The following is a 72,089-nucleotide window of genomic DNA, read 5'->3' on the forward strand; positions in this document are numbered from 1 at the left end:
GATTTGTGCCCTGCAGGTTCTGCAGACAGCATTATATTCTTCTTTAGATATGCCTCCCTCTTTCCATTTTATAAACATTTTTTTCTTCCTTTTTAGCATGTGCTTAAGTTCTGTGTTCATCCATCCTGGTTTCCTTAAATGCTTCCTATTCTTCCCTCTTTTCGGAATTGTTAACAACTGTGCTTTGAGAATTTCATTTTTCAAGATTTCCCATCCCTCCTGGACATTTTTGTCTTTTAGGATATCCAGCCATTGGATCCCTCCAATTCTCTTTCTGAATCCCTTAAAATCTGCCTTTCTGAAATCTAACCTTGACGTCTGAGTCTTCACAGGTCTTCCGCCTCTAGTTATCCAAAATTCTAAAATAGCATGGTCACTACCTCCTAGGGTCCCAGCCACTTTTACCTCCTCAACCATTTCCTCCCTGTTTATAAGGATTAGATCCAAGGTAGCAGTTCCCCTTGTTTTCTCCCTTACCTTTTGGAAGATAAAGTTGTCAGCAAGAGAGGATAAGAATTTCCTTGACCTGTTAGTTTTGCCTGAGAGAGATTCCCAACAAATGTCTGGATAGTTGAAATCTCCCATGACAACTATGTCATATTTTTTGGAGAACTTGGCCATTTGATGCATAAAGAGTTCACCCATATCTTCAGCTTGCACAGGCGGCCTGTAGTAAATGCCTACAATGGTGTCCTTTCCATTGTTCTGTCCTTGTATTCTTACCCAAACAGTTTCCACAGAACTCCCAGTCTCTGAAGCTTCAATCTCTGTGCAGATATACGTGTTTCTAACATACAATGCGACACCCCCTCCTCGTTTATCATGTCTGTTTCTTGCAAATAAGTTGTATCCTTCTAGTCTTGTATTCCAATCATGTGTATTGTCCCACCAAGTTTCAGTGATTCCAATGACATCATATTTCTTTTCCTGTGTTAGTAGTTCCAATTCTCCTTGTTTGTTGCCCATGCTTTGTGCATTAGTATAGAAACATTTTAGTTTGTGATTGGTTTCTCTTTCTCCAATATTTTTATTAATTAGATTCTTTCGTCTTTGTTCTTCCTTTCCACTTCTAATAGCAGAGTTCTCAATAGCATTTGTCAGGTGTATGGCTTTTTCTGGTCTTTTGCTTCCCTTCCCATGTTGTTCTAGTTTAAAGCTCTCCTTACAAGTGTAGCAAGGCGACTTCCAAATACATGTTTTCCAGTCTTCGTAAGGTGCACCCCATCTCTAGCAAGTAGTCTATCGTAAAGGTAACTCACTCCGTGATCCATAAATCCAAATCGTTGCTGACGGCACCATCGACGTAGCCAGTTGTTCACCTGCAGAATCTTATTCCACCTCCTTGTTCCATGGCCATCCACTGGGAGGATGGAAGAGAAGACCACCTGCGCTCCCAGTTCTTTCACTTTCTTGCCTAAGTCTTCAAAGTCTCTGCAGATGGTTTCCAGGTCGTTTCTTGCGGTGTCATTTGTCCCCACATGTAGTAGCAGGAATGGGTAGTCATCTGTAGGTCTGAAGAGTCCTGATATCCTGTCAGACACATCTTTAATTTTTGCACCTGGAAGACAGCACATTTCTCTTGAAGTTATATCCGGTCTGCAGATAGCGGCCTCTGTTCCTCTCAACAGGGAATACCCCATGACCACCACTCTCCGTTTCTTCTTCACAACATTTTTCTTTCTCCATCCAGGAGGACTCTGAAGGCGTACAAGGTTGCTGTTTGTGGGCAAAGTCTTATCCTGATGTATTTCTTCATCGTTTTCCTGCGTGAGAGCCTGGTACTGGTTCCTGAGAAGTATGGGTGCTGACTGCGTCCTGATCCTCCTGCTTCTCTGGGTCACATGTCTCCATTCCTCTGTTTCTTCAGGTGCACTTCGGATTTCTTCTCTTTCTGTAACATGAAGAGATAATTCTGCTCTGTCCAAGAACTCTTCACCTTCCTTAATGATCTTCAACGTAGCTAACCTCTCTTCGAGATTTTGCAACGTTTCCTCCAACAGGGACACAAGCTTGCATTTGTGGCATGTGAAGTTTGGCTTTTCCACTGGTAAATCTGTGAACATGTAGCAAGAAATGCAGCTCACCAAATGGCTCCTGGCCTCTTCCATCTTGAGATTTCTTAAAAATGATGAAAGATGAGCCAAAATTCGGTTTTTAGTGGCCACCACGGAGGGCCCTCCTGGGAGGGACTCAATTCTTCTGGCTACTGCGAGCAGGACATCTACTGCTATTGTCCTGTACTCAGGCCTGGTCACTATCAGTAGTTTCTTGATTGGTTCTCTTAGTCCATGCACAAAGGCCTGTGCCAACTTTTGTCCATGTATCTGATCATGAATGGTGAAGCCTAAAACTTGGAATACTTGCCTCACTCTGCCATGAAACTCGTCTACAGACTTTGTCTCGGCTTGGCTCATGTTATGCAGGCTGAGTGCTTGTCTGGCGTTGGCCCACTCTCTAAGCTGTTCAATTAGCTTTGATCCTGATTTCCAGGAATGCACATCTAATTCTGATGGAAGCTTGAAGTGTTCCTTCATGATTGGCCAGAGTGTTTCACCTGCTTTAATCTCCATTATGGACCAGATATCACTCCAGGTTGCAGCATATGTCTGCTGGCTCTACTGCATTCTTCTGTAAAATGGCATGGGGTCCATATCTGGGTCTGGCAGATTTCATAGAATACCGAACACCTGACTAGGGGTGAAGGGCACATAGTGTAAGAGCTCTGGCTCTATCTGCCCCTGCCTACTTGGTGTCTATGAGTTTCTCCTAGTACTATGCAGCATGTCTGTCCCTCCTTCATTTTCATCAGAAGAGGAACTGTGCCATTGTGTGATTGTCTTTCTGTGTGTGGGTACTTCCCCCCCTGAGACTGCAGCTCCTTGTGGCACATAGGATCTTCAGTCTCAGTGTCTGATGGCCCACACCTCCCTTAATAATAATAATACTTTATTTTTATATAGCGCTAACATATTCCACAGCGCTTTACAGTTTGCACATATTTTCATCACTGTCCCTGATGGGGCTCACAATCTAAATTCCCTATCAGTATGTTTCTTTGGAGTGTGGGAGGAAACCGGAGTGCCCGGTGGAAACCCACGCAAATACGGGGAGAACATACAAACCCCTTGCAGATGGTGTCCTTGGTGGGACTCGAACCCAGGACTCCAGCGCTGCAAGGCTGCAGCGCTAACCACTGAGCCACCGTGCTCCCTTATGCTATCTGTTGTATCGGGAGGGCACCTGTGTTGTCATGTGTGGGGAGTGATTCACCTTCTTCTCCCGGTGTCATAACTGACTCTTTAGAGAGGGTGCCCTGTGGAACTAGGGATGCCTCATTGTCTGGATCTGGCACTGGGCCAGCTGGTGATGATGAACAGAGAGGTGGGTGAGGAAAAGAAATAGCGGAAATAGTGGAGGAAAGATTTGGAATAGGAGGAGAAGTGGGAGATAGTGGTCTAGTGGTTAGGAGATAAAAGAGGAGGAGATGGTGAAGACAAGGAGGATGAGGAGGTAAGAGGAGAGGGATGAGAGGTGGGTATTGGTGATGAAGATGGAGAGGGAGGAGAGATGATAGAGAGAGAGAAGGAGGAGAGATAGGCGGAGATGAAGAAGATAGAGAGGGGAGAGAGAGAGACGAGGGAGGATGAGGTATAGGAGGAGAAATAGATGGGAGATGGGAGGTGGGAGCGAGAATAGCGGAGATAGAGGGAGGAGAGAGGTGAGAGAGATGGGAGGAGGGAAGAGTGGGGAGAGAGGAGATGGTGGGGAGAGCGGACTGCTTCCCCCCCTCTGCCGTCACAGAAGGCATTCTTAGACCTGTGGTCCTTCTCAGGCGGCACAGATTAGTATGCCGCTGAAAACACTTTTTCTACACGTAAAAAAAACAATCCTTTCCTGTTCACACATTAAGAAATGCAGACGGCAAATGAGCTCAACTAGCTACTTCCCTTTTTCCTTTCAATACATCATACCATGCTGCAGCATACGGAGCTGCCCGTAGAAAATTACATACTTAACTTTTTGAATAACACCTACTGTGTCTGTTCCAAAAACTTCAAAAAGGTGAGTGATTAAAACTTAAAAACTTGGTAACCCCTTTTTTTAACTTGCTTAAAAAGGAAGGAAAAAAAACAAAACCGAGATATTTAGTAAAAAAAACTTCAAAGGCAGAGGAAACAAACTAGACAATATGGAAAATCAAAAATTGGCAAGATAACACAGGCATTACCAAAGCAGGTAAAAATTCTCTTTATAACAAAAATAAAAGAAAAGGAAAATCTCTATGAGAAGTGAAAAAAAAAGACTCATAACAAAACGTAAAAATGGAAAAAAAAACAAAAGAAAAAGAGAAAAATGATCAGGGAGTAAAAGATTTTTAAAAGGAAAACAAATCAAAACGTTGATAAGATCAAAACGTATATAAACTTCAAATGAACCACTCAGAAAAAAAAACAAAAACCAATAATATAGAAAATAGAGGGAAAAGGGAAAGAAAAAAACACAAAAGTTGGTAAACCTTGGTAAAACGCTCCAAAAAGAAAATAAAAATCCAAAAACTAGTACAGCCTCCAACAATAAAAAGTGTTAATTCAGAATGCAGGCACCCAACTTCCTCTTTTTATGCCTGCGTCTCTGTAAAATCTGAGAACAATGGAAAACCAAAAAGCAGACTGTGACTACAGTGATATACTCAAAAAGACCCAGCTTTCCCGAAAATTCTCATACAGCAGTAACAAGAATAAAAATCTCCACCAAAAAATGCAAGATAAAACATAAAATAGGGAAAAGTAGAGTACAAAATATTACTATGAAAAATATATATCAGGGGCACACCCTACAGGCAAAAGAGGAAGTGTACAATAAAAAAAAGAAAAAACTTTTTCTGCTTCAGATCTTTGTGGAAACCTGCAATGAATTCACATATAGACATCCGGGGAGAGAGATCGAAAGCCCTTCTGTGACACGTATGTCAAGCAGCTGTTGACAACCGGTAACTGCCAATCACCCGTGGCGCTTTGGTTAGCATTGGGATGTATCACCCTCCGTCTGCTGGGAGATGGGCGCCGTGATATCCCACTAGATTTTCACCCCTCCGTGTGCACCCGGGGACCATGGTAATCTCTCCAGTGATCAGTCTGTGATATCTCTCTAGTCTGCCATCCTCCGCTTGGTGCAGGGACGTGTGACAGCCGAGGGATTCATAGGTGATACCTCCTTGAAGCTGACACCTCCATGTATGTGTGCGGGGACCGTGACAGCTTTATCAGAGGAATTCACCCGTGATATCCCGTCTAAGTCTAAACCTCCTCGTGGTGCAGGGACGTGATTTGACTTAGTCAGAGAGACTCAGTCTTGCTATCGGTGTCTCAGCAGCCACAAATCATGTCACAGTCTCCACCAACTCTCTCACCTGGATCTCAGACACACAGGACCACAGCAGACACTTAGCTTATCCCAGGGTTTGGATTATGGTGGACTTTTTTACACTCCCTGGGATACGGTGGTGACCACACTGACCGGCTAGAGTTGCTGACCCGGACTAGGCACAGGGAACATTCAGGCAAGATAACTAGATTTTCTTACCTTACTTATGGAGTTGCGCAAATCTCCGTTCCCATGAGCCAAGACCTTGGCTGGCACCTCTGTACTCTATGGTCAGCAGGATCCCTGTGCGTTTTCGTCCACAGCCGTTGGGCGCCACTTGATGTGGAAATTTAATTGATATAGATATATATCTCTGTGCGTGCTGCGGCCTGTCCTAATTAGACAGAGTCTTATTAAGCGCTCAAATGAAAAGAGGAAGCTACACTAGGTTAGCAACAACTCATTCCAGCAGAACTCTGGAAACTTTATTGAATATACTTGGTTTTATCAGCTGTACAGAAAGGAGTGTTTACTCACTAACATAAAGGCTGAACTTCTTATCTAATTGGTCAGTTTAAATACATGAACATATATGGGTGTCCGACCTGGGGTTACTTAGACACCACGTGATTTACTGTCTGGAGTCTTGCACTCGTCAGCAAGTCTCCAATATCGACTGGACCATCTGGCCTAACTTCCTCATTCCCTATGTCTGCTAGATATTTCTCAAGTCACAAGACAATTCTATCATGAGATGACTGGGTAACAGGTCAATTTCCACCAACTAGTTATAAGGTTCAAACTGTGAATATGTATCTGTGTATATGGCTATATAAGAATACACGAACACATGAGTATATGGAGTATATAGCAGTATATAGCCTATAGCAGGCAAGTGAGATCTAGATGAAATACATATACATATATATTTCCATAACAGAAGCAAGGAGGTGTCAGTAGGAGAGAAGTCGACAAAAACCTGGGGAGTGGAGCTGTGATTAAACTCGCTCCAGAGTTGAGCGCTAGGAACCGGATACCGGAGTCCGTGGTTGCGTGGGTACTGAAGTCCCAGCAGCTAAATCCGGAGGACAGGGGACTGCAGGTCTCCTGGCCTGATTTAATACCCAGCGGCACAGCAGCATACCAGAGCCTGGAGCCGACACAAAGGAACGGCACCTGTGAAAGGCTCAAGCTGCCTGCCATGCAGGCAACGGTTTGTTTTTAAAACAGAGAGACAGTTAGTAGCAGGATGGTGAGCTGTTAGGCAGCAAGGAAAAAAGTAGGACAGCGCAGGAGGAAGGCCTCCGTACCTACTTGTCCAGGTGTATCCAAAATTGCTTCCAGGCTGCCCGGCTCTCCATTACAATCTGTTACCAGTGTCTGTACTATCAACCATCAATTAAAGGAAAAGAGACCTACAGCCCTTGTGTCCTCGAGTGATCTCTTGCACCCTGAGTCCTGCACCACAAGGTACACGAAGCCTGACATAAAGAGAACCGGTAGGCCTGGGGCCCAGCTCCACCTGTGGGGAGCAGAACCATCCCAGCTGTTTCACCATCAGCCCCAGCAGTCTCCTTTAGCAGCGTTAGCCATCCATTGCCAAACACCACAGGTGGTTTCACGTTAAATCCCATATACATATTCCCCATTTTACGGCATAGCCAGGGCCACAGAGTTGGGTCACAGCCCTGTGACTTCCCCAAAGAACTGTCCGACCCAGTTCCAAGTACCTCGCGGCCCTGGTGAGTGTGTCAACTGTTTCACTTTCCGGGGAGAGTCTCAAGGGGCATAACTAAGCACACACCTGACTCTTCACTAGAGCCCCTGATGGTGGGGTTAGAGATGGCTGCAAGCCTAGTGCTACTCCAGGACGGACCCATGAAGCTGTGGTAGCTGACCCCCACAGTGGACAAGGAAACAGGACCATCTTGTAATTGATTAGTAGTTTAGAACAGCAAAAGCAGGACAGGAACATGGAATGGCCACATTAAGGAATCACAGATGCAGATTCACAGGTGCAAGTTCAAACAGAGTAGACAATCAGCACAGGAACAGGACAGATGGATCTGGATCGGGACTAGGCACAGACAGGGCGGACTTGAGTATAGAAATAGCAGGGTGAACTTTGACAAGAACGAACAGGATGAATCGGATTAGGAGCACTGGGACCTTACAATTAACTAGCAGAAAACACTAGTACTAATGAAATTGCTAGGGCACCTCCCAATAGGGAGGATGTCTGATATGCAAGACGTCTCCCTGCTATTGGCTGGGATGTCTTTAGCAGCGTGCACACTGCCCTTTTATGAGTCAGGGAGCATACACGCCCTAAGCTTACTCACATGAGGCCTGTGTGCTGCACGCAGGTCCTGGGTAGAGACAGAAGCCGAGAGAACGTGGATAGGTAAGTACACAGGCCAGCGTCTTTGCAGGAAAGAGGGGGCAGACAACTCCTAGCAGTAACCCCCTTACGCCCCCTCTTTTCCAAGCTTGCAAGACTATTCAAAGGAAGAAGTAGAGCATGAATATTCTCTTTGAACTCCCACGACCATTCTTAAGGACTAAATCCTTTCAAATCGACAAGAAAAAATGTTCTTCGAGGCAAAGATATTTTTCACTTCAAAGACACCCTCGGAGCTTATTTCAACTTGCTCAGTAACCAGCCGAATGGCTTCAGATAGACAGGAGTTTTCTGTCGACTAAAGACACCAACGAAGGATCATGGAGTGCTCGAACAGGAATTTAGCAGGGTCATCTTATTTTGTCTTATTTTGCTTCCATTATTGTATTGTTAACGTTGTTACTTATGACTTGTGTTTTGAAACTGTTAAACTGTAAAGCGCTGCGGAATATGTTGGCGCTATATAAATAAAGATTATTATTATTTTAGTAGCGATCTAAAACTACTTGCTGAATGAAGTTCCCTGCCACACCAGGATCTAGGTACACTGACTCAACAAACCGGGAACCTCTGCAAGTCACAGATAAGGTTGAAATCTATGGTGGAATGGAATTGTTCTCACCCAGGGTAGCCTCTCCTAGCAGCCCTAGGCTTGGAAGTTTTCTTTTTTTTTTTGCGACAAGCATCAATGAGATGACTGGTTTCTCCACAATAGAAGTACAAGCCCTTGGCATGATGGATCTCCTGCCGTTGCTCAACCCGACCAACATTGTCAGCTTGCATAGGTTCAAGTGATGCTGTGGACATGGCAGGCTTGGGGAGGTGCAGCCTTTGGAATAATAGAGCCAGAAGGAGCAATTTTCTCTCTCACACCATCTCTAAGTAGTGTTCCTAGAACTGAAGTTCAATTCAGATGGCTAGAGAAACTAGGTTATCCAATGTGGCAGGAATGTCTCTGCCTACTATTTCATCCTTAATTCATCCTTTATTCTTCCAGAAGGCAACTACCAGTGCATCATTGTTACAGCCAAGTTCAGAAGCGAGGATGAGAAATTTGAGTGCATACTGGCCTACAGACAGATTGGCCTGATGTAATCTGAGGAGGGGAGGGATGAGGTGGCAGAAGTAACTGGTTCATCAAATACTTTGCAGAACACCTCCAGGGAGGTTTGCAGATGCGAGATTATCACAACTACTCTCTGCCACAAGGGGTGGAGCCATTCCATGGCCTCTCCTCCATGATAAAACATTAGAAAGGCTACCTTTGCTCCATCGTGGGAAACTGGTGAGTCAGCATATTAATGTGCAGTGAGCTCTGGTTGATAAAACCTCAACATTGCTTCATATCTCCATCAAAGCATGATAGTGCAGACAGATGGGTAAAGGACTAGACGCTTGACTTGTGGATTGAATGGTCACTGCCAAGCTTGTCACTGCTTGAACTGGAGTGGATGCTGTAGCTGTTATCAAGGAGTTCAGACAGGTATTAACAGTCCGTAGGTAAGATTGGATCTTAACTTGCTGATCTCACTGACGGTTTATCTGATGTTATAGCTCAAAGACTGGATGGGTATCAGAGTCCATGGCCCTAGCAAACTGTAATGCACCTGGTTGTGGAACCACTATGCCATAGTCCAGATACAGCCTCTAGGGGTGTAACTAAGCGTGCACCAGACTCTTCATTAGAGCCCCTGATGGTGGGATTAGACTTGGCTCTAGGTGCATACCAAATGCTGCTACTCCAGGATGGACCCACAGAGCTGTGGCAGCTGATCCTCATGGGGACAGAGTAGCAGGACCGGTCAGTAACTGGTTATTGAGCTGGAACAGCAGAAGCAGGACAGGAACATGGAGTGGCTACAATATAGGATCACAGATGCAGATTTTCAGGTGCAAGTTCAGAAAGGGTAGACAAGCGGCACAGTAACAGGACAGACAGATCTGGATTGGGACTAGGCACATACATGGCAGACACGGGTATGGAAATAGCAGGACGGACTGGGACAGGAATGGGCAGGGCGGATTACATTACCCTAACAAGCTCAACCCTACCTGCTAGCAGAGGTTGGCACCCTAGATGAATGACAGTGGCGCCCTCGCTCCTCGGCAACTCTCACTGGGATGCACTATAGTGTCCTATAACCAGCAACACTACCTCAGACAACTAATCGACCAGGAGAGCCACATGTACCCCTATTTGCAACATAAATAAATTGATAACATGTTGAGTGTAGGGTAAAAGCAAGTACTCATCTAGGTACTACTTCCTATAATTGACTCAGCACTTTCCACCTTGCAGCTCATCAGGAGGCAAGATAGATTGATGTCGATTCATGATATCAGGTGTCTTTATGTCTTCTATCATGGATGCTGTTTAAATATCACACACTGAAGACCTCCTGACCTGTGTTGGTAGTATGCTTTCCTTATCCTTACCACAATCCACTGAGGTCTCCTCTTCATCCCACCAACAAACTCTTCTCTGGCAGAAAGAAAGATTAAAAGAGAACCTCAATGGTACAGTACGCATAAAATAAATGGCCATAAATATTGTAGAATGAAGTGTTATATCAATGCCATATGTGATACTGATGGCCAGATATATCGGACATATCGATAAAAATGAACAGAAAATGTCGACATTCATCCACTCAATGCCGACTTTTATTCCCCATTGACTTGCACTGGGGTCGGGTTTCGGACGAAACTCCAACTTTTTTTTGTCCTAGTCGGACCAGTTTCATCTGAAACAAATTTTGTTTCATGAAACCCGATCCGACTAAAGTCGCTCAACTCTAGTTGTAAGGTATTTTGCATCTTTTTGAATTTTTTCATAATGTGTGATGATATTTATATCCATATCTTTCAATGTCTGTTACAGGCTGGATATATTTATAAAATATAATTTAAATATACCGTATATATTTTTCTCGTGTGACTGCAAATATTCTCTATGTCAAGACTGCGTTAGTGGAGGCACATACTTTTATTACGCGTCTTTTTTATTTTTGCTTATTTTCTTTACCTTGAAGAGACCTTTCATTTCTTGCACTTTATTTTCTCTATTTCACTTTATACACACCTTACAGATGAACTTTGTTCTATCTGTTCAAGACCATGGTCTGCTTTTAACACACTCTTTGTTTATCTAGTGGCAATCTATTTTTTGCCATGTCCATGTCCTATATTGCCACAAATGTTTCTATATTATTCCATCTTCCAACAGGACATGGGATTATAACTTATTTCTTTATTACCTTTTATGTGGGCATATCTCTTTTATTTTTCAATCATGCATATCATCATGATGCACATCTCAGCTGAGCATGATACTTACTTAATTTGCGCAGTTCCTAGATATACTGTATATATAATTTTTTCAGACATTTTTTCAAACATTTTGACCTTTATTCTTATAACAGTGGGCTTAAACTATTTCTGTTCATTATGTGCAATCAGTGGTAGCTACTCAGCAGTACCATTGCTTTTTACCCTTAATATGTTCCTTCATCTAGCGTCCCCAGTGATTGTCACTAAGCAGCACCATCGTGACACATCTGCTTAGGTACCATCATTTCCGCCCCCAAATTGCTTCTCACTGAGTAACTTCACATGACTATCTGCGCATATGTACGTTCTCTGCATCGCGCACGCGCAATGGTCTACTTATTACTAATGGACACTTCAGCTGTAGCATGTGACTTGCGCTGTCATTTCCGCCCCCTGACTATCTCACTTTGAATGACCTCATTTGACCATCTGCGCACACACACGTTTCTGACGTTACACACGCAGCATTGACCATCCTAATACTCATGGCCATTAGAGCCAGAGCACATGATCTCCGTGTACATGCTGACTTCACCGCTTTGCAGGAGCCTGCTCCCAGCTGTCTTCCATCAATTTAAAGAGCCAAGGTATTTATTACTTGAATCACTGCACTTTGGTTACCGCCCCGGATGAAGCCAGCTTTGCCTGGCGACATGCGTTGGGCACATCCTGTGCCCTTGTCTCCTCCACCACTTGCATTAGCAGCACAGCCTTTATCGTCCACAGGCCATCTCTTAAATACGTCTGATGTGGTTGTTCTACGGGTAGTATGCTGCTCTGGAGCCCACTTATGGGTACTATTTCTATGTGTATTACACCTGCCTGATTCTTATATTCCCATTTATGCTGAGCTCCACTCAGTACTGTTCCTGTTCCGCCATACCAGAGATTGTTCTTACAACCTCTTTCTCTTTTTAGATTTGGTTTATAGCACCCTTTACGGTGCACCATTGTGGACTTTTCTATTGTGGGCAATAATATAGATATCTATTTACATTAAACATCTTTTCCATGTATTTCTCCATGATTATTATATGGTTGTCTTCAATAATGTCGTCTTACTGAATGATATTCAATTTTTGAAGTACTGCGATCCTTATTTATCTGAGTTGGATGACAAAGGCACAGCCCTATTATGTGCTGGTTTTTTGGTGTTTTGCTGTTTTTTTTTGGTTTTTAATAATACCTTTTGCAGTGTTGTTATTTCAATAAAGCTATTTTGTATTTATAATGGTGATCCCTGTTTTTGGGCATGCTACTTCTTGCCTTCCCTCTACATGTACTATTTTTAGCACGTGACAGGTGATCCCTTTTTAGCTACTTTGTGGTGCCCTCCAATATCTTTCTTTTCTGGGGTGGCTGAGAGCTGATGCTTTTAGCCAGGGGTGGGCTAGTATCCATGGCCCCTTCCTAGGCTATTAATATCAGCCTGCAGCTGTCTGCATAGCCTTTGCTAGTTATTAATTATAGGGAGACCCCAAGTCATTTTTTGGGGGTCCCCCATTTTAATACCGAGTAAAGGCTAAGTATATAGTTGTGAGCTGATATTAATAGCCTGGGAAACTCCATGGGTATTCTCCCCTTCCCAGGCTATAAACATCTGTCCCCAGTCATTGGCTTTCCCTCTGCTGGTTGTGAAAATTGCACGGGAGCCCATGTCATTTTTTTCCAAAAAATAATCTTTTATGAATTAAATATATGTACAGTAATTTGCACATACCGTACTAATTGTATTTAATGACATCTATATATATAACGATTCTATTTGTAATTACTGTACGTAATACATCTCTTCTATCCTGTCGGCTCCTTCAGTGATGATTTCACAGAACCAGGCTTTTCTTCTATCTATGCAATATAAATACATATATATATGTATGTGTGTGTCACTGACATATAATAATAATAATTTTATTTCTATAGCACCAACACATTCCGCAGCACTTTACATTTCAGAGGGGACTATATGTATATATATATATACATACATCTATTCTTTGTGTATATATCTTTTCTAACCTGTCACTCTATGATTATACTGTATGCAGCAGATGATTGCCAGCTTTTAATCTATCTATGTATCTATCTATCTAATATATAATCTTCATTTTTTATATAGTGCTAACATATTCCACAGCACTTTACAGTTTGCAACACATTTTCATCACTGTCCCCGATGGGGCTCACAATCTAAATTCCCTATCAGTATGTCTTTGGAGTGTGGGAGGAAACTGGAGTACCCGGAGGAAACCCACGCAAACACGGGGAGAACATACAAACTCGTTGCAGATGTCCTTGGTGGGATTTGAACCCAGGACTCCAGCACTGCAAGGCTGCAGCGCTAACCACTGAGCCACCGTGCTGTCTATATATATATATATAGATATAGATATATAGATATATATACTGTATATGCGTGTGTGTGTGTGTGTGTTTTGACGAATATTTTATTTTAAAATGATGTGTAAATGACAGAGAATTGCTGCATGTAAAAGCTCATGTTAAAATCGCATTGCAATCGAATAGCAATTGCACTGCATTCAGATGTAAATCGGATGCTAGGAGTGAGAAATCGGATTGCACTCGCGTGACACTCGCATTACACTCCTGCGACTCTCGGCAGGGAGACTCAGACCGATTTTCCATAAAGCATGTGTGACGCCGGCCTAACACCAAAACCTTTTCCTCCACTCTTGGTTAGTGGTTGGGTGAAGCCATTTTTTGTCAAACTACTGTGTTTCCTCTTTTTAAATTATAATAACAACTCAAAACATCTAAATGACCCTGATCAAAAGTTCACATACCCTGGTGATTTTGGCCTGATAATATGCACAGAAGTTGACAAAAATGGGTTTGAATGGCTACTAAAGGTAACCTCCTCACTTGTCACAAATGCCAGGAAAATTGTTCAGGATGAAAAAAAAAACCCAGAAATAACATCAGCTGAAATACTGGACTCTCTGAAAACTAGCCATCTGGCTGTTTCAAGATGCCCAGTAAGAAGGCACTTGAAGAAAATGGGCTGCATTTTGATGTGGAAACGATCTTTTGATCACCATTAATTGCATTTTAATGCAGTGTTGTAGCGACAAAAAACATAATGTGTGATTGGTGAGGGCATGGTCCAGATGTGGAGTTTTTCTATGAGAGGCCGGTGGGACTGTGGAAGGTTCGAGGCGGACCTGGAGTGGAGCCTGGGCGGAGTCTCAAGGGGGCCCAAAAATTTTGCCAGTTTGGGGCCCCGTATTTCCTGGTGGCAGTCCTGAATGCCCATACATATGAGGCTCTGTCTGGTACTGTAAGTGTGTTATTTATATTTTAAGTAACCATGTTAGCCATGAAGCTCCCTCACCTCACCTATCATTCCCCCTCTGCTTCTGATGCAGTGGGCGCAATGTTGTCACTTCATCACTTGCCACGCTGTGCAGCATGGGCGTACCCAGGATCAAAACTGGGGGGGCAAGCCATGATCGGGGGTGTGACAAATTTTAGGCCACACCCCCGACCACACCCATTTCACAACTAGACACACTATCCACGCTGCAAAAGCACCCATTTAGCACTGCTGATCACACTGACTGGTACTGAGGGCACAGTGGCTGGCATTATGGGCACAGTGGCTGGTACTGAGGAAAAGAAAGAAAGAACAGAGAGAGGGAAAAAAGAAAGAAGAAAGAGAAAGTAATAAAGGAGAGACAGAGAGATAGAAAGAAAGAAAAAAGAAAGGAAGAACAGAGAGAGAAAGTAAGAACAGAGAGAGAAAGAAAGAACAGAGAGATTGAAAGGAGGAACAGAGAGAGAGAAAGGAAGAACAGAGAGAGAAAGAAAGAACAGAGAGAGAGAAAGAAAGAACACAGAGAGAGAAAGAACAAAGAAAGAAAGAACAGAGAGAAAGAAAGAGGGGAAGGAAAGGAAGAAAGAACAGAGAAAGAAAGAACAGAGAGCGAGAAAGAAAGAAGTAGAGAAAGAAAGAAAGATTAGAGAGGGAAAAAAGAACAGAGAGAGAGAGAAAGAAGCAGAGAGAGAAAGAAAGATTAGAAAGGGAGAGAAAGAACAGAGAGAGAAAGAAACAGAGAGAAAGGAAGATTCTATAAAGATACTACAGCAGCCCAGCTCCCATTGTAGTGCCCACCTGAGCCTCCCGATGCCAGACATTTCATGATCCACTCACATGGCTCGCATCCCTGATTCCAAGGCGATCTCGCTGTCCGTGCTGTTGGAGGACACGGTGATGGATCTGAAGCATTCCCTGAAGTGCCTCCATGGTTCTGTAACAATCTCCTCCCGAAATTACCTCATTTCCGGTCAGCTTCCAGTACATCACTTCCAGTGGAATGTCCCTTGCAAGTTTTAAAGTGCTCCTCAGGACTCGGCCGTGTACTACTGCGTCCGTGGGAAAAATAAGCTCCCGGCCGGGACAGCAGAGCTCTCTCAAAATTGGGACTGTCCCCCACCATACACCTTGCACACGCACGGTTCCACTTTATATGCCTCGTACACACATGGCTCCAATTCGTACACATCACAGACACGGTTCTACTCAGTACACACATGGCTCCACTCCGTAAACCTCGTACAAATGCGGCTCTGCTCCATACACCTCACTCACACGCGGCCACGCTCCATACACCTTGTACACACATGGCTCCACTCTGTAAACCTTGTACACATGCAGCTCTGCTCCATAACATAGTAACATAGTTTTGAAGAATGAAGGAAGACCTTATGTCTATCTAGTTCAGCCTATTTTTAGTGCAGCTGTTCTGCATTGTTGATCCTGGGGAAGGCAAAAAACCCAGTGTAGAAGCCAATTTTCTCCATAGGGAAAAAAATTCCTTCCCCTGAGCTGGGTCAACCATCTACCTATAATATTATGTTATTCGTAACCTTCTATACTGTTACTCACAAGAAAAGCATCCATTCCTTTCTTAAATTCATTCAGTGAGTTGGCCATCACCACTTCCTCAGGAAGTGAATTCCAGAGCCTCACTGCTCTTATCGTGAAGAACCCTCTTCTATGCTGGTGCAGAAATTGTCTTTCCTTCAAACGAAGAGAATGCCCCCTTGTTCTTGTCACAGTCCTTGGTACAAACAGTTCATTGGAGAGATCTCTGTATTGCCCTCTGATATACTTGTACATATATATTAGGTCTCCCCTAAGTCTTCTCTTTTCTAAAGTAAATAGACCTAATTTTGATAACCTTTCTGGGTATTGTAGTGAATCAACTGCATTTATCAATTTAGTAGCCTGCCTTTGAACCCTTTCAATTTCAGTAATGTCTTTCATGAGCACCGGCATCCAAAATTGCACACAATACTCCAAGTGTGGACTGACGAGTGATTTGTATAGAGGGAGAATTATGTTTTCATCTCGTGTCCCCAGACCTCTTCTAATGCATCCCATGACCCTATTTGCTTTGGTGGCAGCTGCCTGACACTGGGCACTCCAATTTAGCTTCTTATTGACTAAGGTGCCTAAGTCTTTTTCCATGTCTGATTTCCCCAGCAGTTTCCCATTTAGTAAGTAATTGTAGCATCTGTTTCTCCTTCCCATGTGCATATCCTTACACTTAAACCTCATTTGCCATTTTTCAGCCCAATTCTCCAAATTACTCAAATCTGTCTGTAGTTGCAAACTGTCCTCCTTTGTGTTAACTACCTTACATAGTTTTGTATCATCTGCAAATACTGATATTTTACAGTGTAAGTCATCCACTAGATCACTAATAAATATATTAAATAGTAGGGGGCCCAATACAGAATCCTGTGGTACCCCACTAGTAACCCTGGCCCAATCTGAGTATGCACCATTAATAACCACTCTTTGTTTTCTATCACTAAGCCAGCTACCTACCCATCTACACACATTTTCCCCTAGCCCAAGCTTTCTCATCTTACTTACCAATCTTTTATGTGGGACAGTGTCAAATGCTCGTCGAGATAAATGACATCCAATGATTCTCCTTGGTCCATTTGAGAGCTTACATCCTCATAGAAGCTGATCAGGTTAGTTTGACAGGAGCGATCCTTCATAAATCCATGTTGATATGGAGTTAAACATTTATTGACATTAAGATATTCCATAATGGTATCCCTTAGAAACCCTTCAAAAATTTTACCCACAACAGATGTTAAGCTTACCGGCCTATAGTTTCCATGCTATGATTAAGGGTCAAATATGATCCGAAACGCGTAAGCCTACACATGCTTTTATTACATTTGGTATTGTAATTTTTAATGATGGACTAAATAAAGGCTTTTTTTAATTTTCCTATATTGTGTGCTGGAACTACAAAAGTTTTTTTTTCACCTGCTTCTATAGAGTCTTTAAATATAAGGAAAAGAGGCCTGTCTATCACATTACTTAACTCCCTTAATACCTGAGGGTGAATGCCATCAGGGCCTGGTGATTTGTCAATTTTAATCTTACTAAGGCGGTTCTGCACTTCTTACTGGATTAGGCAGGTAATACTTAATGGGGAGTTTACATTATCACTCTGCATTTCCCCTGACAAATCCTTTTCCTGTGTGAACACTGTTGAGAAAAAAGTATTTAAAACATTTGCTTTTCCCACATCGCTCTCTATGATTTCACCCTCATTGTTCTTTAAAGGGCCAACACCATCAATTTTAATCATTTTACTGTTTATATAATTAAAGAATAGTTTGGGGTTTGATTTACTTTCCTTAGCAATGAGTCTCTCAGTTTCCACTTTTGCTAAATGTATTTGTTTTTACACATTTTATTTTTTTCTCTATAACTTTTTAATGTTTCTTCATTGCCTTCTTGTTTTAGCTTCTTAAATGCCTTGTTCTTGTTACTTATTGCCCTTTTTACATCCTTATTTAGCCGCATTGGTGTTCTCCTATTCCTAGCCCTTTTATTTCTGTACGGTATGGCTAGCTCGCAGTGGGTGTGTAAAGCTGATTTAAATATTTCCCATTTATTTTCTGTGCTCCTATTTTTGAGGAAATTCTCCCAATCAATTCGGGGAAGGTCCTCTCTAAGCTGATCAAACTTTGCTTTCCTGAAATTCGGCGTTTTCGTAACCCTCTTCCAGGTCACCTTACTGAAGGACAAGTGGAATTGTATTATATTGTGGTCACTGTTCCCTAGGTGCCCATCGACTCGTACTTCTGTTATTCTATCTGGCCTGTTGCTTAAAATTAAGTACAGAAGGGCTGTCCCTCTAGTTGGGCCCTGCACAAGTTGTGACAGATAATTATCCTTGGTCACTGATATAAATTGTTTTCCTTTCTGAGATACGCAGGTTTCAGTTTCCCAGTCTATGTTGGGGTAGTTGAAGTCCCCCATAATAATCACCTCATTGTGATTTGCTGCTTTGTCTATTTGTTACTATAATACAATTTCAGTGTTTCTGGTATATTTGGTGGCTTATAACAAACCCCTATGAGGATTTTATTACTTTTCCCTCCTTGCATCTCCACCCATAGAGACTCCACCTCTTCATTTCCCTCTTGTATATCTTCTCTTAGTGTGGGCTTTAAGGTGGACTTTATATATAGACAGACTCCACCCCCTTTCCTTTTTTTACGATCGCTCCTAAACAAATCATATCCTTGCAAGTTAGCCACCCAGTCATAGCTGTCATCTAACCATGTCTCAGTTATTCCTACTATGTTATTCCATACATCTTGTTCACATGCTGCTCTGCTCTGCACACCTCATACACACACATGGCTCCACTCCATAAACCTCATACAAATGCGGCTCTGCTCCATACATCTCGTTCAAACGCGGCTCCGCTCCGTATACCTCGTAGACACATGGCTCTGCTCTGTACACCTCGTACACACAGGGCTCTTTTTCGCACACCCTGTACACACGCGGCTCTGCTGCGTACACACACACACGGCTCCGTACACCTTGTACACACATTGGTCCACTCCATACATCTCGTACACACATGGCTCTGCTCTGTACACCTTGTACACATGGCTCCGCTCCATACATCTTGTACACACAGGGCTCTTTTTCGTACACCTTGTGCACATGCAGCTCCACTCTGTACACCTCGTACACATGTGGCTCTGCACCGTACACGCACGGCTCTGCTCCTTACACCTCGTACACGCACGGTACACCTCGTACACACGCGGCTCCGCTGCGTACACACATGGCTCCGTACACCTTGTACACACATGGCTCCGCTCCATGCATCTCGTACACACACGACTCTGCTCTGTACACCTTGCACACACAGCTCCGCTCCATACACCTTGTACACACAGGGCTCTTTTTCGTACACCTTGTACACATGCGGCTCCACTCCGTACACCTCGTACACATGTGGCTCTGCTCCATATACACATGGCTCTGCTCCTTACACCTCGTACACGCATGGCTCCGCTCCGTTCACCTCGTACATGCATGGTACACCTCGTACACACGTGGCTCCGCTCCATACACCCCATACACATGCGGCTCTGCTCCGTACACCTCGTACCCATGTGGCTCCGCTCTGTACACGTCGTACACACGCGGCTCTGCTCCGTACACCTTGTACACTCACGGCTCCGCTCCGTACACCTCGTAAACGCACGGCTCCTCTCCGTACACCTCGTACACGCACGGCTCTGCTCCGTACACCTCGTACACGCACAGCTTCACTCCGTACACCTCGTACACACACAGCTCCGCTCCGTACACCTCGTACACACATCTCCGCTCCGTACACCTCGTACACATACATCTCCGCTCCGCACACCTCGTACACACACGGCTCCGCTCCATACACCTCGTTCACACACATTTCCGCTCCTTACACCTCGTACACGCACGGCTCCGCTACATACACCTCGCACACACACGGCTCCGCTCCGTACACCTCATACACGCACGGCTCCGCTCCGTACACCTCGTACATGCACGGCTCCGCTACATACACCTCGTACATGCATGGCTCCGCTCCATACACCTCGTACATGCACGGCTCTGCTCCATACACCTCATACACGCACGGCTCCGCTCTGTACACCTCTTACAGGCACGGCTCTGCTCCATAGACCTCGTACACGCACGGCTCCGCTCCGTACAACTCGTACACACATCTCCGCTCCGCACACCTCTTACACACACGGCTCCGCTCCATACACCTTGTACACACACATTTCCTTTCCTTACACCTCGTACACGCACGGCTCCACTCCATACACCTCGTACACATAATGCTCTGCTCCGTACACCTCGTACATGCACATCTCCACTTGCTACACCTTGTACACACCGCTCAGCTACATCCACCCTGCAGACCCCTCCTGACCCCACAAATAAACTTCCCCTCATCCATCACCATGACAACCAGCACAGCAGAGTCCTGCATACATCGAGGCCCCTGATCAAGTGACCCCTGACTCCTCCCCTCCTGTGACATCATCACAGGTCCTTTGCGCATAGAGCAACCCAGCATCATTGCTGGGATTTATTAGCAGTGAGTGCCCGGGGCTGCTGTGTGTCACTCACTCTGGGAGGGCGAAGATGGGGTGCATGGGGACGTGGAGGCAGGAAAAGTAAACTCGCTCTCCACTACCGTGGCCAGGAGGTGTTCTTTAATTGTGCGCCCCTGCTTCTAGGGGGGCAGCTGCCCCCCCTGCCCCATGGTGTTACGCCCATGCTGTGCAGAGCAGTAGAGTTGCAGAAACCGGAGCATCCGGGAAATGAGGAGAGGTGAGAATATATTTATTTATATTTAAATCAGCGAATACGTGGTATCTATAATACTGGAGTAATATGGGGCATACATTATGCTATATGCACTCTATGGGGCTGATTTATAGTCTATTGGGGCTGCATTTTACTTTATGGCAGCTGTATTATACTCTATGGCGGCTGCGTTATACTCTCTGCAAGCTAAGTTATATAATATGAGGCTGCATTATACTCTATGGTGGCTACATTATACTCTATGGTGCTGTGTTCTCTATTTTGGCTGTATTATACTCTTTTGGGTCTTATATACAGGGGTGTTCACATGGGATGCATTGAGAGAGTGCTGGCCAGCCCACCTAAATGAATAGCATGGGCATGACTAATAGGCTGTGAATCAGACACTAAGCATTCCCTGCATGTGAACACAGCCCTATACAGGCCTTTATTGTGCAAACAAATACTAAGCAATCATCCCCTCCATGGGCTGGCTGCATCCTGTAGTGCATTTGTTCAGAGGCCTGGGCAGGTAAGCGGTGCAGCCCCTTTTTCAGCTGTGTTTTTTTTAATTTTTGGAGGATTTTTAGTCCTCGTTTGTGGCATTGCTTCTAGTTTTTTGCATACTCTATATAGGGGCCGCATTATACTCTGTACTACTGGGTATGGGGGCTGCATTATACTCTGTGTAGTATATGGGGGTGCATTATACTATAAGGGGGCATTATAATGTATGTAGGACAAGGGGGAATGCATTATACTATATGGAGAACTATGAGGAATGCATTATACTATATGAAGGATTATGGGGTACATTACACTATGGGGAGAGCATTCTGCTATCAGGAGAACTATGAGGGTGCATTATACAATATGGAGGACTACAGGATGCATTATACTATATTGAGGACTATGGGTATTGTATTATACTATATGGAGATCTATGGGGAGTGCATTAGACTGTATGAAGAACTATGGGGTGTGCATTATACTACATGGAGGACCATAAGGAGTGTATTATACTATATGGAGGTCTATGGAGAGTGTATTATGCTATTTGGTGGACTAGCAGTCATATTATATTATATGGAGGACTATTGTCAAGAGGGTGTCAAGTCTCCCTGGAAGACTTTGAGTTAGATGGTCACGTTCTGTAATGAATCACAGGTCTTCTTTAGAGATGATGTGATTCATGTCCTATTTTAAATGGATTTGGTTTTCTTCGGTGATGAGAGGGTTAAGAACTCTTTCCATGCTGGCTGAGACCATACAGACTGATTGTTCTCAGCTGCAACTGCTTATCATTTACTCTATATATACTGGCTTTGGGCAATTAGTCCCTGCCAGTGAAAGATTCGTCTTCGTGTGCTGAGTGCTAAAGCTAACTGGTTGGAGTGGAGTTGGTGTAGCAGTGACCTTTTGATCTGTAGTTTGCTGTAGTATTTGTGTGTTTATCTTCTGGTCCCTATTTCCATTTAGTTTATTCCTCCCTGTACCTATCATCCTCCTTATTGTTGGTTTGTGCTTTTGTATGTCAGAGATTTTCTGTGATTCCTCCTTTGTCTTTGTGTTTTGTTTACCTCACTTTTCTTTCTCATGCCTCATGGGGTGGGGTAGGGGAAAGATTAGGGTTTAATAGGAGCATAGCAAGGTCGGAGACCCAGGACTCTCTGCCATCAAGCGTATCCCCAGGATACGAATAGTTAGGGTCCCAGTTCCCAGGACAGTTTGAGGTTGCTCTTCCTTACCAAAGACTGTCACAATATGACAACTATGGGGTGTGCATTCTACTGTACTATTTGGATGACTATGGGGTGCATTATACTATGTGAAGGACTATGGGGTGCATTATACTAAATGAGCAAAATGCTGCCAGAAATCATTGTTCTCAGCAGCACAGTGCCCGGTGAAAACTGCAGATATGCTGCTGATACTGTATGGGATAGATTTACCTACTCATGATCGTTCTGTGCCCATCATTCTGCCAGTGTAAAGAGGCTGGGAAATAAGCATGGGACAACTTCAATCTTTTTGATCACAGTCGTTTAATGGCCTGAACTCAGCGCATATAAATACAAATAAAATGTTGCTGTGTAATGGTGCAACATGTTACCATTTGGGGTTCCACTTTAAACTTTTACCCAGGGCCCTAATTTGTCTAAAACCGACCCTGTGCACATGAACCCCGTTATGTTCAGTCATTTGTGTGATTATTAACATGTCAGAAATCAATAAGACAGTTTTATGCTTTAAGATATGTTTCCATATTTATTGAAAAGCATTGTGAATTGAGCATAACTTAATTGATAAATTTATGGTAGGCAAACAGAGTGGATAGAGCGTAATAACATTTATAGAGCTGCAGCTGCTTTCTCCAAGGTTTCCATTTCTTTACTTCTTGACACCAACGATGTCTATTTTTTGATGAGATTGTGCACACACATCTGGATTAAAATATAAAAAAAAAATATTAGTATCTAGCTAAAGCATAACTCTGAATCCTAGATCTAGTGTCGCCGCTTACGAATATTGACATATATCCGGCAACAAGTGGTAAATTATTGCACAGTCATAAAGCATGTACATTTACCGTGAAAATTGCTAATGAAAACAATTAGCCACCTGTAGCCCACCCGTTGTCCAGAGGCAGACGATAATGCTCCCAATGGATATCACATCATTCAATAAACATTGCAGCCTTTTATGTCGTGTCAATCAGACAAGTCAAAAATGTAAGTTATTTTATCAATCATAACTTTTAAAAGAACAAGGGGCTTCAAATTCCTCATTTTGGATTACAGTCCCGAAGGTGAACCTCACACACACACACACACACACTCCTTAGTTTTCTGAATTGGCTATAAAATGTAATATTGCATTATTTTAAATTGTATTTTCATCCTAGAATTCATGTGAACTTACCTTGTGGTTGAGGGCACACTGGCTCAGGGACACAAGCTGAAATAAAGTAAAAAATAATTCATTAGGAACCGATGTAGCTACCTGGAAGTTATTAGCGTGGAGAAGAATTATTGCATAGGGTAATAATAAAAGATCTGCATATGACATTAAGGTCATGTTCACATGTTCAGTATTTAGTCAGTATGTTACATCAGTATTTGTAAGTCAAAAGCAGGAGTGGGTGATAAATCCAGAAGTGGTGACGTGTTTCTATTATACTTTTCCTCCTGGTTTTGGCTTACAAATACTGAGGTAAAATACTGACCAAATACTGAACGTATGAATGTGGCCTTACTGTAATTATGGCTTTGTGCAGTGAAATTTACTAGCAATAAGCAGAAAAGAGACTGAACAGAATTAGCCATCTATATCCTCCTCACTATCCATAGGCATACATTTAGTATCATACCAGTTGATAAAATGAAGTCTGTTAAGCATTAAGTCTCAAAATGTATTTTGTTTGTATAACTTGTCAATCAGACAGGTCATGAAAATCAATTAATAGTAGGTCCTAATCTTTGACAAGAACAAGTGGCCGTAAATTCCCATTCTTGGACAACAGCAATTTGAAGCCCCTTGTTCTTACCAACAATTGAAAGTCCTTGAGGAGGACCCCCAAATATGTATTCCTTAGTTTTATGAACAGTATATAAAAGTAAATTATTAATTATTTTATATTTTATTATCATGCTAGCATTCACATGACCTTACCTTGTGGTTGAGGGCACACTGGCTCAGGGACACAAGCTGAAATAAAGTAAAAAAAATAATTAATAAGGATCTAGTGTTATTTAAATACCTGGAAGTTATTGGTGTGACATTTTTAGATCTGCAATAACCAAATTCATTGCTATTAACTGGCAGAATATGATACATGCTAACAGCTAATACACATTAACAAGTGGATCTCTGTTACCTTGGGGAGAAGGGCACTTTTGTTCAATAACTTGTACCACTGGTGCACAAGCTGTAGAAAAAGAAATGTAAAGTCACTTTAATTATATTATGTTTTAGAGAGAAAATGTCTTAAGAATTGAAAAAATATAAATGTCCAATCACATGTCTATATCTCAGTTAAAATATCCTAAAAAAGGGGGCTCCCAACAATCAAGGGGTAACTCCCACATGATTTGCTTTTTGAGTTGCATAGTCTGCATAATTCTCTAGAATAGCTCACACACAGATATCATGATACCCATTTTTGCATTTATCCTCCTATCAGGGATACCAAAAAGGTGCCTTAGTTATATTTTTTATTTTATGACTATTTAAATGTGTTATCGCTGTTCAATATTTATTACATTCTGTGTATTTATAATCCTTGGGGATATGGGGTTATTCTGCCCACACTCTGATTTTTGAAAAGATTTTATCAATCGTGTCTGATTATATTTTGAATAAAGATTACTTGCTATTACTTATTTGGGTTCCCATCTACTAGCCTTACCTCTGTGGGTATAGATAGATAGATAGTTCCAGTCTACTGCATGCATGACCTTGACCTTTTCCTCCACCTACTTAGCCATAAACATCAGTGGCCATCAAGCGCGGAGGGGAAGAAGGCACATTCTGACTAGGCCTTTCAATTCGTTGGAGTCCACTGCATTATTTCTTCTGAGCTATTATAAGAGCTTATTAGACTTCTCAGTATATTATTTTAGAACTGATTCATTAAGCTTTTATGCCAGAAAAGTGATATGAAAGCTTTTAAAAGTCGCAACTAGTGATGAGTGAGTATACTCGTTGCTCGGGTTTTCCCGAACATGTTTGGGTGATCTCCGAGTTTGTGAAAGTGCTCGGAAATTTAGTTTCTGTGGCCGCAGCTGCAGGATTTGCGGCTACTTGACAGCCTGAATACATATGGGCATTGCCTGTTTGTTAGGGAATTCCTCCCACATGTATTCAGGCTGTCAAGTAGCTGCAAATCATGCTGCTGCGTTGACAGGAACAAAAGCTCCGAGCACTTCTAAATACTTGGAGATCACCCGAGCATGCTCGGGAAAACCTGAGCAATGAGTTACTTGCTCATAACTAGTCGCAACACTTTTGTGCAGTGCTGAGTTGCGCATAAATTTCACACCAATTTGAATCATCTTCGCCAAAATAGGGTGATCTGGGGAAGAGTCGGTGCTGGACGGGATGTGGCAATAGCCACGAACACAATTCATTAAAAATGACGGTGAGTGCCACTGAATGAACTTGGTGCCTTGTACTCTTTCAAGAATGGCACGGCATGATTGCACGTTACGCTATTGTTGTTTTAAAAGGATGATAAATCCAGTTGAAAGAATCTGCCAAGTGCAGTCAACTATTTGATGTGAATGGGAGCCTTTCAATTCTGCCTAAACAGATGATGTCTAGTGAGAGAAGGATAGGGAGTGTAAAATTACAGCATCTGATTCTTTTGTTTGACTGGGAGGTAATCCGCTATTGGAGGTGACTATTTACTGACCACTATCTGAACAAACAATAATCTGAAAAAAAAATTAATCTCTTCCTCCAAAAAATCATGACTAGTTCTTGAGATTCCCAAGGTTGTTTCTCACCATAGAGGAACACACAACTGACAACCTTAAACTGGCTAACTGAAGGTAAGGGATCTCAAGTCTATACCCTTGCAAAAATAAATGGCCGCTTTCCTTGCCCCCATAATTATCATTTCTGATGAGGGTGAAGTCAGTTTGCCATTCCTACAATAACAGTGACAGCTTTCTGTAGAACCTCTCATTGACTTCCATGGAACCCCCGATATAGATGTGACAAAACAACAGATTAACAAATAGATTTACAACATATTAACAAATATAAAATAATATGACATCAAGTTGTAATAATGAGCTTCAGATGGATGAACTTTACTCATATTATCTGTTCTTACCTGTATGGGCTGTCATCATACCATTTACGTACATAAACATACAATTAACCTGATGTCATTTACTTATGTGCACAATAAATGATATACAGAAAATAGGCACTTACGATCCTGGCATTGAGGTTCTGGCTCTGCGCATTTCTTCTGTCCCTTTGCAGACATTGTTATTGAGAGACTGTGACTTTTGAGTGTGGCAGAACTGGTGCAGACAATCACAGCAATATGCCTGGTCTCTGCCAACTCCAGCTTTATATATACATGGGAGACTATTATGAAATATAATTTCCAGAATATTTACCTCCCTTACTCAGAGACCCTGTACATTGTGAAACATATTACATTTGCATAAAATAGTTGTGAATTTTCCTGAAAGGCAGGGAGGTTCTTTCTGAATAGCTGCCTAACATGACAGCAATGCAGAAAATGTAATATGTATGGCTTAATGAGTAACCATCAAATATAATTATTCAAATGAGGATATGTAATGAATTTAGTTATTGTTAATTACAGAGACAGAGGGATGTTGCATTTGTGTAGCTTTGCTGCATTGAAGACTAATTTTCATTTCTTTTCAAACATAATGGTCGATTCTAGAACATTAATCTCTGAATGATAAACCCAATTTTGTCCTTTAAGGGGTTGTCCAATACAATAATGTAGACGGCAAATCCTTAGGATAGGTAGTCAATATCAGATCAGATGGGGATGGGAAACCAGGCACATCTGCACATCAGCTTTTCCCAATGCAGTCTGGATGTGATCAGTTGATGAGCGAAACGGCTCAGCTTCGTCAACTGTATATTTGGCTATTTGAATAGGGGCAGATGTGTTGTGCCCGTCCGTGGCCACTATGCAGTTGAGGGAGCTGTGCAGCTCTGCAGCTGATCAAAGCTGGCCACAACAAGCACAGGGAACAGTTGATCAGAGGGGATGCTGGGAATCACAGCCACTTCAGTCTGATATTGATGACCTATCCTATATATAAAAGTGCTGGACAACCCATTTAATTTTCCACTTTTTACATAACATTTTTTTTTACATTAAACTACTATAGCTGTGTCAGGCATTCCTTTCTGTACAAAGAATTTTAATTTTCTACAAGCCCCATTAGAGGGTACATATAAACTATTGAATAAAAGGCAATTTCATCATTATATGGATTTTTCATAGATTGCATGTATATTCATGATGTTCATTCTATTTTCTCTCCTTCTTCATGTCACAGCATGTTTTACCCGATCTTCAGACTACCTCTGACTATCAAATGCAGATTTCAATACCAACAGAAGCACTGGCCTACATGATGAGCAAACCAAAGGATTTGGAAAAATTTGTATTATCATTATATATAGTGCTATCCATTACTATATGTTGCCCTCCTTTATGTTTAGCACCATCCCTTATAGCCCATAGTGTCTTCTCTTATTGTGTATAACCTTGTCCCTTATTACTCAGTGTCCTCCATTATTATGCATAGCATTATCCCTTAAAAAGATAGTCCTTTCTTATTAAGCATAGTACAGTCCCTTATTATATAGTGCCATACCTTATTGTGTATACCATCCTCACTTATTACATAGTGTCCTCCCTTATTATGTACAGTGCCATTATTATATAGTGTCCTCTCTTATATACTTATATATTATGCTATTCCTTATGACAGTACCCTTCCTATAGTTCCACCATTTATTTCATTGTGTCTTCCCTTATTATTACTACAGGTATTGATGCATATTAATTTTGAGAAATCAAAAGCCTTAGAAAGAAAAAAAATTATCCACCTTTACACTGTCTCTAAGCTGTGCTGCTGAACACCTGTGTGTTGCACAATTTATAACCTTACCTGTTGCACCCCTGTCATATGATCGATCAGTTGCATTTGCTATCCCTAATCTAATGACTACAATAAAAATGTTCATTGACAGTCACTACATGGTTAAAATATGCATTTTGTTGGTCATTATATGTTTTTATTATATTGCATTTAGTGTATTATAGCTTGCAGTGCAAACAATGTGTTAGTAGCAGAAAATATAATAGAAAATATTATAGACAAACTATTCCTATTACTGATTAAACAAAATTTTGATAAATAAACGTAAAATATATGAAGGACATAAATAATTTACTTTAGATAAATTTAGTTAAAAGCTGAACCTAAGCTAAACCTAATGAATAATGTTTAGTTAACATGATAGTCCATTTTGATATTCACTTTAGATATGCTATTGTTAAAACATCCTTACTGCAATAATATATCAAAAAAAGGTTAGCACGTGACAAAATGAAAAAAAGTCTAAAACTACTGACTCCTGAAATTAAACATGAATGGAAGGAGTATATATTGTGTAATATTATATGCGTCAGTTGCCGTGCCTGAGTGTGTATTCAGTCCGTAACAGAAATAGAGGAAAAACTCAGCATTCAGAGATGGAGTAGCAGAATAGTGCACATGCAATCAACATCGCTATTCCTCTGCGCTAAATCTCCTGGGAACTCCATATCTACGGCAATCCATTGTCTTCTCATAAAAGTCCGTGGTCTAGGACCCAAAAGTTAATTTTTTGTGCAATTCGATTGTCTAATTAAAATATTGTCACTATTTTTAACCTCATCCGTGAGCCATGGGTTCCCTTGAAAAAAGTATGGATTAGTGATTAGGTCCTGACCAACAAGGGTTGGTCCAGCAGACTGCACAACAAACACCAACAGCAGTGATGGAAAAAGGGATAAGATGGCCCTATCAATAGGGAAAAAGGGATGTGGCAGATCCTAACACAGCCTTTGCCTATCCCTGAGCTCCCCTAGCGCCCTATGTGGGTCATTCGCCCAGCTGCCTTCACATGTCTAGTCCTTAGCTGTCATCTCACTATGCCCTTGCAAGTGCATTGGCCAGTAAGGACACTAGCATCACCACTACAGATGGTGTACAGTGGGGAAAAAAGTATTTAGTCAGCCACCAGTTGTGCAACTTCTCCCTCTTAAAAAGATGAGAGAAGCCTGTAATTGACATTATTATTATTCATTTATATAGCTCCATTTATTCCATGGCACTTTACATGTGAAAAGGGGAAATATAGACAAGTACAATAAACATGTGTAAGACAAGGGACACACAAGTACAGAATGAGAGAGGACCCTGCCCGCTAGGGCTCACAGTCTGTAGAGATGGGTGAGGATACACTAGGAGAGGGTAGAACTGGTTGTGCGGTGGTTAAGTAGACTGAGGATCATTGCAGACTGTAGGCTTGTCGGAGCAGGTGGGTCTTCAGGTTCTTCTTGAAGGTTTTTGTTGTTGGTGAGAGTTTGATGTGTTGCGGCAGAGAGTTCCAGAGTATGAGGGAGGCATGGGAGAAGTATTGTGTGCGGTTGTGGGAAGAATAGATGAGGGGGGAGTAGAGGAGGAGATCTTGAGAGGATCGAAGGTTGCGTGCGGGTAGGTACCGGGTGACTATGTCACAGATGTATGGAGGAGACAGGTTGTGGATGGCTTTGTATGTCATGATTAGGGTTTTGAATTGAAGCCTCTGGGCAATAGGAAGCCAGTGAAGGGCCTGGCATAGGGGGGAGGCTGGGGAGTAGCAGGGGGGACAGGTGGATTAGTCAGGCAGCAGAGTGTAGGATGGACTGGAGTGGTGCCAGAGTGCTGGAGGGGAGGCCAGAGACTAGGAGGTTGCAGTAGTCGAGGCGGAAGATGATAAGGGCGTGCACTATTGTTTTTATCGTTTCATGGTTAAGGAATGCGCGGATTCGGGAAATATTTTTGAGTTTGAGGCGGTAGGAGGAGGCAAGGGCTTGGATATGTGGTTTGAAAGAGAGGGTAGAGTGGAGGGTCACCCCAAGGCACCGAGTGTGCGGGACTGGGGAAAGCAAGCAGCCATTGACATTGATGGATAGGTCTGGTAGAGGGGTAGAGTGAGATGGGGGAAAGATGATGAATTCTGTTTTGTCCATGTTCAGTTTGAGAAAGCGAGCAGAAAAGAAGGCTGAAATAGCAGACAGACATTATAGAATTTTGGTCAGTAAGCAGGTGAGGTCAGGTCCAGATAGGTAGATCTGCGTGTCATCGGCGTAGAGGTGATACTGCAAACCATGGGATTCTATGAGCTGTCCCAAGCTGGAGGTGTAGATGGAGAAGAGTAGGGGTCCTAGGCCTGAGCCTTGAGGAACACCAACAGACAGGGGGTGAGGTGAGGAGGTGGTGTGTGAGAGGGAGACACTAAATGTTTGGTCTGTTAGGTATGATGAGATCCAGGATAGGGCCAAGTCTGTGATGCCAAGACATCATAGGTAGACCACGACTATGATAGTTAAAATGAGAAAACAAATCCAGAAAGTCACCTTGTCTGATTTAGCAAGATATATTTTGCAAACTATGGTGGAAAATAAGTACCGTATATACTCGTGTATAAGCCAACCCGTGTATAAGCCAACCCCTCTAATTTTGCCATAAAAAACTGGGAAAACTTATTGACTCATGTATAAGCCTAGGGTGGAATCCATAGACTATGCCCCCATATGCTGCACCATAGAATATGCCCCATATGCTGCTCCATAGTTTATGCCCCCATATGGGCTCCATAGACTATGCCCCCATATGCTGCTCCATAGAATATGACCCCATATGCCGCTCCATAGACTATGCCCCCATATGCTGTCCCATAGAATATGCCCCCATATGCTGCCCCATAGAATATGCCCCCAAATGCTGTCTCATAGAATATGCCCCATATGCTGCTCCATAGACTATGCCCCAATATGCTGCTCCATAGATTATGCCCCCATATGCTGCTCCATAGAATATGCCCCCATATGCTGCTCCATAGAATATGCCCCCATATGCTGCCTCATAGAATATGCCCCATATGCTGCAGCAAAACAATGCCATACTCACCTCTCCTGGGTCCATCGCCGCTGTCTGCCGCTTCTTGTGTCAATGACTGTTCAGCCAGCAGAGGAGTGGCGCACACTAACCACGTCACTGTGCCCTCTGCTGCCTAAACGTCACTGACACAGGATGCAGCAGAGACAGCGGTGAGCAAGCGATGGACCCGGGACAGGTGAATGTCGCTATACTTACCAGTCCTGGTGTGTTCTCTGCAGCCCCGTTCTCCCACTGTCTCCCTTCCTGCCTTCAGTGGTCATGTGGTACTGCTCATTACACTCATGAATATGCGCATATTCATGAATTTAATGAGCGGTACCACGTGACCGCTGAAGGCAGGAAGGGAGACCATGGAGAAGCGGGGGGCTGCAGAGATCGCGCCGGGGGGGCTAAGTATGATCTCTGACACCCCCCTCCCCTGCTGACCCCCCCAGGTATATGACCCGTGTATAAGACGAGAGGGGGACTTTCAGCCCCAAAAAATGGGCTGAAAATCTCGGCTTAGGCTGGTTTCACATTTGCGTTTTTTTTCGCGGTAATTTAGCGCTAAATAGCGCATGCGTTTTTTTTCCTATACTTTGCATGGGATGCGCTTATGTGCGCATACACATGCGTTTGTACGCGTTTTACCGCGCATGCGTTTTTTTGCGGTATGCGCTCGGGCACACAAAATGCAACTTGTTGCATTTTTTGTGCGTCCGATTTGCCTCAAAAAAACGCATGCGCGCGCAATGCGTTTTTTTACAGCAAGACACCCATTATAAGTCTATGGTGAGCATATGTGTGCATTGGCATGCTTATGTATGCGTTTTTTTGCACATGCGTTTTTTTTTTTACCATTAGTTTAGACAATGGAATTTAGGGGTTTGGGTAAAGTTAGGGTTATTTAAGGGGGTTTAGGGTTAGGGTTAGGGTCAGGGTTAGGGTTAGGGTTAGGGTCAGGGATAGGGTTAAGTATGGTTTGGTTAAGGGTTAGGGTCAGGGTTAGGGTTAGGGTTAGGGTCAGGGTTAGGGTTAAGTATGGTTTGGTTAAGGGTTAGGGTCAGGGTTAGGGTTAGGGTTAGGGTTAGGGTCAGGGTTAGGGTCAGGGTTAGGGTTAAGTATGGTTTGGTTAAGGGTTAGGGTCAGGGTTAGGGTTAGGGTTAAGTATGGTTTGGTTAAGGGTTAGGGTTAGGGTTAGGGTCAGGGTTAGGGTTAGGGTTAGGGTTAGGGTTAGGGTCAGGGTTAGGGTTAGGGTTAAGTATGGTTTGGTTAAGGGTTAGGGTCAGGGTTAGGGTTAAGTATGATTTGGTTAAGGGTTAGGGTCAGGGTTAGGGTTAGGGTCAGGGTTAGGGTTAGGGTTAAGTATGGTTTGGTTAAGGGTTAGGTTCAGGGTTAGGGTTAAGTATGGTTTGGTTAAGGGTTAGGGTCAGGGTTAGGGTTAGGGTTAGGGTTAGGGTCAGGGTTAGGGTTAGGGTTAAGTATGGTTTGGTTAAGGGTTAGGGTCAGGGTTAGGGTTAAGTATGGTTTGGTTAAGGGTTAGGGTCAGGGTTAGGGTTAGGGTTAGGGTTAGGGTCAGGGTTAGGGTTAGGGTTAGGGTTAGGATTAGGGTCAGGTTAGGGTCAGGGTTAGGGTTAAGTATGGTTTGGTTAAGGGTTAGGGTCAGGGTTAGGGTTAGGGTTAGGGTCAGGGTTAGGGTTAGGGTTAAGGTTAGTTAGGGTTTGGGTTAGGGTTAAGTATGGTTTGGTTAAGGGTTAGGGTCAGGGTTAGGGTTAAGTATGGTTTGGTTAAGGGTTAGGGTTAGGGTTAGGGTTAGGGTCAGGGTTAGGGTTAGGGTTAGGGTCAGGGTCAGGGTTAGGGTTAAGGTTAGTTAGGGTTTGGGTTAGGGTTAAGTATGGTTTGGTTAAGGGTTAGGGTCAGGGTTAGGGTTAAGTATGGTTTGGTTAAGGGTTAGGGTTAGGGTTAGGGTCAGGGTTAGGGTTAGGGTTAGGGTTAGGGTCAGGGTTAGGGTTAGTAAAGTCATGGTTTGTGTTAGTGTGAGGGGCCACCTAATGTTGGAAAAAAACGCAAACGCGGTAAAAACGCACGAAAAACGCATACAAACGCATAAAAACGCTGCGTTTTTTTATGCATGCTCATAAAAATGCTTGAAAAAAACGCAGCAGTTGTATGCTTTTGTATGCGTTTTTCAATGTGTTTTTTTGCGGGAAAAACGCGCTGCAAAAAAAGCAAGTGTGAAACAGGCCTTATACACTAGTATATACGGTAGTTGGTCATTAACAAAAGTTCATCTCAATGTTTTGTTATATATCCTTTGTTGGCAATGATAGAGGTGAAACATTTTGTGTAAGTCTTCACAAGGTTGGCACAAACTGTTGGTGGTATGTTGACCCATTTCTCCATGCAGATCTCCTCTAGAGCGGTGATGTTTTGAGCCTGTCATTGGGCAACACAGACTTTCAAATCCCCCGAAAGCTAGTACAGCCATGAGTCTTCTTGGGAATGATGCAACAAGTTTTTCACACCTGGATTTGGGGATTTTATGCCATTCTTCCTTGCAGATCCTCTCCAGTTCTTTCAGGTTGGATGGTAAGTGTTGGTAGACAGCTATTTTCAGGTCTCTCCAGAGATTCTCAATTGGATTTAGGTCAAGGCTCTGGCGGGTCCAGTCAGGGCCGGTTTTTGGCAAAGTGGGGTCCTAGGCAAAGTTTAAAATGGGGCCCCAAATGTTAACATTTTGCACATCACACAGAAACATTTCGATTGTATTTACATGCGCTGAGTTCAGGCCGCTAAATGAGTGTGATCGACAATATTGAAGTCGTACGACGCTTGTTTCCCGACCTCTTTCCACCGTCTGAGAAAGAACAATGGGGACAGAACGATCACTAATGGATCAATCTGTCCCCATACAGTATCATGTTATCAGCAGCATATCTACAGTTTACACCCCATAGTCCTCCATATAATATAATGTGCCCCATAGTCCTCCATATAGTATAATACACTCCTCAGTCCTCCATATAGTATAATACACTCCCTAAAGTCCTGCATATAATATAATGTGCCCCATAGTCCTCCATATAATATAATACACTCCCCATAGTCCTCCATATAGTATAATACACTCCTCATAGCCCTCCATATATTAAAATACACTCAGTCCTCCATATAGTATAATACACTCAGTCCTCCATATAGTATAATACACTACTCAGACCTCAATTTAATATAATACACTCCTCATAGTCCTCCAAATAATAAAATACACTGCTCAGTCCTCCATATAGTATAACACACTCCTCATAGTGCTCCATATAGTATAATACACTTTCAGTCATCCATGTAGTACAATTCACTTCCCATAGTATAAAGCACCCCATAGTTCTTCATATAGTATAATGCATTCCCCATAGTCCTTGATTCAGTATAATGCAGCCCACATATAGTATAATGCAGCCACCCCATAGAGCATAATGCAGCCACATCACAGAGTATAATGCAGCCCCGTCATACAATATAATGTAACCCCCCATAGAATATAATTAGCCCCCTCTCTTACAGTATAATGCAGCCAACCCACAGAATATAATATAACCCCCCCATAGAATATAATGCAGCCCACCTCATATAGTATAATGCAGCCCCTCCTTAGAATATATGGCAGCCCACTTATAGAGTATAATGCAGCCCCCACAGAATATAATGCAGCCCCTTATATAGTATAATGTAGCGCCTCCATAGAACACAATATAGCCCCCCTCATATAGTATAATGCAGCCCCAATAAAATATAATATAATCCCCATACAATATAATCTAGCCCCCATAGAATATAATGCACCCCCATAGAATACAATGTAGCCTCCTCATAAAGTATAATGTAGCCCCATCAGTGAGTATGGTGCAATCACCCCCCATAGAATATAATAAATATAATACAGCCCCCCATAGAATATAATGTAGCCCTGAATGGAATATAATACAGTCCACCTCCCCATAGAATATAATGTAGCCCCCCCTCAGATTATTTAACACAGCCTCCCCCATAGAATATAATGTACACCCCCTTGGTATATAACACAGCCACATAGTATAGAGCACAGCCCACATAGCATATAACACAGCCCCACATGTATATAGCACAGCACCACATGGTATATAGCACAGCACCACATGGTATATAGCACAACCTCCATGGTTTATAGCACAGCACCACATAGTATATAGCACAGCCCACATGGAATATAGCATAGCCCCACATGGTATATAGCACAGCCCCACATGATATACAGCACAGCCCCACATGGTATACAGCACAGCACCATGGTATATAACACAGCACCACACTCCTCACCTCTCCTCGTGCCCGCGCTGCTCCCGACTCTTGTCTCCTGCACTGCCTGGGACACAGTGAGTGCGCGATGATGTTATCGCGCACCCGGTGTGTCAGAGGCAGAGTGGGAAATGATGGGAGAGGGACCGTCATCTGATGCTCTCTCCTCCATCATTGCTTTGAACTGTACCGGAGTTCAATGCGGTGGCGGGGGAAGTCAGCACTGGCGGCAGGCGGGCCCCCCTGCCTTACGGGCCCCATAGCGGCTGTGATGTGCCGCTAGCTGAGGCCCCTGGGGGAGCGGGGGCCCTAGGCAGCTGCCTGGGCTGCCTGCCCCTAACGCCAGCCCTGGGTCCAGTCAAGAATGGTCACAGAGTTGTTCTGAAGCCTCTGCACGGTGGACCCCGAGCGGCGAACGCACTTTATTATTATTTTTATTTAGTGCATTCCGAACAATTTCTCATAGTCTGGGAGTCCTTCATGTGTTTTTTAGTAAACTCTATGTGGGCTTTCATATGTCTTGCACTGAAGAGAGCCTTCTGTCAGGCTACCCTGCCATAAAGGCCAGACTGGTGGAAGGGTGCTGTAATAGTTGACTTTGTGTAACTTTCTTTCATCTCCCTACTGCATCTGTGGAGCTCAGCTACAGTGATTTTGGGCTTCGTCTTTACCTATCTCACCAAGGCTCTTCTCCCATGATTGCTCAGTTTGGCTTGACTACCAGGTCTAGGAAGTCTTCTGATGGTCCCAAACATCTTCCATTTAAGGATTATGGAGGCCACTGTGCTCTTAAGGACCTTGAGTACTGCAGAAATTCTATTGCAACCTTGTCCAGATGTGTACCTTGCCACAATTCTTTCTCTGAGCTCCTTGGCCAGTTCCTTTGACCTCATTATTCTTATTTGGTCTGACATGCACTGTGACCTGTGAGGTCTTAGGCCGGTTTCACATTAGCGCTTTTTAAGCGCACGCACGGCCGGGGGTAGCTCCGCCCCCGAGCCGGCTCTCTGCCCGGCGTGCCCGCCCCTTGCTTATAGCGCCGCCTCCTAGCGGACAGCGGCGCCTGCGATCGGCGCACCCTATCTTTAGCATAGGGTGCGCAGATCGTGCGCAGGACGTGCGCTAGTTGCGCTTTGACCTGCGCTGCGCACTTTTGACGGTGCGCCGTGCGCGCCAAAATTTCGGATTCTGGCGCGCACGGCGCACCGTCAGAAGTGCGCAGCGCAGGTCAAAGCGCAACTAGCGCACGGCCTGCGCACGATCTGCGCACCCTATGCTAAAGATAGGGTGCGCCGATCGCAGGCGCCGCTGTCCGCTAGGAGGCGGCGCTATAAGCAAGGGGCGGGCACGCCGGGCAGAGAGCCGGCTCGGGGGCGGGGCTACCCCCGGCCGTGCGTGCGCTTAAAAAGCGCTAATGTGAAACCGGCCTTATACAGACAGATGTGTGTCTTTACAAATCTAGTCCTATCAGTTTAATTTTACACAGCTGGACTCCAATGAAGGAGTAGAACCATCAAAAGGAGGATCACAAGGAAATGGACAGCATGTGACTTAAATCTGAGTGTCTGAGCAAAGGGTCTGAATATCCAAGGTTGGACCTACCGTGTTTTCCTATTCTTCCATTCTAAGTATTTTCCAATTTATTACTTGATATTTTGCTGACATCGTTTTGCTTGTATTGTATTATATTGTACTATATTGTACTTTATTGTTACCATCATAACATTACTAATCACTGTGTGTACAATATTTCATTTTTTTCATTTATTTCATTATGATTATAATTTTTGTTATATTTTGTTTTTACATTACTAATAATTGTTACTGCTTAACCTGTCAACCTATTTCTGTTTTATTCAGTCATGATGAGGTGCAGAGTGTACATTAATGAGAAAAAAATGAACTTGTTTGCGTTTACCAAAAGGCTGCAATGAAACAAAGAGTGAACAATTTAAAGGGGTTTGAATACTTTTCGTACCCACTGTATGTTTGAGACCCTGCGGCTGCATGTCTCACGACTGATAGCCGCAACACATGCAGGGATTGCCTAACAAACAGGCAATCCCTGCATGTGTTGTGGCCATCTAACAGCCGTTAGACATCCAGCCATGGGGTCTTGATCATATAATTGGAGCACACTGAAGACACACAGTCAGTACCCAAGCATGCTCGGATAAGACCTTATTCGAGCCCATTCGCTCATCACTAATAAGCAAGTTTATTTTGGCATGCTTAAATATTTACATGCTTTCCAGTCTCAGTGCCCTACGTATTTAAACCCAAACCTGGACCCTACTCAAATTCTATGATTCTCTAAATGGGAGCCCGAACATCAGGCAGTTCCAATACTGTTATCTGTGTGACCATGCTGGAAACACCGTCTATAGTTCCCATGCTGTCACACAGAAGACACAGTGTGAGCCAGCAGCTGTGACCGGCAGTGAAAACATTACTGCTGGTCAGGCATCGGCTGATGAGTTCTTCTCACATCAGCATACACCTGGTCTAGCAGCGAGAGCAGGCATACGCTGATGAGAGTATTCACCAGTCGGCGCCAGTGCATTGTAATATGTCAGTGAGATAATTAGTGCAGTGAATGTGTTTTTTACCATACATGCATTTAACAAATAAATAGATAAAAGAAAAAAAATGGCGTGTGTTCTCACTTATTTTTACTAACCAGCTGAGAGAAAGCAGAGAGCAGGGGACTGGTGTTATTATTCAGGGAATGGAGAAATATCCATAAAGGTTCCCAGCCTATTAATAACAGCTCACAGCAGTCTGCGTAGCCTTAACATGTTAATAAAATGTAGGACCACAAAAAAAATCTTGGGTCCCTCTATACTTAATAACCAGCAAAGGCTAAACAGACAGTTATGTTCTGCTTTAATAAGATAGAAAGGGCCATAGATATTACCAGACTAAATACATCAACCTTCAGCTGAACCAGAAATGGTGCATCCATTAATCATGTCAATTCTGGCGCTTAGCATAGACTCTTCCCAATTGCCCTGGTGTGATGGCAAGTGGGATAATGTTTTTCACATCGATAACAGCTTTGTAATGTCAGTTGACATCAAGCCCAGAGTTTAGTAATGGAGAGGCATCTATAACACTCCCCCATTACTAACCGTGTTATCAAATGTAAGAGGGACACACAGAAAGAAGTCCTTTAATTGAACAAATATAGTCCTCTCCATTACTAACCCCTTGGCATAATATATAGCCGACATAAAACAATTGAAATTAACCCCAAAGCTATTACCTCATTTGTCATTGCATCAGGGCAAATGGGAAGAGCTAGGTAACATGCAAGAATTGACGCATCTAATAGATGCACCTTTTCCAGGGCAACTGCAGGCTGCTATTTTTATATCCATGGTCCTTTTTTTTTTTTTTCGTATATGTACCTACCTACTGTCAATGTAATGCCTTTATGCATCTGTATCTGTACTTGTTAATGCCTTGCTGCTGTAATGCTCTGAATTTCCCCATGGTGGGACGATTAAAGGATTATCTTATCTTATCTTGTCTTTCCAGCCTGAGAATCCCAGTCTTCAGCTGTCTCATTTAGCTTGGCTGATTATTGAAAATGGGGGTACATGGCACCGTTTTTTAAAATAATTTATTTAAATCATTTTAAAAAACACTGTGGGGTCCTCTCTATTTTTGATAACCAATGAAGATAAAAGCAGCCAAGAAAAAGCTGACAGCTGAGGACTGTCAGCTTTATGTGCACTAGTTATTAAGAAGAGAGGAGATCCCACATTTTTTATTTTTTTTTGTATTTATTCTTTTACATAGTTTGCTGGCCAATCACAGCCATGCAATACTTGACATGGCTGTGTCGGGGCTGGAAGTACCCACACAGGAAAATTATAAAGCTTGAACTCGAACTGTAAGGCCGGGGTCACACTAACCTGCGCAAAATACGGTCCGTAGTTTACAGGCATAATACGGATGAATGACCTCTAAATAGTGGTCCGTAGGTCATCCGTAAGCAAGGTGCGGTCGCGTATTTTGCGCATGTGAGCATCCGTATGTAATCCGTATGGCATCCGTATGCAATCCGTATGGTGAGATTTTCTCACAGCCTTGCAAAATGGACATTTAACGGTTTTGAGGCCTGCTAACAGTTTAAATCATTAGCCTCCACCCTATTTATTGGCTCAGGAACAGGTGGCTGCCTCCATTCTGTCCATTTGTGACCTTGCCTTCACTAGGTGTGTTGGTGTTGTATGTGCAACATGGCAGAGGGTCTGAGTTTCAATACAACTGAGCAGGTTCTCTTCAACTGGCTTTTGTCACGGCGCTTTGGGCAACCATACCCAGTAATAGTGGATCCGCGGAGGAGGAGACGCATGTGGGTACATCCACTTTTGAGGCAACGACTCACAAGAGGTCATTTTCACCGCCTCTATTCTTCTCTGCGGGAGCATACACTGAAATTTTACCAATACTGTCGCATGAGCATTTCCACATTTGTTCGACTCTTGGAGACAGTGTGCCCTGGGATAACCTTTCAGGACACAAGGATGCGCAAAGCTATATCTGCAGAGGAGCAACTTCTACTCACAATACGGGCACAGGGCAGCACGGTGGCTCAGTGGTTAGGGTCCTGGGTTCAAATCCCACCAAGGACAACATCTGCAAGGAGTTTGTATGTTCTCCCCGTGTTTGCGTGGGTTTCCTCCGGGTACTCCGGTTTCCTCCCACACTCCAAAGACATACTGATAGGGAATTTAGATTGTGAGCCCCCATCGGGGACAGTGATGAAAATGTCTGCAAACTGTAAAGCGCTGCGGAATATGTTAGCGCTATATAAAAATAAAGATTATTATTATTACTACACAACCACATTCTCTATGTTCATAATGTGTGGGCTAAAGTATGTTTTTTTGCCTTCTTGGACTAAGTTTAATGCCCTCATCTTACTCCAAATATGGTTCAACTTGCACAACAGAATGTTAGCTCTAATATGTACTGCATATCACTTAGTCATTGTGCAACCAAATATGTGTGTGTTATTCTATCTCAATTCCTACCAAGTTTGGTCGGCATGTAACTGATGTTTTTGGACTTTATGCATTCTAAAATTATCAATTTCTGTTGTTCTACAGCTTCCTGTCCACTGGCCTGTCTTATGCCGCCCTCCACCATGAGTTTCTCATTGGAAGATCAACCATTTCAGGCATAGTGAGGTATACATGTACAGAAATCTGGACAAGACTCCATCAAGTGGTCATGCCCGAGCCCAGGATGGAAGACTGGTTGAGGATATCAAGGGACTTTGAGGAGGACTGCCAGTTTCCTAATTGTATTGGGGCCCTGGATGGCAAACATATCTGGGTGCGTAAGCCGCCGAACTCTGGCTCCCAATTCTTCAATTATAAACAATACTTTTCTGTTGTATTGTTGGCTCTGGTAGACCCTCAATACAAGTTTATAATTGTTGACATTGGGGCCTATGGAAGGACGGGAGACTCTAGAGTCTTCAACACTTCCATAATGGCTCGGCGGCTACGCACCAACCAGTTGGATCTACCACCACCACGCCAGCTACCAGGCTCCACTCAAGAATCAGTCCCTTATGTCCTTGTGGCAGATAAGGCGTTTCAGTTATCGCGCAATGTCATGAGGCCATATCCCTGGCGCAACCTTGACCACAGGCACAGAATTTTTAACTTGCGCCTATCACGTGCTAGGCGACTGGTGGAGTGTTCCTTTGGCATTCTTTGTGCCAAATGGCGGGTACTCCAGTCTGCCATTCAGTTGAGTGAACAGAATGTTAATGAAGTTGTGAAAGCCTGTGTGGTTCTTCATAACTTCACCAGGATACATGATTGTTCCTCCTCTGCTGGTGTTGTGCGTAGGCCAGACAATGTGCGCAGGGTGAGACCACCTATGAACCCTCAACGTAGACCGATCTCTGGCCTCAAAGTGCGTGATATTTTCACTAATTACTTTATCTCACCTGAGGGGGTAACTTCTTGGCAAGACCATGCTGTGTCTATGTTATAATTTGTTTCTTTAAGTGTGTCTAAATATATATTACTCAACCCCTTATGATTCTATGACTGTTTCATGGCATTGGTTAGTGTATGTTAGTATATTGACAGGGTTTTTGAGAAATCACACAGAGACGTTAACTGTAGTAGACAAATTTTTAGCTTTGCCTTTTTGCTTTTTTTTATCTTAAAGGCAAACATAATATTGCCATATGAAAATTTTGGCAATGGGCAAAATTGCCCTTTTTGCATTATTAAACTTTTTTGAAAAGTAACATTATATAACATAACCCAAAAAAACATTAGGCAATAACAACATTGCTGCATGAGAATATTTACGGTAAATAGAAAGGCAAAAAATAGGTGATCTCCATAAACAAAATTAATGCTAAAAGATAACACTCACATTTCTTCAGAATGTTTTCCAATCATAGAAATATTCCACCATGACAGGCAAGGCTACCTCACGGCTTTCAGACAGATATTACCTGTCTGTAGAACAGAGAATATTTAACCATGCTATACTGGAAAGGATGAAAAAACAAAAATCACTTGTTAAGACATAGAGAGAGTGTGATATTCTGAAGGCTGGTCGCCTTGATTTGTTACTATAGATTGCTAGCAAAAAAGGTGACTACTTCACTAAGGCCAGCAAGCCTTTCCTAGGCATTAGCAAGTGAGTAGTGTTTTTTTCATCCTTTGACTTTACAGTATAGCGCGTTTAAATATCCTCTTTTGTACAGACATGTAATATCTGTCTGAAAGGCGTGAGGTAGCCTTGCCTGTCATGATGGATTCTTAATATGATTGGAAAACATTGTTCAAAAATTTGAATGTTACATTTTTAAACAAAGTTTGGAGATGGAGACCACCTGTTTTTTCCTTTGTATTTTGAGCACCAGTGAAACCGCACTGGATATCTATGGCCATCAGACTTATAAATCCTCATAGGTTGGGGAAGGGGAACGTGGAAGAGCAGCCTGTGGGTGCTGCTGGACACTGTGGCCAACATCGTCCTGTGTGGGGCCATACTGTTGCCCATGATGTGGGAATTGTCCTGCCTCCTGGGAATGTTGGGGGTACTGGCCAGAGTAATGATGGGGAGGGGCATCTTGTTGGCTGTGGTAGGCACGTGGCTCATACCCACCAAGATAGCCATATCGTCCCCAACCAGGTTGGGACCAGCCTCCAACACTGGGTGGGTACAAGTGGCCATATTGGTGGGGTTGGCTAGAGGCTGACATTTGTGGCTGCTGAATAGAAGGTTGGGTAGTGGGAGGAAGGGGGTGAGGTGTAGGCCCACATATTTGAGGATCCTCAGATCCTGCTTGAGCTTGCATTTGTGGGGGGTGCTTAAGGCGCATGAGATTTCGTGGTGAAAGCTGCCACCTCTCAATGTATTCAAATAGTTCGTAGGGCGTATTGGGGTATGTGCAGGCATCAAGCAGGATCTGAAAGCATCCTCTAATACGGAGCCTGACCTCACGGGAAAGGGCACGGAGATAACTGGCCAGGCTGCGAGAGTATGCCTCCTCCCCATCATCAGTGTTAACTCTGGCTAAATAATTCAGGACCCCAGTGTCCACATTAGTGCGGGTATCAGGGGCAGGTATTTGCCATCTTCGGCTTCTTCCTCGCCGGGATGTGGCAGCAGGCTGAGGGGAGCCCCAGATGTGGCCAGTTGGGCTGCTGCTGATATTGCCCTGATCCTCTGCTGGTGCTGATGCAGCAGCAGCACCAGATGGTCCTGGTGGTGGGCTTTGGGGTGCAGGCAATGGCACATCCTGACTCGAGTCTTCATCCCTGCTCCTAGTAGGGGGAGAAGATGGGCCAGCCACCTCTTCCCCTGCAGACCCAGGATCAATGATGGGCTCTGTATCTGAGCCAGTGCCTCTGTCTGTAAGGTTGGACTGAGCTCTGTGAAGAAATAGAACAGAGCCAAAAATAAATACCTATTTTTGGCCCTGTAAAGTATCTGTGTAATGTGGTGTGAGGTATCTACTTACGGTCTCAGATCCAGAATTGGGGCGAGGAAGGAGAGGCGGTCGTAATATATATTTTCTTTTAACGTAGCCAGCATCCCCACTCCTGGACCGCTGCTGGCGTTCCCGGCGGTATTGGTCCCGGATGCTTCGCCAGCGTCTCATCACATCTTCCACTGCAATGTGACAGGAAATATTGTCAAAATCACATATTTGATAGGTCACATTTGCTACCAGTAGTCTAGGCATGGGGCCTTCTGGTGTCTGCTTTCTACCCATGGTGGCATATCTAATTGGGCAGATACACAGGGTCTCTTTAGTTGATGTATCAAATAGCTACACCTCATAATTGGTTTGTCTAGGAGGATGAGGAGCTTGTGGCCTAAACCCAAATTATGGCTGTGTGAATCCACGTGTCACATCCAAATCTAATGGCCTCGTGAGGAAAAAAGTACAAGCACAGGAAGGGAGGTGCTGATTCTATATTCCTTTTTTGTTGTGCGCTAAGGTTACTCATGTTTTGGCTTGTACTAATGAATTTTATGCTGCTCCTCACGTGGCCGATCACCAAAGTCATGGTACATCTGGCGACAGATGCGCGTCCATGACACCTCCTTTCTTGCCTGGTTGGAATAATGGGCATCATGTTGGTCCCAGAGTTCGGGACGCTCCTGCACCAGGACTATAAACATTTCCACATTAATGTAAGTGAACGCCATGATGCTGCTGTACTCCGTGGAGGCGTACTTCCTGGATGTCTGGAGTGCTTTTTGTGCTCATTTGCATGTCTAGGCTTCCTGATGATGGATTGGCCTATTTCCTGTCACCAGCCAAAAGACCTGCGTATTGCTCGCATGTCACACGTCTGGTCCGTGTGTAATCCGTATTTTTTGCGCATCCATAGACTTGCATTGGCGTACTACGGCCGTAGTACGCTGACAATCGCAGCATGCGGATGAGAAATATACGGCTGGTGTGGGGGACCCCATAGAGAAGCATTGGTCTGTGTCTAATGCGTGCTTTTTGTGCCTCTCACTCAGCCGTATTCCTCGCCAGTGTGACCCCGGCCTAACACAAACTTCCTGGAGAAGTCCATGTTCAGGGTCTATGCACGGACAATAGATATCTGGTACGGACCCCAAACTTTACTGTTCGGATTCACCTATCACTACACATCAGTATTTGTAAGCCAAAACCAGGAGTGGGTGAAAAAAAATGCATAAGTGGTGCACATGTTTCTACTATAACCCCTGAATGTTCCACTCTTGATTTTGACTTCCAAATACTGATGTAAAATACCGACAAGTAGAGTTGAGCGACTTTTGGTTTTTTAGGGTCGCGTTTCGTTTCGTGAAACCCGACTTTTCCAAAAGTCGGGTCGAGCAAGATCGTCCGATTATAGGGAAAAGTCGGGGTCGTCCCGAAACACGAAACCCAATGTAAGTCAATGGGGAATAAAAGTCGGCAGTGAGAGGAGGACAGGAAACACACCTACAGTGCCCATTTGAATGCCAAAAGCATCAATTCTTCTTACTTAAGCTTGTCAACCTTAATTAACTTCATAATATAAGTTACGCACTGAAAAATAGGGGTTATTTGGCTAAAGTTGTGGGGGGGGGAGGGCTGGCTGCAGGTTTTCATGTGCCCTGGGCGAAAGAGCGCCCCTTTAACACATACCACAACTCATCATGCTCCGATACGGCAGATAAATAGCGGTATAGTACAATGAAAAATACCTCACTTTTTACATCTCATGACGAGGCCCATCAATTTCTCCATACAGAATCATTGGTCCCATATAATGTTTGAAACAGTATATGATGAGCTCCACATAATGCTACAGTATATGTTGGTCCCCATGGATGAAGCTCCACTGTCTTATGGGCCCAAATAATGCTCCAAACATAATGGGCCCCATTTCTAATGCTCTAGTGTATAATGGGCCCTGTAAATGCTGCTCCAGTGTCTGATGTCCACCTTTGGAATGTTCCAGTGTATGGTGGGCCCCATCTATCATTCTCCAGAGTATAGTGCTCCCCAAAAATTGCTGTCCCAACATTGAAAACAATCAAATATGTCTACTCGCTAGGGAATCCCTGTACTTGTCTGGACAGGTGCTGTAGCTTGCTTAACAGCTCGCCAGCCGTTCTCACGCCCAGTATGGATTGCACGTGATTGCACAAAGGTTAGAAAGGGTACCGTATCCCTGGATAACATGTATGGATAGCGTACACATTCAAAATATATGTCTCAGGAGGCAGGCTCAGACGGTGTTAGGCCCAGTATGGATTGCACGTGATTGCACAAAGGTTAGAAAGGGTACCGTATCCCCGGATAACATGTATGGATAGCGTACACATTCAAAATATATGTCTCAGGAGGCAGGCTCAGACGGTGTTAGGCCCAGTATGGATTGCACGTGATTGCACAAAGGTTAGAAAGGGTACCGTATCCCCGGATAACATGTATGGATAGCGTACACATTCAAAATATATGTCTCAGGAGGCAGGCTCAGACGGTGTTAGGCCCAGTATGGATTGCACGTGATTGCACAAAGGTTAGAAAAGGTACCGTATCCCCGGATAACATGTATGGATAGCGTACACATTCAAAATATATGTCTCAGGAGGCAGGCTCAGACGGTGTTAGGCCCACTTTGGATTGCACGTGATTGCACAAAGGTTAGAAAGGGTACCGTATCCCAGGATAACATGTATGGATAGCGTACACATTCAAAATATATGTCTCAGGAGGCAGGCTCAGACGGTGTCAGGCACAGTATGGACTTGACGGCCCAGATTACACAGCGGAGGAGCAGGGAGAGGTAAAGATTGCAAATGCTGGGGCCCTGCCCAAGCAAGGGGGGCCCACTCGTGGGCGTCGGTACTGGCACTGGGCCCCTCATAGTACAGCGGTGTGTCTGACGGCGGGTGTGCACCACCACCGTCAGAGACACTTAATTGCACTATGAGGGACCCTGTGCCAGCGCCCGCGCCCAAGAGTCGGCCTACCCACCTGTCCAGGGCAAGGGCACTCGCACGGTGTCGTGCGCTAGGTGGTGACCCCGGCCATGGGGGGGAGGCAGCACAGTTAGGGAGTTTTAGAAAGTGGCATATGTTGATGTTGGACATTCAGCTGATGCAAAAGGCGAAATAGGTGAAGTACCAGGAAGAGGTGGACCAAAGCAAGCCATTTTTCTGTCACCCTATGTGTCATCAGGGGAAGGTGGGACAAAATCCTTGGAAACCCATGCGTGGTTCATTTTAATGAAGGTTAGATCATCCACATTTTGGGTTGACAGATGGGTCCTTTTTTCTGTCAAGATTGATCCAGCTGCACTGAAGACTCTTTCCGATAGCACACTTGCAGCTGGGCAAGCGAGCTCCTGTAAGGCATATTGGGCCAATTCAGGCCAGGTGTCCAGTTTAGCGGCCCAATAGTCAAAGGGGAATGACCTGTGTGGGAGAACATCGATATGGGAGGAAAAGTAGTTTGTAACCATAGTTGACAACTGCTGTCTCCTGTCACTTTCCATCGATGCAGTATTACCAGTTGTATGAGCGCCGAGCGGTATTTGAAAAATCAGTCCACAACATTGTCATGAAACCCCTGTCTCCAACGCCACTTCTGCTGTGTGCACCACGAACACCTCTGCCAAGCTGCCCCCGGCCCGTACGGCTCGTGTGAGAACCATCACCGCTGCTGTGTGCTGGGAATGCCTCAAGCAACCGATTTACCAGAGTTGCTTGTTTATTAGCCAATATTAGGTCAAGGTTCTCCTGTGGCATGATGTTTTGTAATTTGCCTTTATAGCGTGGATCCAGGATGCTGGCCAACCAGTAGTCGTCATCGTTCATCATTTTGGCAATGCGGGGGTCCCTTTTTAGGATCCGCAAGGCATAATCTGACATGTGGGCCAATGTTCCCGGTGTCAATGATGCACTGCGAGTGCTGGGTGGAGGAGCACTTTCTGGCAAATCCACATCCCTCCAGTCACGCACAAACCCTGTACCAGACCTTGCCACGCCAACATTTTCACTTGCCCCACGAGATGCATCCTCCTCCCCTAAGTAATCATCCCCATCATCCTCCTCCTCCTCCTCTTCTTCCTCCACCTCGTCCAGGAGAGGTCCCTGAGCAGACAATGGCTGAATGTCATCAAGGATTCCCTCCTCCTCTTCCTCCTCATCAACATTGGCTGCAGACGCCTGCTCCTTAAGGTGCGTCAAAGTTTGCATGAGCAGACGCATAAGTGGGATGCTCATGCTTAGGATGGCGTCGTCTGCGCTTACCAGCCGTGTGCATTCCTCAAAACACTGAAGGACTTTACAGAGGTCTTTCAGCTTCGACCACTGCACGCCTGTCAACTCCATGTCTGCTCTCAAAGTGCCTGGCCGTGTATCCTCCCACAAATGCATTATGGCCTGCCTCTGCTCGCACAGCCGCTCCACCATGTGCAGGGTGGAGTTCCACCTTGTTGCAATGTCGATAATGAGGCGGTGGTTGGGAAGGTGGAGCAATCGCTGCAGCTTCTGCATACGAACGGAGTGTACAGGCGACCGGCGGATGTGCGCGCACAGTCTTCGCACCTTCTGGAGCAGGGCTGTTAACTCCGGATAATTTTTGAGGAAGCACTGCACCACCAGGTTCAAGGTGTGAGCCAAGCAAGGTATGTGGCTGAGTTTTGAAAGGGCTATGGCTGCCACAAAATTACGCCCGTTATCACTAACTACCTTGCCTGCCTCAAGATGTACACTGCCCAGCCATGACTCAGTTTGTCGCTTCAAGTACTCGGCCAGCACCTCGGCGGTGTGTCTGTCGCCCAAACACATCATCTGCAACACAGCCTGCTGACGCTTTCCACTAGCTGCTCGATAGGGGGACACATCGTGTGCAACAGTGGCAGCTGCAGATGGAGTGCTCGTACGACTGCGCTCTGTGGACGAGCTTTCGCTTCTGGAGGAGGAGGAGGAGGAGGAGGGTCGAACGCCTACAGCCAACTGTTTCCTATACCGTGGGCTAGGCAGCACTGTCCCACCACCGCTGTCCCCTGTGGACCCTGCATCCACCACATTAACCCAGTGCACAGTGATGGACACGTAACGGCCCTGGCCATGCCGACTGGACCATGCATCAGTTGTGAGGTGCACCTTTCCGCTCACTGACTGCTTGAGTGCATGGACAATGCGGTCTTTCACATGATGGTAGAGGGCTGGGATGGCTTTGCGAGAGAAGAAGTGGCGACTGGGTAGGTCATAGCGTGGTACTGCATAGGCCATGAGTTCGCGGAAAGCTGTGCTTTCCACCAACCGAAAGGGCATCATCTCAAACGAGATTAGTTTGGCAATGTGGGCGTTCAAACCCAGTGTACGCGGATGAGAGACTGAGTACTTTCTTGACCTACTCATAGTGTCTGGGAGGGTGAGATGGACTTGAGAGCTGCATATGGTGGAAGTAGCGGTGGACAGGGCGGACTGAGAGAAGGTTGATGATGGTGATGGAGTTGGTGTTCTTTCTGATGGCCTAGAATCAGTCTTTTGTTGATATAACAGTGGGATTCCCTGACTGCTGTGGCCTTGCAACGACACCTCAACATTTGCTGCTGTGCTAACCGGTGGGCTTACAGTGGGGGAAACAATGTAGCGTTGCTGACTACCTTCGTTGTGATCAGTTGCACATGTGGCACTTGAGGTTTGGTGTTGTGTCCACGCTTGCAAGTGCATGCTGGTTAAATGTCTAAGCATGCAACTGGTATTCAAATTTTTCAGATTTTTCCCTAGGCTAAAGGTCTTTGCGCACTTCTTACAGATAACCTTGGCCTGATCATGAGGATTTTGTTCAAAAAAGTGCCACACTGCACTCTTCCTACTTTGGCAGACATTTTGCGGCCTAGCACGCTGTGATCTTTTGACCCTCTGGACAAGCTGTCCAGCAACTCTTTTGATGTTTGGAACCTGTCTTTGGAGTGCTCCGGGCCTGCCAGATAACAGCTGTTGCGATGTCGATGTCTGCTGTGGATGCTCCTCATCTGAGCTATTGGAAGCAGCACCCTCTTCCCCCAATGGATGCCAATCTGGGTCAACAACTGGGTCATCCATCACCTCCTCTTCTATGTCATGTGCACCTTTCTCTGTGTCACCGTGTATGGTGGTATAGTGTGCGGGAAGGGGCACCTGAGTCTCATCAGGGTCAAAATCTGGCTCTGTACACTGCGAGGACAATGTAGTGCTCTGAGTGAATGTACCAGCAGAATCATCCATCAGCGGCTGTGCATCAGTGCACTCCATGTCAGATTCATCTTGGCCTGGGTAATTCACCATTTGACTTGATAATCCAGGCATGGTATGTGAAAACAGCTCCATGGAGTAATCAGTAGTATGGCCTGCGTCATCCTTCAATCTTGGTTGGGGTGAAGGACACAAGGAAAGGTGTGGTTCATGAACATGAGCCTCCAATGACGACTCAGTGCTTTTACTTTTTACAACTGAAGAAGAGGAGGCGATAGAGCTGGAGGCTGAGTCAGCAATGTAAGACAAAACTTTTTCCTGATGCTCTGCCTTTAAAAGCGGCTTGCCAACTCCTAGAAAACTAAGCGTTCGAGGCCTTATGTAGACAGACGATGACGCAGGGTCAGCACCTCCTGCATTCGGTCCTATTTTGCTCTTGCCACTACCATCAGATCCACCACCAACACCATCATTACCAGCTGCCAACCCCCGCCCAATTCCACGGCCTCTTCCACCAGCCTTCCTCATTTTTGGTAGAAATGTAGACAAAATCCAACAAACTATATAGTAATGTAAAACAAGGTTCAAGGTGTCTATAGGACAGGGGAGATTTAGAATTTCTGCACACACTTGTGGACAGTGGACACTTTTGGATTGTGTGAGGCCCACTGATATCTGAGCGCTATGTGACACGCTCGATGGCACAGCTGCCTGTGACCAAAGTGACGTGAGGATAATGGAGATTTTGAATCTCTGCGCACACTTTTGGACACTGGACACTTGTGGATTGTGTGAGGCCCACTGATATCTGAGCGCTATGTGACAGGCTCGATGGCACAGCTGCCTGTGACCAAAGTGACGAGAGGATAATGGAGATTTTGAATCTCTGCGCACACTTTTGGACACTGGACACTTGTGGATTGTGTGAGGCCCACTGATATCTGAGCGCTATGTGACACGCTCGATGGCACAGCTGCCTGTGACCAAAGTGACGAGAGGATAATGGAGATTTTGAATCTCTGCGCACACTTTTGGACACTGGACACTTGTGGATTGTGTGAGGCCCACTGATATCTGAGCGCTATGTGACACGCTCGATGGCACAGCTGCCTGTGACCAAAGTGACGAGAGGATAATGGAGATTTTGAATCTCTGCGCACACTTTTGGACACTGGACACTTGTGGATTGTGTGAGGCCCACTGATATCTGAGCGCTATGTGACACGCTCGATGGCACAGCTGCCTGTGACCAAAGTGACGAGAGGATAATGGAGATTTTGAATCTCTGCGCACACTTTTGGACACTGGACACTTGTGGATTGTGTGAGGCCCACTGATATCTGAGCGCTATGTGACACTCTCGATGGCAGAGCTGCCTGTGACCAAAGTGACGAGAGGATAATGGAGATTTTGAATCTCTGCGCACACTTTTGGACACTGGACACTTGTGGATTGTGTGAGGCCCACTGATATCTGAGCGCTATGTGACACGCTCGATGGCACAGCTGTGACAAAAGTGACTAGAGGATAAGGGAGATTGGATTACTTTTAAAAAAGCAGTTTGCGGAGCAGTGGGTAAACAGCAATGCCAGCGTGTCAGGAAGCCTTAAAAGGCAGCCCAACAACCAACACCACTGATACACCACTATATAGCCTCCCCTTGCACTGCACACACAGTGACTTGTGTGTTGTGCAGGCCAAATCGCTAGCAGCAGAAGCAGTTTTTTTGTCTTCTTCCCTGCCTAACGCTCTCCCTACAGAATCAGCAGCAACCTCTCCCTATACTAAGATCGGCAGAAGTAAGATGGTGGTCGGCGTGCACGCCCTTTTATACCCCCTGTGACGCCCACCAAAGCAAGCCAATCACTTGCATGCCCTTCTGAAAGATGGTGGTGACCCGAGCCTAGGTCATCACGTTGCCCACAGTGTCCGTGGATCCTGATTGGCTGAAAAAGAGCGCAAAACAAACTTTTGAAACGCGACTTTGGCGCGTAAGTCGCCGACCTCGTGGCCGACCTCATCCTAGGGTCGGGTTTCGTTTCATGAAACCTGACTTTGCCAAAAGTCGGCGACTTTTGAATTTTTTTGACCCGTTTCGCTCAACTCTACCGACAAGTGAACATGGCCTAAGGAAAAAAAATCATTGTTTTGGAAGAATTGTGTACTGTCGGTTTGGACACTTCGAGTAAATGCTGGACTTCACTAGGACTTTTGGTGCTCATTTCACACCCTTTTTGCTGCTTTGCTTCTGCACAATTTTTATTCCTCAATGAACTGTGTTCTGAGGTGCATCACTATTTGTGCGCTCTTGGTTATTCTTACTATTACTATCCCCATACACTTTCTTGCTTTGATAGGGATACTCTGGTTTGGCACTTTTTAATGTTTAATTATTTAATAAAATTGATTTTATGGTTAAATATACTCTTTGACCTCCTTTTGCTTAATTATGCTGATTGGGGCTTGTTGTGTTTATGTGCATGTCCGACTATAAATTTGACAAAATTTTTTGTAGTAAGCTAGCGTGCCAGTCATGGGAAAAGTGGGGTAGACGCCATATGCAAATCAGGCTTGTAGTGCACTAAGCGTGTGACACTCATGTGCATATGATTTCTCATGACGGTCACTTCTGATGTATATAAAAAACTTAACTTTTTTATAGGGGGACAAGAGTCTACTACTTCAATATGTAGAAAAAAACACTTCAACAAAAGTTTTACACTGTGTTATACCTAGTGCATGAATCTAAATGATTAATTTTTGAGACGTGGAGCTGCATTACCAGATATAAGATAGACAAAGACTCAATCTGCCCCTTCTTTCTTGCTAAACTGCATAAGGCCTCTTTCAGATATCAGTGTGGTGACAGTTTTCACACATACTGGAGACACTTAAACCCGTTGACCCCTCAGGTGAATGGGTCTGCGCACATGTTAGTGTGCCTCCATGGACCGTGTGTCCATGCGCAAAACATGCTGACATGTCCATTTTGTAGCAGCACATGCTGCAAAACATCCCGCACACATGCACACTGATGACACATGCTGATCGCTGCATGAGCAGGGGACAGTGATATGAGCTGTCTTCAGCATCTGGCGCCAGGGAACAGCACGAACAGTACCGCTGATTCCTCGCACTGGTACATGTGATACTGATTTGGCACATGGGTGGCACATGGTTGCCACACGTAGAGTTGAGCGAAATGGGTCGGTCATATTCAAAAGTCGGCAACTTACGCTGAAGTCGGGTTTCATGAAACAAAACCCGACCACAGCGTGAGGTCGGCCACGAGGTCGGCAACCAGAGCGCCAAAGTCACGTTTCAAAAGAAGCTTCCAGCGCCCGTTCTCAGCCAATGATGGAGGACGCACACTGTGGGCAACGCGATGACATAGGCATCGGTCACCACCATCTTTGAGAAGGGCATGCAAGTGATTGGCTGGCTTTGTGTGGCGTCACAGGGGCTATAAAAGGGCGTGAACGCCAACCGCCATCTTACTTCTGCCGATCTTAGCATTAGGGAGAGGTTGCTGCTGCTGATTCAGAATAAGAGAGAGCGTTAGGCAGGGAAGAAGAGCCAAAAAACTGCTTCGGCTGTTAGCGATTTCCACTTACAACACAACACTTTGTGTGCAGTGACAGGGGAGGCTCTATTTTTGTGCATCAGCTCTGTTGGTTATTAGGCTGCCTTATAAGGCTCCCTGATAGCTGCATTGCTGTTTGCACACTGCTGTGCAAACTGCTTTTTTTAAAAGTAAAAATACTTTTCTTCCTCTTTTCTGCACAGTTACCAAGCATTCATTTTTCCACCCTTTTGTGTGTGCAGCAGCCCTGCTTATCAGGCTGCCATACTTGGACTGAGAGCATCATTGTCAGTGTCCTCAAATCTCTAGTGAGATCCAAATTCTCACCAATCCTATAGACACCCTCCTTGTTGTCATACACCATCCAATTTCAGCCTGTTACATTGAGGTGTAATCTCTACTGGGCCTGAGACAATAGTTAAGCGTCCTCAAATCTATATTGAGATTCAAATTCTCACCAATCCTATAGACACCCTACACCTTGTCATCCACAATCCAATTTCAGCCTGTTACATTGAGGTGTAATCTCTACTGGGCCTGAGACAATAGTTAAGCATCCTCAAATCTATAGTGAGATTCAAATTCTCACCAATCCTATAGACACCCTCCACCTTGTCATACACCATCCAATTTCAGCCTGTTACATTGAAGTGTAATCTCTACTGGGCCTGAGACAATAGTTCTGCGTCCTCAAATCTTTAGTGAGATTCAAATTCTCACCAATCCTATAGACACCCTCCACCTTGTCATACACCATCCAATTTCAGCCTGTTAAATTGAGGTGTAATCTCTACCGGGTCTGAGACAATAGTTCAGCGTCCTCAAATCTATAGTGAGATTCAAAATCTCACCAATCCCATAGACACCCTCCACCCTGTCATACACCATCCAATTTCAGCCTGCTACATTGAGGTGTAATCTCTACTGGGCCTGATATAATAGTTCAGCGTCATCAAATATATAGTGAGATTCAAATTCTCACCAATGCTATAGACACCCTCCACCTTGTCATACACCATCCAATTTCAGCCTGTTACATTGAGGTGTAATCTCTATTGGGCCTGAGACAATAGTTCAGCATCCTCAAATCTATACTGAGATTCAAAATCTCACCAATCCTATAGACACCCTCCACCTTGTCATACACCATCCAATTTCAACCTGTTACGTTGAAATGTAATCTCTACTGGGCCTGAGACAATAGTTCTGCGTCCTCAAATCTATAGTGAGATTCAAATTCTCACCAATCCTATAGACACCCTCCACCTTGTCATACACCATCCAATTTCAGCCTGTTGCATTGAGGTGTAATCTCTCCTGGGCCTGAGACAATAGTTCTACATCCTCAAATCTATAGTGAGATTCAAATTCTCACCAATCCTATAGACACCCTCCACCTTGTCATACACCATCCAGTTTCAGCCTGTTACATTGAGGTGTAATCTCTCCTGGGCAGGAGACAATAGTTCAGTGTCCTCAAATCTATAGTGAGATTCAAATTCTCACCAATAGTAGATACACCTTCTACCTTGTTTTACAGTACCATATAGCTGGTGGTGTTTTGGTACATTTTCACAAAAATGAGGAAGTATGGTGAAAGACGCCATGGAAGTGGGCGGGGGTTGCCAGCTGGTCCCGATGGTGGTGGTGCTGCACCTGTTGGTAGTGGCAAAAGCACAATAGCACCTAAGGCAGGAGGTGTTGAGGCTGCATCATCATCTGGCTCCACAAGGCGTTGAAGGCTTTCTTTTCTGGGAGTAGGTAAACCACTTTTAAAGCTGGAGCTTCAGGAACAAGTTTTGGCTTACATTGCTGACACAGCCTCCAGCTCTCACGCCTCCTCTTCTGAAGTTTCAAAAAATAAAAGCAGAGTGGTCAGTGGAAGCTCCTGGTCAGGAACAACACTTTTCCTTGTGTCCTTCACCCCTACCAAAAGTGAAGGATGTGGCAGGCCACACTACCGATTACTCCATGGAGCTCTTTTCACATACCATGCCTGGGTTAGCAAATCAAATCGTGAATTCCCCAGTCCAAGAGGAATCTGACATGGAGTGCACTGATGCACAGCCACTGCTAGATTTTTCTGCTGGTACATTCACTCAGAGCACTACATTGTCCTCGCAGTGTACTGAGGCAGAATCAGACCCTGATGAAACTTAGGTGCCCCTTCCCGCATACTATACCACCTTACACGGTGACACAGAGGAAGGTGCACATGAAATTGAAGAGGAGGTGATGGATGACCCAGTTGTTGACCCAGATTGGCATCCATTGGGGAAGAGGGTGCCGCTGCCAATAGCTCAGAAGAGAAGGAGGAGTGTCATGATCTGAAGTGATCTGATAGTCTTAAAAGCACTGTGTGAACTTTTTTTTCCTTTTGGCAAGTTGCCAAGGTGACTTGACTGTCCCCGGTGGTGGTTAGTGGTATCGCACCTTAGGTTTCAGTTTAATGTGCACGTAATTAGGAATCAGGTGTGGGGCTCTATAAAGGAGTCTCAGGGTGTGCAATCACTGCTGGTGATATTGATTGATTCTGAGTTTGTGAGAGCCTGGTGGAAGGATGGAGCTGAGGAGGAGTCCTGCGCAGCTTAGCCAGGGGGGACGTGTGTCAGCGATGGTGTCTGGACGAAGGGCTGGCATGGCGTGGTGGGGTCGCAGTGATGGTGTCAGCGGGAAGTGTCTGCATGGTCTGGTGGAGTGGCTACTATGGAGAGTGGCACTCACCATGTGGGACTTGGCTGCTGAGCTGGACTCAAGCATGCTTGACTTCGTGGCAGAAGCTGAACTCATCCTTGGGACTCTGTTACTAAGCAGCAGCAACTGGTGGTGGACTCTGATCCTAGGCAGCACTATGGTGCAGGATCCTGTTATGGTGATGGATCCGGGTGGAGGAGAAGACGCACGCAGGTGGAGGGCTCTGTTGCAGGAGCATAAGCACAGAGCATAAAGTTAATTGGTTTCCCCCTGTATTGTCTCTTTCCCTCATGTGTGTTGTTAGTGCAGTGGTGGGATTAGTTTCCGCACCGACCAATTCCCTAGTGAGGGTTTAGGGTCAGGGCGAGCTAGGGCGTTGAGGTACGCGTGCGGTGCCCGGTGCGGAACCGGCATAGGGAACGTTAGGAGTGCAGGGACACTGGCTCAGGGGAGCTCAGGAGGTCTCCAATTCCCTTTTCCCTATCGCAGGGCCCACCACTGTTAATGTTTCCCAGGTCCCCCTTATTATTTAAATTCGCCGTACTGGAGGCATGGTTTCCAGAATGTTTATTAACGTGTAATACCTAAATGCGCCAGGTGGAGGCGGTGTATCCATCTGCACGTTTTATTATTTAAATTCGCCCCACTGGAGGCGCTGTATCCAGGGTCACGTGTGTTATGGGTTCGCCTTGCGGTAACACCTGCGCCCAGACACACAGTGACCATGACAAGGAGGATCCGCAGCAGGCAACGACATCGCAACAGCTGTTATCTTGCAGGACCGTAGCAGTCCAAAAACATGTTACAAAAACCAAAAGAATTGCAGGACAGCTTGGCCAGATGGTCAAATTAGCACAGTGTGCAAGGTCTCAAAATGTCTTCCAAAGTAGGAAGTGTTGTGAGTTCATTTTCCCCTTCACCATTGAGGCCTGATGAACTCCCTCTTCTGGTGAAGGAAGGTAGTGAGGCTGATTACCAAGCACCTGAGCAGAATGATGATGACTGGGTGACTGGAATTGCTGACTGGATATAAGGCAGCCGACGCCCTTCTGCCTTGCGGGTGATTTCTCTGAGGGATTCTAGGAGACCAGTCTGATTCCTGCTCCTCAAAAGCTAAGTTTTCTGCTCTGCTTTTTGCATTTGTGTTTTGGTTTTGTTTTGCCTTGTTTTTCTGGATTTCTGCCATTCCCTGCTGGGGTGAGCTGAATTCCTTTTTGCTCTGTCTTCAGAAAATACCTGAGTACTGATATAGTCTTTTTGAAGCCTAGCATCTTCAGGGCTTTTTTCCCTATCAGTCTGTTGGCTCTTGTTTTTGTTAGGGTTTTTGGCGGATTGCAGACAGCAGCTTTTCTATCCTGTCCTATTTAGTTAGCTTGGGCCCCATCATTTGCTCAGCCTATCTTTCTATCTGTGTGAGTGTTTTTTCATCTTGCTTCACCGTCATTATATGTTGGGGGCTGCCTATTGCTTTGGGGTCTGCTCTGGGGCAGTTTAGATTTCCCTTTCTGTCTTTAGGCTATTTAGTTCTCCGGCTGTGCTCGAGGGGTCTAGGGCACCGTAGGAACCCCCCACGGCTACTGCTAGTTGTTGTTGATAGGTTCAGGGGTCTGCAATCCAATAGCTGCCAACTTCTCTGGTTTTCTGGACTTAGCTAGTATTTCTGTTTTTGCCTCCTACGGTGACTCATTCATAACAAGGAAGAGTGCAGTGTGGCACTTTTTTAAACAAAAGCCTAATGATCAGACAAAAGTTATCTGTAAGATGTGCGCAAAGACCTTTAGCCGAGAGAAAAATATGAGAAATTTGAATACCAGTTGCATGCTTAGACATTTAACCACAATGCACTTGCAAGCGTGGACGGACTACCAAACCTCACGTACCACATGTGCACCTGCTCCGAATGAAGGTAGTCAGCAACGCTACATCGCTTCCCCCACTGTAAGCGCACCGGTTAGCACACCACCAGCAGCAAATGTCGAGGTGTCGTCGCAAGGGCAAAGCAGTCTTGGAATCACAATGTTATTGCTGTGAAAGACTGGATCTAGGCCATCAGCAACACCACCAACACCATCACCATATCCAACCCTCTCTCAGTCCGCCATGTTCACTGCTAGTTCCACCATATGCAGCTCTCAAGTCCAGTTCACCCTACCAGAGACTCTCAGAAGGACAAGAAAGTACTCATCCTCTCATCCACGTACACTGGGTTTGAATGCCCACATTGCCAAACTAATATCGTTAGAGATGATGCCCTACCGGTTGGTTGAAAGCAAAGCTTTCTGCGAGCTCATGGCCTACGCAGTACCACGCTATGACCTACCCAGTCCTCACTTCTTTTCGCGAAAAGCCATCCCACACTCCACGTGCATGTGAAAGACCGCATTGTCCATGCACTCAAGCAATCAGTGAGTGGAAAGGTGCACCTCACAACAGATGCATGGTCCAGTAGGCATGGCCAGAGCCGTTACGTGTCCATCACTGCGCACTGGGTTAATGTGGTGGATGCAGGGTCCACAGGGGACAGCGGCGGTGGGACAGTGCTGCCTAGCCCACGGTATAGGAAACAGTTGGCTGTAAGCGTTCGACCCTCCTCCTCCTCCAGAAGCGAAAGCTCGTCCACAGAGCACAGTCGCACGAGCACTCCATCCGCAGCTGCCAGTGTTGCACACAAGGTGTCCCACTATCGAAGAGCTAGTGGTAAGCGTCAGCAGGCTGTGTTGAAGATGATGTGTTTGGGCAACAACAGACACACCGCGGAGGTACTGGCCGACTACTTGCAGCGACCAACTGAGTCATGGCTGGGCAGTCTACATCTTGAGGCAGGCAAGGTAGTTAGTGATAACGGCCGGAATTTTGTAGCAGCCATAGCCCTTTCAAAACTCAGACACATATCTTGCCTGGCTCACACCTTGAACCTGGTGGTGCAGTGCTTCCTCAATAATAATCCGGAGTTAACACCCCTGCTCCATAAGGTGCGAAGACTGTGCTCGCACATCCGCCGGTCGCCCGTACACTCCAGTCGTATGCAGAAGCTGCAGCGATTGCTCCACCTTCCCAAGCACCACCTAATTATCGACGTTTAACAAGGTGGATCTCCACCCTGCACATGGTTCAGAGGCTGTGCGAACAGAGGCAGGCTGTAATTCATTTGTGAGAGGATACACGGGCAGGCAGTTTGCAGGCAGACATGGAGTTGTCTGGTGTGCAGTGGTCGAAGCTGAAAGACCTCTGTAAAGTCCTTCAGTGTTTTGAGTAATGCACATGGCTGGTAAGCGCAGGCGACGCCATCATAAGCATGAGCATCCCACTTATGCGTCTGCTCATGCAATCTTTGACGCACATTAAGGAGCAGGAGTCTGCAGCCGATGAGGAAGAGGAGGAGGGAAACCTTGATGACAGTCAGCCATTGTCTGCTCAGGGAAGTCTCGTGGATGAGGTGGAGGAAGAAAAGGAAGAGGAGGAGGAGGAGGAGGAGGATGGGGATGATTATTTTGGGGAGGAGGATGCTTCTCAGGGGGCAAGAAAAAATGTTGGCGTGGCAAGGTCAGGTACAGGGTTTGTGCGTGACTGGAGGGATGTGGATTTGCCAGAAAGTGCTCCTCTACCCAGCACTCGCAGTGCATTATTGACACCTGGAACATTGACCTACATGTCTGATTATGCCTTGCAGATCCTAAAAAGGGATCACCGCATTGCCAAAATGATGATGAATACTGGTTGGCCAGCATCCTGGATCCACGCTATGAAGGCAAATTCCAAAACGTCATGCCACAGGAGAACCTAGAGCTAATATTGGCTAACAAACAAGCAACTCTGGTAAACCATTTGTTTGAGGCATTCCCAGCACACAGCGGCGATGATGTTTTTCTAATGAGCCGTAGGGGGCAACATGAAAGAGGTGTTCGTGGAGCACACAGCCGAAGTGGCGTTGGACACAGGGGTTTCATGACCATGTTGTGGACCAATTTTTCAAGTACCGCTCACACGACTGGTAATACTGCATCGATCAAAAGTGACAGGAGACAGCAGTTGTCAACTATGGTAACAAACTACTTCTCCTCCCATATTAATGTTCTACCTCACCGGTCATTCCCCTTTGACTATTAGGCCAGTAAACTTGACACCTGGCCTGAATTGGCACAATATGCCTTACAGGAGCTCGCTTGGTCTGCTGCTAGTGTGCTATCTGAACGAGTCTTCAGCGCTGCTGGATCAATCCTGACAGAAAAAAGGACCCGTCTGTCAACCCAAAATATTGATTATCTAATCTTCATTAAAATGAACCATGCATGGGTTTTAAAGGATTTTGTCCCACCCTCCCCTGCTGACACGTAGGTTGCCAGAAAAATGGCTTGCTTTTGTCCTCCTCTTCCGCGGACTTCTCCAATTACTCCATTTGCAGCTGCTGAATGTCCAACATCAACATATGCCATTTTTTCCACCTCCCTAACTGGGCTGCCTCCCCCCCACAGGGCCGGGGTCACCACCTGGCGCACGCACCCGTGCAAGTGCCGTTGCCCTGGACAGGTGAGTGGGCACACTCTTTGGCAACGGCACAGGCACAAGGTCCCTCATAGTAGAATCAAGTGTCTCTGACGGTGGGGGTGCACACCCGCCATCAGACACACCGGCGTACTATGAGGGGCCCTGTGCCTGTACCGCCGCCCATGAGTGAGCCCCCCCTGCTTGCCCAGGGCTCCAGGACTTGCAATACTTACCTCTCCCTGCTCCACCACTGTCTAGTTTGGCCTGTTAAATACTTCACTGGGACTGCCAATACAAATTTGGTGAAATGATAGATGATGGTTAAGACGTAGCTATGCGCTGTCCTGCTGGGCTCTATCTTCAGATGATCTATGGCTTCCATTTTTTATGGACGTCAACTCACAATGAGTTGCAGTGATGGTTTATCATCAGCTTTCACGGTTTTCCGACTCAAAGACGTGTGACATTCCTGCCCACATTTTTAAATGTGTCCTCTCATCCCAATCCAAAAGAATTGCCTACGACCTGTGGCTTGTGTCTTGGACCTGGTGAGACGTGAGTGTTGGGCAGTCTCAGGTGGAGATGGATGTCCTGAAGAGCACCCACTGAGCCCCTGGACCTGGTGAGGCCAGTGTGTTGGGAGACCCTGGGAGGAGGGTAGGCTCCCTGAATAGCACCCAGTGCGCCCTGTGTGTTGGACGGTCTCAGGCGGAGACAGTACGTCCTGAATAGCACACAGACAGGACACGTGAGTTTTGTGCTGAGGTGCTGCTTTAATGTGTCAGGGAAAAGTCTCCAGGTAACTAGGGAGATGGGCGGGCCAGTTACCTACAAACCCACCCAAGGGGTGTGTTTATGAGTGTCATAATAAAGTATATGTGTGTGAATGCTTGAAGGACCTGTGATGAGGTCATAGCCATGTGACCCGCTGGGCGTGGCTACGGACCATATAAGGTAACCAGAGTAGGTCACATGAGGGAGAGCGCATGGATCTGATTGAGCCATGTGGAAGGTCCTGGCAGGCCTAGGTGGAAGAAGGTGTGCTACCTTCCTGAAGACCACATGCTGAGGCTGCTGACCCGGTGAGGCCTATGTATATTCGCTGTATGTGAGGAGGGATAAGTCTCCTATGTTTGCTGAGGCTCCAGGACTGAGCCTGAAATCATGGACACTTATGCTTGCTTTCGCCTGAGCTAAAGGCTATTCCTTGTGTTATGTGCTGCTTTATGGGTTATGAAGCAATAAACCCTGTGAACTTTTAAAAGGAACGTGCCTCCTGCTTGAGTCCCGTGGCTCCTGAGCGAGTTGAATCCCTACAATATATAAAGGAGATATTGGGTAAAGACTAGAGTTGAGCGATACCGTCCGATACTTCAAAGTATCGGATCGGAATGGATCGGCCGATCTTTAAAAAAAGTATCGGTATCGCCGATTCCGATACCGGAAGTCCCATTCAAGTCTATGGGACTTCCGGTATCGGAATAAGAAAAACCCTGTTTTTGCCTTGTACAGCCTCTCTGGGGTCTGTACGGGCCTTTCGGGGGGCTGTGCCGGCCTGCCAGGGGGTCTGTGCAGGCTCCGGTGGTCTGTGCCGGCCTGCCGGGGGGCTGTGCCGGCCTGCCGGTGGTCTGTGCAGGCTCCGGTGGGCTGTGCCGGCCTGCCGGGGGGCTGTGCCGGCCTGCCGGTGGTCTGTGCAGGCTCCGGGGGGCTGTGCCGACCTGCCGGGGGGCTGTGCCGGCCTGCCGGGGGGCTGTGCAGGCTTCGGGGGTCTGTGCAGGCATCGTCCGATGGGACTACAAGTCCCATCGGGCGATGCCTGCTACCATGACAGTGATTGACACATTAGCCAATGATGGGACAGTAGTAGTCCCATCATCCGGCTAATGTGTTAAATGTTAAAAAAAAAAAAAAAAAAAAAAAAATACTACATACATACTACATGCATGCTACATACATACTACATGCTACATACATACTACATGCTACATACATACTACATGCTACATGCATACTACATATATACTACATGCATGCTACATACATACTACATGCTACATACATACTACATATATACTACATACATACTACATACATGCTACATACATGCTACATACATACTACATGCTACATACATACCACATACATACTACATACATAGTACATGCATACTACATACATACTACATACATACTGCATGCTACATACATACTACATACATACTACATGCATGCTACATGCATGCTACATACATACTGCATGCTACATACATACTACATACATACTACATGCATGCTACATGCATGCTACATGCATGCTACATACATACTACATGCTACATACATACCACATACATACTACATACATAGTACATGCATACTACATACATACTACATACATACTGCATGCTACATACATACTACATACATACTACATACATACTACATGCATGCTACATGCATGCTACATACATACTGCATGCTACATACATACTACATACATACTACATACATACTACATGCATGCTACATACATACTACATGCTACATACATACCACATACATACTACATACATACTACATGCATACTACATACATACTACATACATACTACATGCATGCTACATATATACTACATGCTACATACATACCACATACATACTACATACATACTACATGCTACATACATACTACATATATACTACATGCATGCTACATACATACTACATGCTACATACATACCACATACATACTACATACATGCTACATACATACTACATATATACTACATGCATGCTACATACATACTGCATGCTACATGCATGCTACATACATACTACATACATACTACATGCTACATACATACCACATATATACTACATACATACAATACATTCATACAATACATACATAGACATACAGTACATATAACATAGAGTAACATACTTACCAATACTTGTCACATTGTTCCCCGAAGCCATTGTCTTTTCCGGAATAAATATTAACATAACAAACCACAAAAATACTCACCCACGATCCGAAGCAGTCCACGAGTGTGTCCCACGACGATCTTGGGTAGAGAACGGCAGCATCAGATGATGCTGCCGTTCTCTACGGGCTGCAGGAATCCAATGACGGAAGGTAGGTATCCTTCCGCACTGTATTCCTCCGCCACTTAAAAAAAAAAAAAGTCCCTAGTCTCACTTTATGCCCACACAGCAATGGCATAAAGTGAGACTAGGGACTTTTTTTTTTTTAAGTGGCGGAGGAATACAGTGCGGAAGGATACCTACCTTCCGTCATTGGATTCCTGCAGCCCGTAGAGAACGGCAGCAACAGCTGATGCTGCAGTTCTCTACCCAAGATCGTCGTGGGACACACTCGTGGACTGCTTCGGATCGTGGGTGAGTATTTTTGTGGTTTGTTATGTTAATATTTATTCCGGAAAAGACAATGGCTTCGGGGAACAATGTGACAAGTATTGGTAAGTATGTTACTCTATGTTATATGTACTGTATGTCTATGTATGTATTGTATGAATGTATTGTATGTATGTAGTATATATGTGGTATGTATGTAGCATGTAGTATGTATGTAGTATGTATGTAGCATGCATGTAGCATGCAGTATGTATGTAGCATGCATGTAGTATATATGTAGTATGTATGTAGCATGTAGTATGTATGTAGTATGTATGTAGTATGTATGTGGTATGTATGTAGCATGTAGTATGTATGTAGCATGCATGTAGTATATATGTAGTATGTATGTAGCATGTAGTATGTATGTAGTATGTATGTGGTATGTATGTAGCATGTAGTATGTATGTAGCATGCATGTAGCATGCATGCAGTATGTATGTAGCATGCATGTAGTATATATGTAGTATGTATGTAGCATGTAGTATGTATGTAGTATGTATGTGGTATGTATGTAGCATGTAGTATGTATGTAGCATGCATGTAGCATGCATGTAGTATGTATGTATGTAGTATGTATGTAGCATGCATGTAGTATGTATGTAGTATGTATGTAGCATGCAGTATGTATGTAGCATGTATGTAGCATGTATGTAGTATATATGTAGTATGTATGTAGCATGTAGTATGTATGTAGCATGCATGTAGTATATATGTAGTATGTATGTAGCATGTAGTATGTATGTAGTATGTATGTAGCATGTAGTATGTATGTAGCATGCATGTAGTATATATGTAGTATGTATGTAGCATGTAGTATGTATGTAGCATGCATGTAGTATATATGTAGTATGTATGTAGCATGTAGTATGTATGTAGCATGCATGTAGTATATATGTAGTATGTATGTAGCATGTAGTATGTATGTAGTATTTTTTTTTTTTTTTTTTTAACATTTAACACATTAGCCGGATGATGGGACTACTACTGTCCCATCATTGGCTAATGTGTCAATCACTGTCATGGTAGCAGGCATCGCCCGATGGGACTTGTAGTCCCATCGGACGATGCTTGCACAGACCCCCAGACATCAGCACAGCCCCCCGGCAGGCCGGCACAGCCCCCCGGCAGGCCGGTACAGACCCCCACAGGGTGCACAGACCACCGGCAGGCCTGCACAGCCCCCCGGCAGGCCGGCACAGCTCCCCGGCGGGCCGGTACAGACCCCCACAGGGTGCACAGACCACCGGCAGGCCGGCACAGCCCCCCCGGCAGGCCGGTACAGACCCCCACAGGGTGCACAGACCACCGGCAGGCCGGCACAGCCCCCCGGCAGGCCGGTACAGACCCCCACAGGGTGCACAGACCACCGGCAGGCCGGCACAGCCCCCCGGCAGGCCGGTACCGACCCCGGGCAGTCCACACAGCCCCCCGGCAGGCCGGCAGAGACCCCCGGAAGGCCCGAAATGACGGCGCATCATGATGCGCACACACCGCGCATCATGATGACGTCAGGCCGTCAATCAACTTTGAACTTCCGATTCCGATGCCGAATTCCGATATTGAAAAAATATCGGAAGTCGGTATCGGAATTCCGATACAGCAAGTATCGGCCGATACCCGATACTTGCGGTATCGGAATGCTCAACACTAGTAAAGACCATATCTATGTATGAAGGAAAAAGTATATCGATACATATAAAGGAGATATAAACACAGTGTGCAATGCATAAATGTGAACGTGACTTAAGAATTAAGAGTGAAAGTTACTCATAAATACTTATTAATGTGTCACATAATACAAAAGAAGTGAAATTTCTATGTTACACAAAAAGGAATATTTATGCCGATATAGGCAACAAGTGTGATAAATAAAAGAGAAGAAAGATAATTAAATATATTTATTAAAGAAATAATAAATTTATAAAAAAGTGAATTTTTTAAAATTTAAAAAAAAATTTCTTATAAAAATTATTGAATTATTATAAAGAAACAAAATCTGCTGGGCAAATTCCTCTTCACCGTCAGGAAATAGGCAATAGAAGACATCAGATGGGATGAATTCAAGTCATTATGGACATCAAAAAGGACAAAATATCAATCACCAGACAAAGGCATAGAATATAATCTAAAATCTAAAATATAATCTAAAAAAACAGAAAAGGCATAAAATTAGAGTAAGCACAAACAAGCATAAAAATTAACCACAATAAAATATAGGATAAAAGCATCATCAGATCCAGAAATATTATAAAAAGGGAGCAAAGCTCATAACCTCATTCAATCCATGAGGTTGAAGTGAGCCGATCATGGAGATCCACCTTGTTTCTTTTTGAGCTAGTTTGTTTTTTAAATCACGACCTCTAGAATCCTTGTTGATACGATCAATGCCAATCACTCTCAGAAGCTTAGAGTTGCATCCATGGACAGCCTTAAAGTGACGAGGTATGGGTTTTAGTAATGTGACATCAGTAATGTCACATGCATTGGAAATTTCAACTGTCTGGTGGTCATTCCAATATATATTTGAGGGCAGGGGCAAGTAGCGTAATAGATTACATGATCGCTCCCGCAAGTGATATTCTGTGTAATGTGGTAGGTTCTCTGACAATCAGCGGTTTCAAATTCAAAAGCCCTGTCCATATTAGAGCATGCCAGACATTGTTTACAGGGGAAAAATCCCCATTTCTGCCCATTGGTACCAAAGCAATTTCCTATGGTCTGTCCTTTGTAATTACTGTGCAGTAACATAACTTTTAGATTATTGCTTCTCCTGTAGATGATAGTTGGGTTTGTGGGAATACTCTTTGCCAGTACTGTATCACTTTGAGGGATCAGCAAAAATTTCTGAAGAGCAAGTTTCATAGGCTTCCATTTCTCATTGAATGTCAAGATAAATCTCACCTCTGGGGACGGGGAGGACATTGTTTTAGGTTTAAGCAAATTGGCACGGTGCTGGTTACTTGCTTTGTTCAAACCCTGACGACTGACTCTATTAGAATACCCACTTTCAGAGAATCGTTGTGCAAGTTCAAGAGATTGTCTGGAGAAAGAAGAGTCACTGGAGCAAATCCTTCTGGTCCTCAGGAATTGACCATATGGGATACTTCTCTCGAGAGGTCTTGGGTGAGAGGAGGTGGCATGTAATACTGCATTAACTGTCATTTGCTTTCTGAAGACTTCAGTGTGCAAGAAGCCATCATCACCTTTATAGATCTTGGTGTCCAGGAAGTCGATACTAGTCTGACAGTATTTACATGTCAGTGTGATGTTTAGATTGTTTTTATTCAGATCTCGGGAGAAAGACAACAAATCACTCTCAGAACCTTGCCAAATGACAAGTACGTCATCAATAAAATGTACCCATGTTAAAACATGTGAAATCAATGGGGTGGTATTAGACATGAAAAGGGTGCGTTCCAATGACCCCAAAAATAGGTTTGCATATGAGGGTGCGAACGCAGCCCCGATGGCAGTCCCTTGGAGTTGAAGATACAAAACTTCCTTAAAAATAAAAAAATTATGCGTCAATGCATATTCAAGCAATACCAAGAGAAATTCAGCGAGATCGTTTTCGATATTAGACATGTGAAGAAAGGTCCTCGTCGCTTCAATACCATCAATGTGTTGAATGGACATGTATAAAGATTCGATGTCAAAAGACACAAGCCACATGTCAGCTTCAAGTGGTATACCCTCCAACTTCCTTAGGACATCACCAGTGTCTTTAATGAAAGATGGGAGTGCTTCAACCATCGGCTTTAAGTAAAAGTCAAGGTATTTATTGACTTGTTCGCATAGGCTACCACCACCAGAAATGATCGGGCAACCGGGTGGGTTGGTAACAGATTTATGTACCTTAGGAAGTAGGTACAGACAAGGAGTTCAAGGATTCTCAATGATCAGTCCAGTCATAATTTCCTTGGGAATGGTACCATTAAAAAAAGCCTGTTCGATAAGGTCCCTTAGTTGATTTTGAAAAAGATTGGTAGGGATAAATGTCAGTCTCTTATAGCAATTAACATCCCTCAACTGACGAAGTGCTTCTTTTTCATGCATTGGGGCGGGCCATAAAACAATATTGCCCCCCTTGTCAGCCGGTTTTATTATTATGTCCCAGAGCTATTTCAATTCTTTGAGAACTGTCCTTTGCTGTCTTGTCAGATTATCATGATTAATCCCAGTGGGAATGTGGCAAAACTCATCTGCTACCAATTTGACAAATAATTAAATGGAAGGATAAAGACAAAGAGGTGGGAATTATTTTGGTTTTAAAGCTGTAAACTTACTGTTATAAGTAGGAGTGGACGTCTCATTACTTAATTCTTCTAGAATAGCTATAGATTCACATTCCTCAGCAGTCCATTCGTACCAGCCTGTTGTGAGTTCATTCTCCCCTTCACCTTGGATGTCTGATGAACTCCATCTGCTGGTGAAGAGAGGTAGTGAAATTCATTGGGATGGGAAGAACCTGTCATCTGAACAGGCGGAGTGTGATTGGACATCTGGAATTTCTGAGTGGATATAAGGCAGCCGACGCCCTGCAGGGCTGCTGGTTATCCTTTCTGCTCTGAGCTCTTGCATCCAGCTTAGTTCCTGTCTACTAAAAGCTAAGTTTTTGCCCTGCTATTATTCCATGAGATTTTGTCTGGTTTCCTTAGTGTTTGTATTCAGCCAGTCCTGGTTGGGACTGGCTGAATTCCATTTTTGTCTCTGATCAGTTGATCTCTTTGCTCTGTTTTCAGAATATACCTGAGTGCTGATATAGTGATTTTGAAGTCTAGCGACTTCAGGGCCTTTTTCCCTATCAGACGGTTGGGACATTTTTGGTAGGGTTTTTTGCGGATTGCAGCCAGCATCTTTTCTGTCTTGTCCTATCTAGTTAGTTGGGCTCCATCGTTTTCTCAGCTTGACTTTCTGTCTGTGTTTGTGTTTTCATCTGTTTTTCAACGACAATACATGTTGGGGGCTGTCTATTGCTTTGGGGTCTGCTCTGGGGCAGTTTAGATTTCCCCTTTCCTTCCTTAGGTTTATGTAGTTCTCCGGCTGTGACGAGGGGACTAGGGCACCGTAGGAACCCCCCCCGGCTACTGTTAGTTGTGGTGTATAGGATCAGGGGTCTGCAATCCGATAGCTACCAACCTCTCCGGTTTTCTGGACTTAGCTTGTATTTTTGTTTTCTCCTCCTCCGGTGACTCATTCATAACAGAATCACCAGCCATACAGCAGATTCTAGGGTGCTCAATAGCAGGAAAGAATTGTAAAAAAAAAAAAAAAAAAAAAAAGAGAGTCAGAATTTTTTTTTTGGTGTATATTTTTTCCTCTATTTCTCTGAGGCCGTAGGGGGAATTTTTTCTCAATGGAGATTAAGCAATTGTCTGATTGTGTGGAGCAGCTTACTGCTGAAGTGCGGGTAATTTCCGCCTATCTTGCTCATTCACATGCTGCAGAACCAAAGATCCCTACTCCTGATGTGTTTTTTGGGGATCGGTCTAAATTTCTGAATTTTAATAATAATTGTAAATTATTTTTTGCCTTGAAGCCTAACTCATCGGGGAGCTCCGCGCAGCAGGTTAAAATTGTCATCTCTTTGATGCGCGGCGATCCCCAGGATTGGGCATTTTCTTTGAAACCTGATGATCCTATTCTGACTGATGTGAACACATTTTTTCAGGCCTTGGGGTTGTTGTATGATGAACCTAATGCTATTGATCAGGCTGAAAAGGCCCTGTTGGCATTGAGCCAGGGTCAGGGTTCTCCAGAGTTGTACTGTCAAAAATTCCAAAAGTGGGCGGTCCTTACTACCTGGAATGATGGTGCCTTGGCAGCTCTCTTTCAGAAGGGTTTGTCAGAAACCGTAAAAGATACTATGGTGGGATTTCCTGTTCCCTCTGGTCTTGACGATTCTATGTCATTAGCCATTCAGGTTGATCGGCGTTTGCGTGAACGCAAAACTGCACGAGAGGTGTTGCCACCTGTTGAACAAATGTCTGAACCTATGCAATGTGATAGAGTTTTGTCTAGGGCGCAACGTCAGCTGTGTTTTTTCTGTGGAGATGCCTCTCATATTATTTCTGTCTGCCCTAAACGAGAGAAACGTTTTGCACATACATTTGCTGTGGGTGGTGTCCAACCTAAGTTTCTTCTGGCAATTACTCAGATCTGCTCCCTGTAAACATTTTCAGCTAAGGCTTTTGTGGATTCGGGAGCAGCTCTGAACCTGATGGACTTGGATTTTGTTAAACATTGTGGGTTTCCTATGACACCTCTGCGGACGCCTATCCCTTTGAGGGGTATTGATGCTACTCCTTTGGCGAAGAATAAACCTCACTTTTGGACCCAGGTGGTAATGCGGGTCGCCCCAGACCATCAAGAAAATTGCAGATTTTTGGTGTTGCATAATTTGCATGATACCATCATTCTGGGGTTTCCCTGGTTGCAAATACATAATCCAGTTTTGAATTGGAAATCTGTGTCTGTGGTGAGTTGGGGTTGTCGGTGTGCCCTTAGTGACGCTCCTATTTTCTCCACCTCTCCCCAGTCACATGATGTTCCTGACTATTTGGCTGATTTTTATGATGTATTTAGTGAGAATGAGTCTGCGTCTTTGCCTCCTCATAGGAGTTATGACTGTGCAATTGAGCTGAGCCCTGGGTGTAAATTTCCCATGGGTCGACTTTTCAATTTATCTGTACCCGAGCACCAGGCTATGCGATCCTATATTAAGGAGTCATTGGAGAAGGGTCATATTAGACCATCCTCTTCACCCTTAGGTGCTGGGTTTTTTTTGTGGCCAAGAAAGATGGTTCATTAAGGCCTTGTATTGACTATCGTTCCCTCAACAAAATTACTGTTAAATATCAGTATCCGTTACCCCTGATTTCTGATCTATTCTCCATAGTTAAAGGTGCTTGCTGGTTTACCAAGCTTGACCTCAGGGGGGCGTATAATCTTATTCGCATTAAGCAGGGGGATGAATGGAAGACGGTGTTTAATACTCCGGAGGGACATTTTGAGTACCTGGTGATGCCTTTTGGGCTCACTAATGCCCCTTCTGTCTTCCAGTGCTTCATGAATGATATTTTCCGAGACTTTGTGGATACATTTTTGATCATCTATCTGGATGATATTTTGATCTTTTCCAAGGATTGGGACTCTCATGTCGAACATGTTCGGACTGTGTTCCGGATTTTGAGCGAGAATTCCCTGTATGTCAAGGGATCGAAATGCCTTTTTGGTGTACAGAGGATTTCATTTTTGGGATTTATTTTGTCTCGGTCAACTATTGAAATGGACCCGGCCAAGGTACAGGCATTTATGATTGGGTTCAGCCCACTTCTTTGAAGGCCCTCCAGAAGTTTTTGGGTTTTGCTCATTTTTATCGTAAATTTATAGCTAATTTTTCTGGTATTGCCAAACCATTGACTGATTTGACTAAGAAGGAGGCTGATGTGCTGAATTGGTTTCCGGAGGCTGTTTCTTCTTTTCAGGAGCTGAAGCTAAGGTTCACTTCTGCTCCGGTTTTGCGGTAACCTGATGTCTCACTCCCGTTTCAGGTAGAGGTGGACGCTTCTGAGATTGGTGCAGGAGCTGTTTTGTCCCAAAAAGATCCGGTAACATCTAAAATGAATCCCTGTGCTTTCTTTTCCCGAAAGTTCTCCCCATCCGAACGTAACTATGATGTGGGGAATCGGGAACTGCTAGCCATGAAATGGGCATCTGAGGAGTGGAGACTAGAGTTGAGCGAAACGGGTCAAAAAAGTTCAAAAGTCGCCGACTTTTAGCAAAGTCGGGTTTCATGAAACGAAACCCGACCCTAGGATGAGGTCGGCCACGAGGTCGGCGACTTACGCGCCAAAGTCGCGTTTCAAAAGTTTGTTTTGCGCTCTTTTTCAGCCAAT

This window comes from Dendrobates tinctorius, unplaced genomic scaffold (genome assembly GCF_039654945.1).
Source record: "Dendrobates tinctorius isolate UK_male_01 unplaced genomic scaffold, ASM3965494v1 ptg000040l, whole genome shotgun sequence".
In the NCBI taxonomy this organism is placed as follows: Eukaryota; Metazoa; Chordata; class Amphibia; order Anura; family Dendrobatidae; genus Dendrobates; species Dendrobates tinctorius.